The sequence below is a fragment of the Stegodyphus dumicola genome, chromosome X2, assembly GCF_044657685.1.
Source record: "Stegodyphus dumicola isolate Sdum_Otavi_A_Nest chromosome X2, ASM4465768v1".
Classification (NCBI taxonomy): domain Eukaryota; kingdom Metazoa; phylum Arthropoda; class Arachnida; order Araneae; family Eresidae; genus Stegodyphus; species Stegodyphus dumicola.
Genome location: NC_140781.1, coordinates 203,892,294 through 203,964,382, shown reverse-complemented (window position 1 = coordinate 203,964,382; position 72,089 = coordinate 203,892,294). Strand labels below are relative to the sequence as shown.

Genomic DNA, 72,089 nt, shown 5'->3' with positions numbered 1-72,089 from the left:
GTTTTTAATCTTTTTCGATCTGTTATGTCACTAATTCTGTGTGTGAATTAAGAATATATAACACCTGCTTCAAAGCTAACAGTAAAGTTTATTTTGTTTATTTGTCATTTAAAATTACCTGCTTATTGTCTTTTGATGCCATCTTTCTACCAGCGCTGAAATTATTTAGTCTTCTCGAAGATCATTATCCCTTTTATTCTGTGTATCCGTAATAACTGTCTAATTTTTTTTCTTTCATTGTTCATGTTGTACCCATACATTAAAACTCCCCTTCGCTTACTGTACTTCTGTCGTATTAGGAAAATCCTTTGCTTTTCTATCGACTGCAGTCATGATTTTAGTAACAATGTAGCACATTGCTAGAATTTAAAACAAAGAAGGCTACTTTTGAAGTTTTATATATTAAGAAACAATATTAGATATTTCTCTTTGTGTATAATTATTCTTTAATTTCAAAGTAGTTAAAATCTAATGATTCCTTTCCCCCCCTTGGCCTCTTCTAGTGTAATTTGTCATCATTTTTGTGCACTCTTGGATTGCAGAACATGATATCATGAAAGAAAAAGAACGAATATGAAAAGAACGGAGAAATCATGCAGAGCGAAAAGACATCTGTGGCTGGTAATTCTTGTTTTATATTAACTTTATTTCCACTAGAAATGCTTGAATGTTATAATTTGTACGTCCCTTTTAACATGTTGCTTTGTATTGGAGTTTTACTAGTTATTAATTTTACATGAACGCTTCACATTACGTTTTAATGTTTAGGGTAGCATTTATGCATTAATTTCTTAGGTTTTGAATTCCATATTGAAGTGTTTGAATTGGTGCTTTCTTCATATTGTATTGTAATATTTGAAGTGAGGTGGAACTGTTAATCACACTATAAATATCAAAAGTCTGAGATTTCTTAGAGTTCTGTTGCTTCGTAGTGGTTTCAAATTTACTGCTATAGTGTAATTTTTTCCCAAGTGGCCTCCTTTCTCATTACGAGAGGCTAAACATTTTCCTCTCTGTGTGGCCTAGTATTTTCCCTGTCCAATGGGGTCTTTTCTTCTCAACAGGTCAGTGTAATTGCACTGCCTGTGTATAAACGAATTTTGTTTCAGTTTCTTCCTAATCTCGAGTCTCTCTATCAATTCCTGTTTCTCTTATAAAAGCCATTGAAAGTTAAATGTTGAACAAAAAAGAAATGTGAATAAAATTTAATTAGTACTCGTAAAGAAAGTTAGTGGAACCAAATTGTCTTCTGTTAAGGCTGCCCAAAATGTGCTTTTTCTTAGTTGTTTTAAGCATACTTTATTATATTTCCCCCTTAATCTGAACTATTTTGTCATATTGTGAAGTTTTATGAACCAATTTGCGAAGATCTATTTAAAATTGATTCCATAACTAAAAATTCATTTTTAAATCAAATCAGAGATGTTTTGATATTATCGAAGTTAAATTCTGCAGATTAACTTTCGACTTTGTTTTGAAAAGCACTCTGAAAGTTTCTTTTGGACTTCCTTCCGTTCTCTTGGCAAATGCATGACAGAATTATTTTTTGAAAAAGCTGATGTCTTTTGCTTATAATAATGACTGATGCAACTGTAACCGTGTCGCTCTAAAGAGCACATGTTTCCCAGTAGTTCTTTTAAAGTGTCCTGTTTTTTCTTTTATTGGGTCAATCTCCGCTAAAAGATCAGATGTTGCTCTTGTGTTATTTAACAATTCCTTCATCTTATCTTCAGTTAAAAGCTCTTCTTCGTAATGAGAGCTTTTATTATCTAGGGGTTTTATAAGCACACAATTCTTCTTTTGTAATTTTCTGATTTATTGTTTGACTTCTCTGTCTTTCATATGCGAAAATTCTTCGGCATCCTTTGCTTTTGAGATTTTAAGATTGTTTAAACTTCATTTTCAGTCGATGAAAATTGTTTAAAGTAGGAGATAAATTCTTTCCGGTGTTGATGGATAAATGTTGAACCACGTATGAATGATATTCTAGCAGTGGACAAATTAAATGCCTTTTTGAGATATTCTTGATCTTAATTAGGATGAAAATCAGTTATTCCCATTTCTAGATCAGTAGAATTGTTATTTAATATATTTGCAATATTTTACCATTTTTCTTAAATACTAGTATTATGTAATGGGTTTGAAGTGAATGAAGTAGTTGGCCTAATTTTAAATACACGCAAAACATCTAATTTAGAAACTAACTTAATTTCGAGGAGATTTTCCAAATGTTTGTTTCAGTTTTCTTATATTTCACGCTTTAGTTCTCGAGATTTTCAAATTGGCAAAACATGCAGTACATTATGGTAAAAATGTATATTCCTTATATTTGTGTAATCTTTTCGCAAAAGTAATTTGATTTAAAATGAATTTATAATACCCTTTAATTCAAAGACTTTAGTTTAGTTCTCTCCTCTCCCTCAAGTTTAAGATTTAGTTATTATGTCTGTAAAATGGCTAAATCATAGAACCAGGTATGTTCAATAATTTCTTCATAAGTTTCGTTTCTGAATTTTTAAAATTCTTCTATGAAACTTTTGTAACAGAAGCTGGGATAGAACCAAGGCAGCCAGACAGAATGTCCCTTCCCTGAGTGAAAATATCTATCTTTTCGTTGAAAGTGACCTTATAATATTTCAGAATAAACCCTCTTTCTGTAACACTAATAAATGTATATAGAGTTTTTTTAATGTTTTTATAATGCATGTTTGGTTCTTACAATATTTTGAGCTATTATATTACTAATTCTGTATGTGAATTAATACAGTTTAATGTAGAATGCCTGCTTCAATGCTAAAAGTAAAGTATTGGAATTATGTTTTACCTTTCGTCTGTTTTCAGACGTAGGGTCTATTCTACAATTTACGGAATTTCTCTTTATTGGATATCTCACATAGCTGAGAAAATTTCATTCCTATGTTTAGGTTTTATAGTACAATACGTTGAGCATACCTATATTAGTATATGGCTTTGATTCCTTCGAAAGAAAAAGAATATCTTAGTTTTCTTTAATTTTTGGTCAAAATTTTAGTATGTAGGTAATTACAATTGCTCTCCCACGAAATTGCATTGAAATTTTTTGCATCATTTCAAAATGCTGTATCATTCAATGGCATTTGATGTATTGAAGCTGGGCTCGAACCCGGGCAGTTAGACAATATGTTCTTTCCCTGAGTGAAATATTGCTATAATTTCATTAAAGTGACGCGGTGATATATCAGGATATTTTTTTGTACATTGGACTAAGTTTCCTCTCTATGGATGAGAGTACCTAAGTAAAGAACTTAAAATTAGAAACAGTGCTTACGTTAAAATTTTGAATGAAGTATTTCTTTTATGGTTTATGACTTTTGTTTCCAAGATGTTCTTCGAAATCTGTTTTTAGAATGGTGTTTTTGAGCCCTTTCTAAAAATAAATCTATAAAAGTATATATGTATAGCGCTTTTAATGTTAATATATTGCGAGTTTGTTTTTAATCTTTTTCGATCTGCTATGTCACTAATCCTGTGTGTGAATTAAGAATATATAACACCTGCTTCAAAGCTAACAGTAAAGTTTATTTTGTTTATTTGTCATTTAAAATTACCTGCTTATTGTCTTTTGATGCCATCTTTCTACCAGCGCTGAAATTATTTAGTCTTCTCGAAGATCATTATCCCTTTTATTCTGTGTATCCGTAATAACTGTCTAATTTTTTTTCTTTCATTGTTCATGTTGTACCCATACATTAAAACTCCCCTTCGCTTACTGTACTTCTGTCGTATTAGGAAAATCATTTGCTTTTCTATCGACTGCAGTCATGATTTTAGTAACAATGTAGCACATTGCTAGAATTTAAAACAAAGAAGGCTACTTTTGAAGTTTTATATATTAAGAAACAATATTAGATATTTCTCTTTGTGTATAATTATTCTTTAATTTCAAAGTAGTTAAAATCTAATGATTCCTTTCCCCCCCCCTTGGCCTCTTCTAGTGTAATTTGTCATCATTTTTGTGCACTCTTGGATTGCAGAACATGATATCATGAAAGAAAAAGAATGAAGATAAAAAGAACGGAGAAATCATGCAGAGCGAAAAGACATCTGTGGCTGGTAATTCTTGTTTTATATTAACTTTATTTCCACTAGAAATGCTTGAATGTTATAATTTGTACGTCCCTTTTAACATGTTGCTTTGTATTGGAGTTTTACTAGTTATTAATTTTACATGAACGCTTCACATTACGTTTTAATGTTTAGGGTAGCATTTATGCATTAATTTCTTAGGTTTTGAATTCTATATTGAAGTGTTTGAATTGGTGCTTTCTTCATATTGTATTGTAATATTTGAAGTGAGGTGGAACTGTTAATCACACTATAAATATCAGAAGTCTGAGATTTCTTAGAGTTCTGTTGCTTCGTAGTGGTTTCAAATTTACTGCTGTAGTGTAATTTTTTCCCAAGTGGCCTCCTTTCTCATTACGAGAGGCTAAACATTTTCCTCTCTGTGTGGCCTAGTATTTTCCCTGTCCAATGGGGTCTTTTCTTCTCAACAGGTCAGTGTAATTGCACTGCCTGTGTATAAACGAATTTTGTTTCAGTTTCTTCCTAATCTCGAGTCTCTCTATCAATTCCTGTTTCTCTTATAAAAGCCATTGAAAGTTAAATGTTGAACAAAAAAGAAATGTGAATAAAATTTAATTAGTACTCGTAAAGAAAGTTAGTGGAACCAAATTGTCTTCTGTTAAGGCTGCCCAAAATGTGCTTTTTCTTAGTTGTTTTAAGCATACTTTATTATATTTCCCCCTTAATCTGAACTATTTTGTCATATTGTGAAGTTTTATGAACCAATTTGCGAAGATCTATTTAAAATTGATTCCATAACTAAAAATTCATTTTTAAATCAAATCAGAGATGTTTTGATATTATCGAAGTTAAATTCTGCAGATTAACTTTCAACTTTGTTTTGAAAAGCACTCTGAAAGTTTCTTTTGGACTTCTTTCCGTTCTCTTGGTAAATGCATGACAGAATTATTTTTTGAAAAAGCTGATGTCTTTTGCTTATAATAATGACTGATGCAACTGTAACCGTGTCGCTCTAAAGAGCACGTTTCCCAGTAGTTCTTTTAAAGTGTCCTGTTTTTTCTTTTATTGGGTCAATCTCCGCTAAAAGATCAGATGTTGCTCTTGTGTTATTTAACAATTCCTTCATCTTATCTTCAGTTAAAAGCTCTTCTTCGTTAATGAGAGCTTTTATTATCAAGGGGTTTTATAAGCACACAATTCTTCTTTTGTAATTTTCTGATTTATTGTTTGACTTCTCTGTCTTTCATATGTGAAAATTCTTCGGCATCCTTTGCTTTTGAGATTTTAAGATTGTTTAAACTTCATTTTCAGTCGATGGAAATTGTTTAAAGTAGGAGATAAATTCTTTCCGGTGTTGATGGATAAATGTTGAACCACGTATGAATGAAATTCTAGCAGTGGACAAATTAAATGCCTTTTTGAGATATTCTTGATCTTAATTAGGATGAAAATCAGTTATTCCCATTTCTAGATCAGTAGAATTGTTATTTAATATATTTGCAATATTTTACCATTTTTCTTAAATACTAGTATTATGTAATGGGTTTGAAGTGAATGAAGTAGTTGGCCTAATTTTAAATACACGCAAAACATCTAATTTAGAAACTAATTTAATTTCGATGAGATTTTCCAAATGTTTGTTTCAGTTTTCTTATATTTCAAGCTTTAGTTCTCGAGATTTTCAAATTGGCAAAACATGCATTACATTATGGTAAAAATGTATATTCCTTATATTTGTGTAATCTTTTCGCAAATTTAATTTGATTTAAAATGAATTTATAATACCCTTTAATTCAAAGACTTTAGTTTAGTTCTCTCCTCCCCCTCAAGTTTAAGATTTAGTTATTATGTCTGTAAAATGGCTAAATCATAGAACCAGGTATGTTCAATAATTTCTTCATAAGTTTCATTTCTGAATTTTTAAAATTCTTCTATGAAACTTTTGTAACAGAAGCTGGGATAGAACCAAGGCAGCCAGACAGAATGTCCCTTCCCTGAGTGAAAATATCTATCTTTTCGTTGAAAGTGACCTTATAATATTTCAGAATAAACCCTCTTTCTGTAACACTAATAAATGTATATAGAGTTTTTTTAATGTTTTTATAATGCATGTTTGGTTCTTACAATATTTTGAGCTATTATATTACTAATTCTGTATGTGAATTAATACAGTTTAATGTAGAATGCCTGCTTCAATGCTAAAAGTAAAGTATTTGAATTATGTTTTACCTTTCGTCTGTTTTCAGACGTAGGTTCTATTCTACAATTTACGGAATTTCTCTTTATTGGATATCTCACATAGCTGAGAAAATTTCATTCCTATGTTTAGGTTTTATAGTACAATACGTTGAGGATACCTATATTAGTATATGGCTTTGATTCCTTCGAAAGAAAAAGAATATCTTAGTTTTCTTTAATTTTTGGTCAAAATTTTAGTATGTAGGTAATTACAATTGCTCTCCCACGAAATTGCATTGAAATTTTTTGCATCATTTCAAAATGCTGTATCATTCAATGGCATTTGATGTGTTTTAGTTTGATGTATTGAAGCTGGGCTCGAACCCGGGCAGCTAGACAATATGTTCTTTCCCTGAGTGAAATATTGCTATAATTTCATTAAAGTGACGTGGTGATATATCAGGATATTTTTTTGTACATTGGACTAAGTGTTCCTATCTCATGGATGAGAGTACCTAAGTAAAGAACTTAAAATTAGAAACAGTGCTTACGTTAAAATTTTGAATGAAGTATTTCTTTTATGGTTTATGACTTTTGTTTCCAAGATGTTCTTCGAAATCTGTTTTTAGAATGGTGTTTTTGAGCCCTTTCTAAAAATAAATCTATAAAAGTATATATGTATAGCGCTTTTAATGTTAATATATTGCGAGTTTGTTTTTAATCTTTTTCGATCTGTTATGTCACTAATTCTGTGTGTGAATTAAGAATATATAACACCTGCTTCAAAGCTAACAGTAAAGTTTATTTTGTTTATTTGTCATTTAAAATTACCTGCTTATTGTCTTTTGATGCCATCTTTCTACCAGCGCTGAAATTATTTAGTCTTCTCGAAGATCATTATCCCTTTTATTCTGTGTATCCGTAATAACTGTCTAATTTTTTTTCTTTCATTGTTCATGTTGTACCCATACATTAAAACTCCCCTTCGCTTACTGTACTTCTGTCGTATTAGGAAAATCATTTGCTTTTCTATCGACTGCAGTCATGATTTTAGTAACAATGTAGCACATTGCTAGAATTTAAAACAAAGAAGGCTACTTTTGAAGTTTTATATATTAAGAAACAATATTAGATATTTCTCTTTGTGTATAATTATTCTTTAATTTCAAAGTAGTTAAAATCTAATGATTCCTTTCCCCCCCCTTGGCCTCTTCTAGTGTAATTTGTCATCATTTTTGTGCACTCTTGGATTGCAGAACATGATATCATGAAAGAAAAAGAACGAAGATGAAAAGAACGGAGAAATCATGCAGAGCGAAAAGACATCTGTGGCTGGTAATTCTTGTTTTATATTAACTTTATTTCCACTAGAAATGCTTGAATGTTATAATTTGTACGTCCCTTTTAACATGTTGCTTTATATTGGAGTTTTACTAGTTATTAATTTTACATGAACGCTTCACATTACGTTTTAATGTTTAGGGTAGGAGTTATGCATTAATTTCTTAGGTTTTGAATTCCATATTGAAGTGTTTGAATTGGTGCTTTCTTCATATTGTATTGTAATATTTGAAGTGAGGTGGAACTGTTAATCACACTATAAATATCAGAAGTCTGAGATTTCTTAGAGTTCTGTTGCTTCGTAGTGGTTTCAAATTTACTGCTGTAGTGTAATTTTTTCCCAAGTGGCCTCCTTTCTCATTACGAGAGGCTAAACATTTTCCTCTCTGTGTGGCCTAGTATTTTCCCTGTCCAATGGGGTCTTCTCTTCTCAACAGGTCAGTGTAATTGCACTGCCTGTGTATAAACGAATTTTGTTTCAGTTTTTTCCTAATTTCGAGTCTCTCTATCAATTCCTGTTTCTCTTATAAAAGCCATTGAAAGTTAAATGTTGAACAAAAAAGAAATGTGAATAAAATTTAATTAGTACTCGTAAAGAAAGTTAGTGGAACCAAATTGTCTTCTGTTAAGGCTGCCCAAAATGTGCTTTTTCTTAGTTGTTTTAAGCATACTTTATTATATTTCCCCCTTAATCTGAACTATTTTGTCATATTGTGAAGTTTTATGAACCAATTTGCGAAGATCTATTTAAAATCGATTCCATAACTAAAAATTCATTTTTAAATCAAATCAGAGATGTTTTGATATTATCGAAGTTAAATTCTGCAGATTAACTTTCAACTTTGTTTTGAAAAGCACTCTGAAAGTTTCTTTTGGACTTCTTTCCGTTCTCTTGGCAAATGCATGACAGAATTATTTTTTGAAAAAGCTGATGTCTTTTGCTTATAATAATGACTGATGCAACTGTAACCGTGTCGCTCTAAAGAGCACATGTTTCCCAGTAGTTCTTTTAAAGTGTCCTGTTTTTTCTTTTATTGGGTCAATCTCCGCTAAAAGATCAGATGTTGCTCTTGTGTTATTTAACAATTCCTTCATCTTATCTTCAGTTAAAAGCTCTTCTTCATAATGAGAGCTTTTATTATCAAGGGGTTTTATAAGCACACAATTCTTCTTTTGTAATTTTCTGATTTATTGTTTGACTTCTCTGTCTTTCATATGTGAAAATTCTTCGGCATCCTTTGCTTTTGAGATTTTAAGATTGTTTAAACTTCATTTTCAGTCGATGGAAATTGTTTAAAGTAGGAGATAAATTCTTTCTGGTGTTGATGGATAAATGTTGAACCACGTATGAATGAAATTCTAGCAGTGGACAAATTAAATGCCTTTTTGAGATATTCTTGATCTTAATTAGGATGAAAATCAGTTATTCCCATTTCTAGATCAGTAGAATTGTTATTTAATATATTTGCAATATTTTACCATTTTTCTTAAATACTAGTATTATGTAATGGGTTTGAAGTGAATGAAGTAGTTGGCCTAATTTTAAATACACGCAAAACATCTAATTTAGAAACTAATTTAATTTCGATGAGATTTTCCAAATGTTTTTTTCAGTTTTCTTATATTTCAAGCTTTAGTTCTCGAGATTTTCAAATTGGCAAAACATGCATTACATTATGGTAAAAATGTATATTCCTTATATTTGTGTAATCTTTTCGCAAAATTAATTTGATTTAAAATGAATTTATAATACCCTTTAATTCAAAGACTTTAGTTTAGTTCTCTCCTCCCCCTCAAGTTTAAGATTTAGTTATTATGTCTGTAAAATGGCTAAATCATAGAACCAGGTATGTTCAATAATTTCTTCATAAGTTTCATTTCTGAATTTTTAAAATTCTTCTATGAAACTTTTGTAACAGAAGCTGGGATAGAACCAAGGCAGCCAGACAGAATGTCCCTTCCCTGAGTGAAAATATCTATCTTTTCGTTGAAAGTGACCTTATAATATTTCAGAATAAACCCTCTTTCTGTAACACTAATAAATGTATATAGAGTTTTTTTAATGTTTTTATAATGCATGTTTGGTTCTTACAATATTTTGAGCTATTATATTACTAATTCTGTATGTGAATTAATACAGTTTAATGTAGAATGCCTGCTTCAATGCTAAAAGTAAAGTATTTGAATTATGTTTTACCTTTCGTCTGTTTTCAGACGTAGGTTCTATTCTACAATTTACGGAATTTCTCTTTATTGGATATCTCACATAGCTGAGAAAATTTCATTCCTATGTTTAGGTTTTATAGTACAATACGTTGAGCATCCCTATATTAGTATATGGCTTTGATTCCTTCGAAAGAAAAAGAATATCTTAGTTTTCTTTAATTTTTGGTCAAAATTTTAGTATGTAGGTAATTACAATTGCTCTCCCACGAAATTGCATTGAAATTTTTTGCATCATTTCAAAATGCTGTATCATTCAATGGCATTTGATGTATTGAAGCTGGGCTCGAACCCGGGCAGCTAGACAATATGTTCTTTCCCTGAGTGAAATATTGCTATAATTTCATTAAAGTGACGTGGTGATATATCAGGATATTTTTTTGTACATTGGACTAAGTGTTCCTCTCTCATGGATGAGAGTACCTAAGTAAAGAACTTAAAATTAGAAACAGTGCTTACGTTAAAATTTTGAATGAAGTATTTCTTTTATGGTTTATGACTTTTGTTTCCAAGATGTTCTTCGAAATCTGTTTTTAGAATGGTGTTTTTGAGCCCTTTCTAAAAATAAATCTATAAAAGTATATATGTATAGCGCTTTTAATGTTAATATATTGCGAGTTTGTTTTTAATCTTTTTCGATCTGTTATGTCACTAATTCTGTGTGTGAATTAAGAATATATAACACCTGCTTCAAAGCTAACAGTAAAGTTTATTTTGTTTATTTGTCATTTAAAATTACCTGCTTATTGTCTTTTGATGCCATCTTTCTACCAGCGCTGAAATTATTTAGTCTTCTCGAAGATCATTATCCCTTTTATTCTGTGTATCCGTAATAACTGTCTAATTTTTTTTCTTTCATTGTTCATGTTGTACCCATACATTAAAACTCCCCTTCGCTTACTGTACTTCTGTCGTATTAGGAAAATCATTTGCTTTTCTATCGACTGCAGTCATGATTTTAGTAACAATGTAGCACATTGCTAGAATTTAAAACAAAGAAGGCTACTTTTGAAGTTTTATATATTAAGAAACAATATTAGATATTTCTCTTTGTGTATAATTATTCTTTAATTTCAAAGTAGTTAAAATCTAATGATTCCTTTCCCCCCCCTTGGCCTCTTCTAGTGTAATTTGTCATCATTTTTGTGCACTCTTGGATTGCAGAACATGATATCATGAAAGAAAAAGAACGAAGATGAAAAGAACGGAGAAATCATGCAGAGCGAAAAGACATCTGTGGCTGGTAATTCTTGTTTTATATTAACTTTATTTCCACTAGAAATGCTTGAATGTTATAATTTGTACGTCCCTTTTAACATGTTGCTTTATATTGGAGTTTTACTAGTTATTAATTTTACATGAACGCTTCACATTACGTTTTAATGTTTAGGGTAGGAGTTATGCATTAATTTCTTAGGTTTTGAATTCCATATTGAAGTGTTTGAATTGGTGCTTTCTTCATATTGTATTGTAATATTTGAAGTGAGGTGGAACTGTTAATCACACTATAAATATCAGAAGTCTGAGATTTCTTAGAGTTCTGTTGCTTCGTAGTGGTTTCAAATTTACTGCTGTAGTGTAATTTTTTCCCAAGTGGCCTCCTTTCTCATTACGAGAGGCTAAACATTTTCCTCTCTGTGTGGCCTAGTATTTTCCCTGTCCAATGGGGTCTTCTCTTCTCAACAGGTCAGTGTAATTGCACTGCCTGTGTATAAACGAATTTTGTTTCAGTTTTTTCCTAATTTCGAGTCTCTCTATCAATTCCTGTTTCTCTTATAAAAGCCATTGAAAGTTAAATGTTGAACAAAAAAGAAATGTGAATAAAATTTAATTAGTACTCGTAAAGAAAGTTAGTGGAACCAAATTGTCTTCTGTTAAGGCTGCCCAAAATGTGCTTTTTCTTAGTTGTTTTAAGCATACTTTATTATATTTCCCCCTTAATCTGAACTATTTTGTCATATTGTGAAGTTTTATGAACCAATTTGCGAAGATCTATTTAAAATCGATTCCATAACTAAAAATTCATTTTTAAATCAAATCAGAGATGTTTTGATATTATCGAAGTTAAATTCTGCAGATTAACTTTCAACTTTGTTTTGAAAAGCACTCTGAAAGTTTCTTTTGGACTTCTTTCCGTTCTCTTGGCAAATGCATGACAGAATTATTTTTTGAAAAAGCTGATGTCTTTTGCTTATAATAATGACTGATGCAACTGTAACCGTGTCGCTCTAAAGAGCACATGTTTCCCAGTAGTTCTTTTAAAGTGTCCTGTTTTTTCTTTTATTGGGTCAATCTCCGCTAAAAGATCAGATGTTGCTCTTGTGTTATTTAACAATTCCTTCATCTTATCTTCAGTTAAAAGCTCTTCTTCATAATGAGAGCTTTTATTATCAAGGGGTTTTATAAGCACACAATTCTTCTTTTGTAATTTTCTGATTTATTGTTTGACTTCTCTGTCTTTCATATGTGAAAATTCTTCGGCATCCTTTGCTTTTGAGATTTTAAGATTGTTTAAACTTCATTTTCAGTCGATGGAAATTGTTTAAAGTAGGAGATAAATTCTTTCTGGTGTTGATGGATAAATGTTGAACCACGTATGAATGAAATTCTAGCAGTGGACAAATTAAATGCCTTTTTGAGATATTCTTGATCTTAATTAGGATGAAAATCAGTTATTCCCATTTCTAGATCAGTAGAATTGTTATTTAATATATTTGCAATATTTTACCATTTTTCTTAAATACTAGTATTATGTAATGGGTTTGAAGTGAATGAAGTAGTTGGCCTAATTTTAAATACACGCAAAACATCTAATTTAGAAACTAATTTAATTTCGATGAGATTTTCCAAATGTTTTTTTCAGTTTTCTTATATTTCAAGCTTTAGTTCTCGAGATTTTCAAATTGGCAAAACATGCATTACATTATGGTAAAAATGTATATTCCTTATATTTGTGTAATCTTTTCGCAAAATTAATTTGATTTAAAATGAATTTATAATACCCTTTAATTCAAAGACTTTAGTTTAGTTCTCTCCTCCCCCTCAAGTTTAAGATTTAGTTATTATGTCTGTAAAATGGCTAAATCATAGAACCAGGTATGTTCAATAATTTCTTCATAAGTTTCATTTCTGAATTTTTAAAATTCTTCTATGAAACTTTTGTAACAGAAGCTGGGATAGAACCAAGGCAGCCAGACAGAATGTCCCTTCCCTGAGTGAAAATATCTATCTTTTCGTTGAAAGTGACCTTATAATATTTCAGAATAAACCCTCTTTCTGTAACACTAATAAATGTATATAGAGTTTTTTTAATGTTTTTATAATGCATGTTTGGTTCTTACAATATTTTGAGCTATTATATTACTAATTCTGTATGTGAATTAATACAGTTTAATGTAGAATGCCTGCTTCAATGCTAAAAGTAAAGTATTTGAATTATGTTTTACCTTTCGTCTGTTTTCAGACGTAGGTTCTATTCTACAATTTACGGAATTTCTCTTTATTGGATATCTCACATAGCTGAGAAAATTTCATTCCTATGTTTAGGTTTTATAGTACAATACGTTGAGCATCCCTATATTAGTATATGGCTTTGATTCCTTCGAAAGAAAAAGAATATCTTAGTTTTCTTTAATTTTTGGTCAAAATTTTAGTATGTAGGTAATTACAATTGCTCTCCCACGAAATTGCATTGAAATTTTTTGCATCATTTCAAAATGCTGTATCATTCAATGGCATTTGATGTATTGAAGCTGGGCTCGAACCCGGGCAGCTAGACAATATGTTCTTTCCCTGAGTGAAATATTGCTATAATTTCATTAAAGTGACGTGGTGATATATCAGGATATTTTTTGTACATTGGACTAAGTGTTCCTCTCTCATGGATGAGAGTACCTAAGTAAAGAACTTAAAATTAGAAACAGTGCTTACGTTAAAATTTTGAATGAAGTATTTCTTTTATGGTTTATGACTTTTGTTTCCAAGATGTTCTTCGAAATCTGTTTTTAGAATGGTGTTTTTGAGCCCTTTCTAAAAATAAATCTATAAAAGTATATATGTATAGCGCTTTTAATGTTAATATATTGCGAGTTTGTTTTTAATCTTTTTCGATCTGTTATGTCACTAATTCTGTGTGTGAATTAAGAATATATAACACCTGCTTCAAAGCTAACAGTAAAGTTTATTTTGTTTATTTGTCATTTAAAATTACCTGCTTATTGTCTTTTGATGCCATCTTTCTACCAGCGCTGAAATTATTTAGTCTTCTCGAAGATCATTATCCCTTTTATTCTGTGTATCCGTAATAACTGTCTAATTTTTTTTCTTTCATTGTTCATGTTGTACCCATACATTAAAACTCCCCTTCGCTTACTGTACTTCTGTCGTATTAGGAAAATCATTTGCTTTTCTATCGACTGCAGTCATGATTTTAGTAACAATGTAGCACATTGCTAGAATTTAAAACAAAGAAGGCTACTTTTGAAGTTTTATATATTAAGAAACAATATTAGATATTTCTCTTTGTGTATAATTATTCTTTAATTTCAAAGTAGTTAAAATCTAATGATTCCTTTCCCCCCCTTGGCCTCTTCTAGTGTAATTTGTCATCATTTTTGTGCACTCTTGGATTGCAGAACATGATATCATGAAAGAAAAAGAACGAAGATGAAAAGAACGGAGAAATCATGCAGAGCGAAAAGACATCTGTGGCTGGTAATTCTTGTTTTATATTAACTTTATTTCCACTAGAAATGCTTGAATGTTATAATTTGTACGTCCCTTTTAACATGTTGCTTTGTATTGGAGTTTTACTAGTTATTAATTTTACATGAACGCTTCACATTACGTTTTAATGTTTAGGGTAGCATTTATGCATTAATTTCTTAGGTTTTGAATTCTATATTGAAGTGTTTGAATTGGTGCTTTCTTCATATTGTATTGTAATATTTGAAGTGAGGTGGAACTGTTAATCACACTATAAATATCAGAAGTCTGAGATTTCTTAGAGTTCTGTTGCTTCGTAGTGGTTTCAAATTTACTGCTGTAGTGTAATTTTTTCCCAAGTGGCCTCCTTTCTCATTACGAGAGGCTAAACATTTTCCTCTCTGTGTGGCCTAGTATTTTCCCTGTCCAATGGGGTCTTCTCTTCTCAACAGGTCAGTGTAATTGCACTGCCTGTGTATAAACGAATTTTGTTTCAGTTTTTTCCTAATTTCGAGTCTCTCTATCAATTCCTGTTTCTCTTATAAAAGCCATTGAAAGTTAAATGTTGAACAAAAAAGAAATGTGAATAAAATTTAATTAGTACTCGTAAAGAAAGTTAGTGGAACCAAATTGTCTTCTGTTAAGGCTGCCCAAAATGTGCTTTTTCTTAGTTGTTTTAAGCATACTTTATTATATTTCCCCCTTAATCTGAACTATTTTGTCATATTGTGAAGTTTTATGAACCAATTTGCGAAGATCTATTTAAAATCGATTCCATAACTAAAAATTCATTTTTAAATCAAATCAGAGATGTTTTGATATTATCGAAGTTAAATTCTGCAGATTAACTTTCAACTTTGTTTTGAAAAGCACTCTGAAAGTTTCTTTTGGACTTCTTTCCGTTCTCTTGGCAAATGCATGACAGAATTATTTTTTGAAAAAGCTGATCTCTTTTGCTTATAATAATGACTGATGCAACTGTAACCGTGTCGCTCTAAAGAGCACATGTTTCCCAGTAGTTCTTTTAAAGTGTCCTGTTTTTTCTTTTATTGGGTCAATCTCCGCTAAAAGATCAGATGTTGCTCTTGTGTTATTTAACAATTCCTTCATCTTATCTTCAGTTAAAAGCTCTTCTTCATAATGAGAGCTTTTATTATCAAGGGGTTTTATAAGCACACAATTCTTCTTTTGTAATTTTCTGATTTATTGTTTGACTTCTCTGTCTTTCATATGTGAAAATTCTTCGGCATCCTTTGCTTTTGAGATTTTAAGATTGTTTAAACTTCATTTTCAGTCGATGGAAATTGTTTAAAGTAGGAGATAAATTCTTTCTGGTGTTGATGGATAAATGTTGAACCACGTATGAATGAAATTCTAGCAGTGGACAAATTAAATGCCTTTTTGAGATATTCTTGATCTTAATTAGGATGAAAATCAGTTATTCCCATTTCTAGATCAGTAGAATTGTTATTTAATATATTTGCAATATTTTACCATTTTTCTTAAATACTAGTATTATGTAATGGTTTTGAAGTGAATGAAGTAGTTGGCCTAATTTTAAATACACGCAAAACATCTAATTTAGAAACTAACTTAATTTCGATGAGATTTTCCAAATGTTTGTTTCAGATTTCTTATATTTCACGCTTTAGTTCTCGAGATTTTCAAATTGGCAAAACATGCATTACATTATGGTAAAAATGTATATTCCTTACATTTGTGTAATCTTTTCGCAAAATTAATTTGATTTAAAATGAATTTATAATACCCTTTAATTCAAAGACTTTAGTTTAGTTCTCTCCTCCCCCTCAAGTTTAAGATTTAGTTATTATGTCTGTAAAATGGCTAAATCATAGAACCAGGTATGTTCAATAATTTCTTCATAAGTTTCATTTCTGAATTTTTAAAATTCTTCTATGAATCTTTTGTAACAGAAGCTGGGATAGAACCAAGGCAGCCAGACAGAATGTCCCTTCCCTGAGTGAAAATATCTATCTTTTCGTTGAAAGTGACCTTATAATATTTCAGAATAAACCCTCTTTCTGTAACACTAATAAATGTATATAGAGTTTTTTTAATGTTTTTATAATGCATGTTTGGTTCTTACAATATTTTGAGCTATTATATTACTAATTCTGTATGTGAATTAATACAGTTTAATGTAGAATGCCTGCTTCAATGCTAAAAGTAAAGTATTTGAATTATGTTTTACCTTTCGTCTGTTTTCAGACGTAGGTTCTATTCTACAATTTACGGAATTTCTCTTTATTGGATATCTCACATAGCTGAGAAAATTTCATTCCTATGTTTAGGTTTTATAGTACAATACGTTGAGCATCCCTATATTAGTATATGGCTTTGATTCCTTCGAAAGAAAAAGAATATCTTAGTTTTCTTTAATTTTTGGTCAAAATTTTAGTATGTAGGTAATTACAATTGCTCTCCCACGAAATTGCATTGAAATTTTTTGCATCATTTCAAAATGCTGTATCATTCAATGGCATTTGATGTATTGAAGCTGGGCTCGAACCCGGGGAGCTAGACAATATGTTCTTTCCCTGAGTGAAATATTGCTATAATTTCATTAAAGTGACGTGGTGATATATCAGGATATTTTTTTGTACATTGGACTAAGTGTTCCTATCTCATGGATGAGAGTACCTAAGTAAAGAACTTAAAATTAGAAACAGTGCTTACGTTAAAATTTTGAATGAAGTATTTCTTTTATGGTTTATGACTTTTGTTTCCAAGATGTTCTTCGAAATCTGTTTTTAGAATGGTGTTTTTGAGCCCTTTCTAAAAATAAATCTATAAAAGTATATATGTATAGCGCTTTTAATGTTAATATATTGCGAGTTTGTTTTTAATCTTTTTCGATCTGTTATGTCACTAATTCTGTGTGTGAATTAAGAATATATAACACCTGCTTCAAAGCTAACAGTAAAGTTTATTTTGTTTATTTGTCATTTAAAATTACCTGCTTATTGTCTTTTGATGCCATCTTTCTACCAGCGCTGAAATTATTTAGTCTTCTCGAAGATCATTATCCCTTTTATTCTGTGTATCCGTAATAACTGTCTAATTTTTTTTCTTTCATTGTTCATGTTGTACCCATACATTAAAACTCCCCTTCGCTTACTGTACTTCTGTCGTATTAGGAAAATCATTTGCTTTTCTATCGACTGCAGTCATGATTTTAGTAACAATGTAGCACATTGCTAGAATTTAAAACAAAGAAGGCTACTTTTGAAGTTTTATATATTAAGAAACAATATTAGATATTTCTCTTTGTGTATAATTATTCTTTAATTTCAAAGTAGTTAAAATCTAATGATACCTTCCCCCCCCCTTGGCCTCTTCTAGTGTAATTTGTCATCATTTTTGTGCACTCTTGGATTGCAGAACATGATATCATGAAAGAAAAAGAACGAAGATGAAAAGAACGGAGAAATCATGCAGAGCGAAAAGACATCTGTGGCTGGTAATTCTTGTTTTATATTAACTTTATTTCCACTAGAAATGCTTGAATGTTATAATTTGTACGTCCCTTTTAACATGTTGCTTTATATTGGAGTTTTACTAGTTATTAATTTTACATGAACGCTTCACATTACGTTTTAATGTTTAGGGTAGGAGTTATGCATTAATTTCTTAGGTTTTGAATTCCATATTGAAGTGTTTGAATTGGTGCTTTCTTCATATTGTATTGTAATATTTGAAGTGAGGTGGAACTGTTAATCACACTATAAATATCAGAAGTCTGAGATTTCTTAGAGTTCTGTTGCTTCGTAGTGGTTTCAAATTTACTGCTGTAGTGTAATTTTTTCCCAAGTGGCCTCCTTTCTCATTACGAGAGGCTAAACATTTTCCTCTCTGTGTGGCCTAGTATTTTCCCTGTCCAATGGGGTCTTCTCTTCTCAACAGGTCAGTGTAATTGCACTGCCTGTGTATAAACGAATTTTGTTTCAGTTTTTTCCTAATTTCGAGTCTCTCTATCAATTCCTGTTTCTCTTATAAAAGCCATTGAAAGTTAAATGTTGAACAAAAAAGAAATGTGAATAAAATGTAATTAGTACTCGTAAAGAAAGTTAGTGGAACCAAATTGTCATCTGTTAAGGCTGCCCAAAATGTGCTTTTTCTTAGTTGTTTTAAGCATACTTTATTATATTTCCCCCTTAATCTGAACTATTTTGTCATATTGTGAAGTTTTATGAACCAATTTGCGAAGATCTATTTAAAATCGATTCCATAACTAAAAATTCATTTTTAAATCAAATCAGAGATGTTTTGATATTATCGAAGTTAAATTCTGCAGATTAACTTTCAACTTTGTTTTGAAAAGCACTCTGAAAGTTTCTTTTGGACTTCTTTCCGTTCTCTTGGCAAATGCATGACAGAATTATTTTTTGAAAAAGCTGATGTCTTTTGCTTATAATAATGACTGATGCAACTGTAACCGTGTCGCTCTAAAGAGCACATGTTTCCCAGTAGTTCTTTTAAAGTGTCCTGTTTTTTCTTTTATTGGGTCAATCTCCGCTAAAAGATCAGATGTTGCTCTTGTGTTATTTAACAATTCCTTCATCTTATCTTCAGTTAAAAGCTCTTCTTCATAATGAGAGCTTTTATTATCAAGGGGTTTTATAAGCACACAATTCTTCTTTTGTAATTTTCTGATTTATTGTTTGACTTCTCTGTCTTTCATATGTGAAAATTCTTCGGCATCCTTTGCTTTTGAGATTTTAAGATTGTTTAAACTTCATTTTCAGTCGATGGAAATTGTTTAAAGTAGGAGATAAATTCTTTCTGGTGTTGATGGATAAATGTTGAACCACGTATGAATGAAATTCTAGCAGTGGACAAATTAAATGCCTTTTTGAGATATTCTTGATCTTAATTAGGATGAAAATCAGTTATTCCCATTTCTAGATCAGTAGAATTGTTATTTAATATATTTGCAATATTTTACCATTTTTCTTAAATACTAGTATTATGTAATGGGTTTGAAGTGAATGAAGTAGTTGGCCTAATTTTAAATACACGCAAAACATCTAATTTAGAAACTAACTTAATTTCGATGAGATTTTCCAAATGTTTGTTTCAGTTTTCTTATATTTCACGCTTTAGTTCTCGAGATTTTCAAATTGGCAAAACATGCATTACATTATGGTAAAAATGTATATTCCTTATATTTGTGTAATCTTTTCGCAAAATTAATTTGATTTAAAATGAATTTATAATACCCTTTAATTCAAAGACTTTAGTTTAGTTCTCTCCTCCCCCTCAAGTTTAAGATTTAGTTATTATGTCTGTAAAATGGCTAAATCATAGAACCAGGTATGTTCAATAATTTCTTCATAAGTTTCGTTTCTGAATTTTTAAAATTCTTCTATGAAACTTTGGTAACAGAAGCTGGGATAGAACCAAGGCAGCCAGACAGAATGTCCCTTCCCTGAGTGAAAATATCTATCTTTTCGTTGAAAGTGACCTTATAATATTTCAGAATAAACCCTCTTTCTGTAACACTAATAAATGTATATAGAGTTTTTTTAATGTTTTTATAATGCATGTTTGGTTCTTACAATATTTTGAGCTATTATATTACTAATTCTGTATGTGAATTAATACAGTTTAATGTAGAATGCCTGCTTCAATGCTAAAAGTAAAGTATTTGAATTATGTTTTACCTTTCGTCTGTTTTCAGACGTAGGTTCTATTCTACAATTTAGAGAATTTCTCTTTATTGGATATCTCACATAGCTGAGAAAATTTCATTCCTTAGTTTAGGTTTTATAGTACAATACTTTGAGCATCCCTATATTAGTATATGGCTTTGATTCCTTCGAAAGAAAAAGAATATCTTAGTTTTCTTTAATTTTTGGTCAAAATTTTAGTATGTAGGTAATTACAATTGCTCTCCCACGAAAATGCATTGAAATTTTTTGCATCATTTCAAAATGCTGTATCATTCAATGGCATTTGATGTGTTTTAGTTTGATGTATTGAAGCTGGGCTCGAACTCAGGCAGCTAGACATTATGTTCTTTCCCTGAGTGAAATATTCCTATAATTTCATTAAAGTGACGTGATGATATATCAGGATATTTTCTTGTACATTGGACTAAGTGTTCCTCTCTCATGGATGAGAGTACCTAAGTAAAGAACTTAAAATTAGAAACGGTTCTTACGTTAAAATTCTGAATGAAGTATTTCTTTTATGGTTTATGACTTTTGTTTCCAAGATGTTCTTCGAAATCTGTTTTCGAATGGTGTTTTTGAGACCTTTCTAAAAATAAATCTATAAAAGTATATATGTATAGCGCTTTTAATGTTAATATATTTCGAGTTTGTTTCTTACTCTTTTTTGGATCTGTTATGTCACTAATTCTGTGTGTGAATTAAGAATATATAACACCTGCTTTAAAGCTAACAGTAAAGTTTATTTTGTTTATTTGTCATTTAAAATTACCTGCTTATTGTCTTTTGATGCCATCTTTATACCAGCGCTGAAATTATTTACTCTTCTCGAAGAACATTATCCCTTTTATTCTGTGTATCCGTTATAACTGTCTAATTTTTTTTTCTTTCATTGTTCATGTTTTACCCATACATTAAAACTCCCCTTCGCTTACTGTACTTCTTTCGTATTAGGAAAATCATTTGCTTTTCTATCGACTGCAGTCATGATTTTAGTAACAATGTAGCACATTGCTAGAATTTAAAACAAAGAAGGCTACTTTTGAAGTTTTATATATTAAGAAACAATATTAGATATTTCTCTTTGTGTATAATTATTCTTTAACTTCAAAGTAGTTAAAATCTAATGATTCCTTTTCCTCCCCTTGGCCTCTTCTAGTGTAATTTGTCATCATTTTTGTGCACTCTTGGATTGCAGAACATGATATCATGAAAGAAAAAGAACGAAGATGAAAAGAACGGAGAAATCATGCAGAGCGAAAAGACATCTGTGGCTGGTAATTCTTGTTTTATATTAACTTTATTTCCACTAGAAATGCTTGAATGTTATAATTTGTACGTCCCTTTTAACATGTTGCTTTATATTGGAGTTTTACTAGTTATTAATTTTACATGAACGCTTCACATTACGTTTCAATGTTTAGGGTAGCATTTATGCATTAATTTCTTAGGTTTTGAATTCCATATTGAAGTGTTTGAATTGGTGCTTTCTTTATATTGTATTGTAATATTTGAAGTGAGGTGGAACTGTTAATCACACTATAAATATCAGAAGTCTGAGATTTCTTAGAGTTCTGTTGCTTCGTAGTGGTTTCAAATTTACTGCTGTAGTGTAATTTTTTCCCAAGTGGCCTCCTTTCTCATTACGAGAGGCTAAAGATTTTCCTCTCTGTGTGGCCTAGTATTTTCCCTGTCCAATGGGGCCTTCTCTTCTCAACAGGTCAGTGTAATTGCACTGCCTGTGTATAAACGAATTTTGTTTCAGTTTTTTCCTAATTTCGAGTCTCTCTATCAATTCCTGTTTCTCTTATAAAAGCCATTGAAAGTTAAATGTTGAACAAAAAAGAAATGTGAATAAAATGTAATTAGTACTCGTAAAGAAAGTTAGTGGAACAAAATTGTCTTCTGTTAAGGCTGCCCAAAATGTGCTTTTTTCTTAGTTGTTTTAAGCATACTTTATTATATTTCCCCCTTAATCTGAACTATTTTGTCATATTGTGAAGTTTTATGAACCAATTTGCGAAGATCTATTTAAAATTGATTCCATAACTAAAAATTCATTTTTAAATCAAATCAGAGATGTTTTGATATTATCGAAGTTAAATTCTGCAGATTAACTTTCAACTTTGTTTTGAAAAGCACTCTGAAAGTTTCTTTTGGACTTCTTTCCATTCTCTTGGCAAATGCATGACAGAATTATTTTTTGAAAAAGCTGATGTCTTTTGCTTATAATAATGACTGATGCAACTGTAACCGTGTCGCTCTAAAGAGCACGTTTCCCAGTAGTTCTTTTAAAGTGTCCTGTTTTTTCTTTTATTGGGTCAATCTCCGCTAAAAGATCAGATGTTGCTCTTGTGTTATTTAACAATTCCTTCATCTTATCTTCAGTTAAGAGCTCTTCTTCGTAATGAGCGCTTTTATTATCAAGGGGTTTTATAAGCACACAATTCTTCTTTTGTAATTTTCTGATTCATTGTTTGACTTCTCTGTCTTTCATATGTGAAAATTCTTCGGCATCCTTTGCTTTTGAGATTTTAAGATTGTTTAAAATTCATTTTCAGTCGATGGAAATTGTTTAAAGTAGGAGATAAATTCTTTCCGGTGTTGATGGATAAATGTTGAACCACGTATGAATGAAATTCTAGCAGTGGACAAATTAAATGCCTTTTTGAGATATTCTTGATCTTAATTAGGATGAAAATCAGTTATTCCCATTTCTAGATCAGTAGAATTGTTATTAAATATATTTGCAATATTTTACCATTTTTCTTAAATACTAGTATTATGTAATGGGTTTGAAGTGAATGAAGTAGTTGGCCTAATTTTAAATACACGCAAAACATCTAATTTAGAAACTAACTTAATTTCGAGGAGATTTTCCAAATGTTTGTTTCAGTTTTCTTATATTTCACGCTTTAGTTCTCGAGATTTTCAAATTGGCAAAACATGCATTACATTATGGTAAAAATGTATATTCCTTATATTTGTGTAATCTTTTCGCAAAATTAATTTGATTTAAAATGAATTTATAATACCCTTTAATTCAAAGACTTTAGTTTAGTTCTCTCCTCCCCCTCAAGTTTAAGATTTAGTTATTATGTCTGTAAAATGGCTAAATCATAGAACCAGGTATGTTCAATAATTTCTTCATAAGTTTCGTTTCTGAATTTTTAAAATTCTTCTATGAAACTTTTGTAACAGAAGCTGGGATAGAACCAAGGCAGCCAGACAGAATGTCCCTTCCCTGAGTGAAAATTTCTATCTTTTCATTGAAAGTGACCTTATAATATTTCAGAATAAACCCTCTTTCTGTAACACTAATAAATGTATATAGAGTTTTTTTAATGTTTTTATAATGCATGTTTGGTTCTTACAATATTTTGAGCTATTATATTAATAATTCTGTATGTGAATTAATACAGTTTAATGTAGAATGCCTGCTTCAATGCTAAAAGTAAAGTATTTGAATTATGTTTTACCTTTCGTCTGTTTTCAGACGTAGGTTCTATTCTACAATTTAGAGAATTTCTCTTTATTGGATATCTCACATAGCTGAGAAAATTTCATTCCTTAGTTTAGGTTTTATAGTACAATACTTTGAGCATCCCTATATTAGTATATGGCTTTGATTCCTTCGAAAGAAAAAGAATATCTTAGTTTTCTTTAATTTTTGGTCAAAATTTTAGTATGTAGGTAATTACAATTGCTCTCCCACAAAAATGCATTGAAATTTTTTGCATCATTTCAAAATGCTGTATCATTCAATGGCATTTGATGTGTTTTAGTTTGATGTATTGAAGCTGGGCTCGAACTCAGGCAGCTAGACATTATGTTCTTTCCCTGAGTGAAATATTGCTATAATTTCATTAAAGTGACGTGATGATATATCAGGATATTTTCTTGTACATTGGACTAAGTGTTCCTCTCTCATGGATGAGAGTACCTAAGTAAAGAACTTAAAATTAGAAACGGTTCTTACGTTAAAATTCTGAATGAAGTATTTCTTTTATGGTTTATGACTTTTGTTTCCAAGATGTTCTTCGAAATCTGTTTTCGAATGGTGTTTTTGAGACCTTTCTAAAAATAAATCTATAAAAGTATATATGTATAGCGCTTTTAATGTTAATATATTTCGAGTTTGTTTCTTACTCTTTTTTGGATCTGTTATGTCACTAATTCTGTGTGTGAATTAAGAATATATAACACCTGCTTTAAAGCTAACAGTAAAGTTTATTTTGTTTATTTGTCATTTAAAATTACCTGCTTATTGTCTTTTGATGCCATCTTTATACCAGCGCTGAAATTATTTACTCTTCTCGAAGAACATTATCCCTTTTATTCTGTGTATCCGTTATAACTGTCTAATTTTTTTTTCTTTCATTGTTCATGTTTTACCCATACATTAAAACTCCCCTTCGCTTACTGTACTTCTTTCGTATTAGGAAAATCATTTGCTTTTCTATCGACTGCAGTCATGATTTTAGTAACAATGTAGCACATTGCTAGAATTTAAAACAAAGAAGGCTACTTTTGAAGTTTTATATATTAAGAAACAATATTAGATATTTCTCTTTGTGTATAATTATTCTTTAACTTCAAAGTAGTTAAAATCTAATGATTCCTTTTCCTCCCCTTGGCCTCTTCTAGTGTAATTTGTCATCATTTTTGTGCACTCTTGGATTGCAGAACATGATATCATGAAAGAAAAGAACGAAGATGAAAAGAACGGAGAAATCATGCAGAGCGAAAAGACATCTGTGGCTGGTAATTCTTGTTTTATATTAACTTTATTTCCACTAGAAATGCTTGAATGTTATAATTTGTACGTCCCTTTTAACATGTTGCTTTATATTGGAGTTTTACTAGTTATTAATTTTACATGAACGCTTCACATTACGTTTCAATGTTTAGGGTAGCATTTATGCATTAATTTCTTAGGTTTTGAATTCCATATTGAAGTGTTTGAATTGGTGCTTTCTTTATATTGTATTGTAATATTTGAAGTGAGGTGGAACTGTTAATCACACTATAAATATCAGAAGTCTGAGATTTCTTAGAGTTCTGTTGCTTCGTAGTGGTTTCAAATTTACTGCTGTAGTGTAATTTTTTCCCAAGTGGCCTCCTTTCTCATTACGAGAGGCTAAAGATTTTCCTCTCTGTGTGGCCTAGTATTTTCCCTGTCCAATGGGGCCTTCTCTTCTCAACAGGTCAGTGTAATTGCACTGCCTGTGTATAAACGAATTTTGTTTCAGTTTTTTCCTAATTTCGAGTCTCTCTATCAATTCCTGTTTCTCTTATAAAAGCCATTGAAAGTTAAATGTTGAACAAAAAAGAAATGTGAATAAAATGTAATTAGTACTCGTAAAGAAAGTTAGTGGAACAAAATTGTCTTCTGTTAAGGCTGCCCAAAATGTGCTTTTTTCTTAGTTGTTTTAAGCATACTTTATTATATTTCCCCCTTAATCTGAACTATTTTGTCATATTGTGAAGTTTTATGAACCAATTTGCGAAGATCTATTTAAAATTGATTCCATAACTAAAAATTCATTTTTAAATCAAATCAGAGATGTTTTGATATTATCGAAGTTAAATTCTGCAGATTAACTTTCAACTTTGTTTTGAAAAGCACTCTGAAAGTTTCTTTTGGACTTCTTTCCATTCTCTTGGCAAATGCATGACAGAATTATTTTTTGAAAAAGCTGATGTCTTTTGCTTATAATAATGACTGATGCAACTGTAACCGTGTCGCTCTAAAGAGCACGTTTCCCAGTAGTTCTTTTAAAGTGTCCTGTTTTTTCTTTTATTGGGTCAATCTCCGCTAAAAGATCAGATGTTGCTCTTGTGTTATTTAACAATTCCTTCATCTTATCTTCAGTTAAGAGCTCTTCTTCGTAATGAGCGCTTTTATTATCAAGGGGTTTTATAAGCACACAATTCTTCTTTTGTAATTTTCTGATTCATTGTTTGACTTCTCTGTCTTTCATATGTGAAAATTCTTCGGCATCCTTTGCTTTTGAGATTTTAAGATTGTTTAAAATTCATTTTCAGTCGATGGAAATTGTTTAAAGTAGGAGATAAATTCTTTCCGGTGTTGATGGATAAATGTTGAACCACGTATGAATGAAATTCTAGCAGTGGACAAATTAAATGCCTTTTTGAGATATTCTTGATCTTAATTAGGATGAAAATCAGTTATTCCCATTTCTAGATCAGTAGAATTGTTATTAAATATATTTGCAATATTTTACCATTTTTCTTAAATACTAGTATTATGTAATGGGTTTGAAGTGAATGAAGTAGTTGGCCTAATTTTAAATACACGCAAAACATCTAATTTAGAAACTAACTTAATTTCGAGGAGATTTTCCAAATGTTTGTTTCAGTTTTCTTATATTTCACGCTTTAGTTCTCGAGATTTTCAAATTGGCAAAACATGCATTACATTATGGTAAAAATGTATATTCCTTATATTTGTGTAATCTTTTCGCAAAATTAATTTGATTTAAAATGAATTTATAATACCCTTTAATTCAAAGACTTTAGTTTAGTTCTCTCCTCCCCCTCAAGTTTAAGATTTAGTTATTATGTCTGTAAAATGGCTAAATCATAGAACCAGGTATGTTCAATAATTTCTTCATAAGTTTCGTTTCTGAATTTTTAAAATTCTTCTATGAAACTTTTGTAACAGAAGCTGGGATAGAACCAAGGCAGCCAGACAGAATGTCCCTTCCCTGAGTGAAAATTTCTATCTTTTCATTGAAAGTGACCTTATAATATTTCAGAATAAACCCTCTTTCTGTAACACTAATAAATGTATATAGAGTTTTTTTAATGTTTTTATAATGCATGTTTGGTTCTTACAATATTTTGAGCTATTATATTAATAATTCTGTATGTGAATTAATACAGTTTAATGTAGAATGCCTGCTTCAATGCTAAAAGTAAAGTATTTGAATTATGTTTTACCTTTCGTCTGTTTTCAGACGTAGGTTCTATTCTACAATTTACGGAATTTCTCTTTATTGGATATCTCACATAGCTGAGAAAATTTCATTCCTATGTTTAGGTTTTATAGTACAATACGTTGAGCATCCCTATATTAGTATATGGCTTTGATTCCTTCGAAAGAAAAAGAATATCTTAGTTTTCTTTAATTTTTGGTCAAAATTTTAGTATGTAGGTAATTACAATTGCTCTCCCACGAAATTGCATTGAAATTTTTTGCATCATTTCAAAATGCTGTATCATTCAATGGCATTTGATGTGTTTTAGTTTGATGTATTGAAGCTGGGCTCGAACCCGGGCAGCTAGACAATATGTTCTTTCCCTGAGTGAAATATTGCTATAATTTCATTAAAGTGATGTGGTGATATATCAGGATATTTTTTTGTACATTGGACTAAGTGTTCCTCTCTCATGGATGAGAGTACCTAAGTAAAGAACTGAAAATTAGAAACAGTGCTTACGTTAAAATTTTGAATGAAGTATTTCTTTTATGGTTTATGACTTTTGTTTCCAAGAAGTTCTTCGAAATCTGTTTTTAGAATGGTGTTTTTGAGCCCTTTCTAAAAATAAATCTATAAAAGTATATGTGTACAGCGCTTTTCATGTTAATATATTGCGAGTTTGTTTTTACTCTTTTTCGATCTCTTATGTCACTAATTCTGTGTGTGAATTAAGAATATATAACACCTGCTTCAAAGCTAACAGTAAAGTTTATTTTGTTTATTTCTCATTTAAAATTACCTGCTTATTGTCTTTTGATGCCATCTTTCTACCAGCGCTGAAATTATTTAGTCTTCTCGAAGATCATTATCCCTTTTATTCTGTGTATCCGTAATAACTGTCTAATTTTTTTTTCTTTCATTGTTCATGTTGTACCCATACATTAAAACTCTCCTTCACTTACTGTACTTCTGTCGTATTAGGAAAATCATTTGCTTTTCTATCGACTGCAGTCATGATTTTAGTAACAATGTAGCACATTGCTAGAATTTAAAACAAAGGAGGCTACTTTTGAAGTTTTATATATTAAGAAACAATATTAGATATTTCTCTTTGTGTATAATTATTCTTTAATTTCAAAGTAGTTAAAATCTAATGATTCCTTTTCCTCCCCTTGGCCTCTTCTAGTGTAATTTGTCATCATTTTTGTGCACTCTTGGATTGCAGAACATGATATCATGAAAGAAAAAGAACGACGATGGAAAGAACGGAGAAATAATGCAGAGCAAAAAGACATCTGTGGCTGGTAATTCTTGTTTTATATTAACTTTATTTCCACTAGAAATGATTGAATGTTATAATTTGTACGTCCCTTTTCACAATTTGCTTTATATTGGAGTTTTACTAGTTATTAATTTTACACGAACGCTTCACATTATGCTTTAATGTTTAGGGTAGCATTTATGCATTAATTTCTTAGATTTTGAATTTCATATTGAAGTGTCTGAATTGGTGCTTTCTTCATATTGTATTGTAATATTTGAAGTGAGGCGGAACTGTTAATCACACTATAAATATCAGAAGTCTGAGATTTCTTAGAGTTCTGTTGCTTCGTAGTGGTTTCAAATTTACTGCTGTAGCGTAATTTTTTCCAAAGTCGCCTCCTTTCGCATTACTAGAGGCTAAACATTTTCCTCTCTGAGTGGCCTAATATTTTCCCTGTCCAATGGGGTCTTCTCTTCTCAACAGGTCAGTGTAATTGTGTTGCCTGTGTATAAACGAATTTTGTTTCAGTTTTTTCCTAATTTAGAGTCTCTCTATCAAGTGCTGTTTCTCTTAAAAGCCATTGAAAGTTAAATGTTGAACAAAAAAGAAATGTGAATAAAATTTAATTAGTACTCGTAAAGAAAGTTAGTGGAACCAAATTGTCTTCTGTTAAGGCTGCTCAAAATGTGCTTTTTCTTAGTTGTTTTAAGCATACTTTATTATATTTCCCCCTTAATCTGAACTATTTTGTCATATTGTGAAGTTTTATGAACCAATTTGCGAAGATCTATTTAAAATTGATCCCATAACTAAAAATTCATTTTGAAATCAAATCAGAGATGTTTTGATATTATCGAAGTTAAATTCTGCAGATTAAATTTCAACTTTGTTTTGAAAAGCACTCTGAAAGTTTCTTTTGGACTTCTTTCCGTTCTCTTGGCAAATGCATGACAGAATTATTTTTTGAAAAAGCTGATGTCTTTTGCTTATAATAATGACTGATGCAACTGTAACCGTGTTGCTCTAAAGAGCACATGTTTCCCAGTAGTTCTTTTAAAGTGTCCTGTTTTTTCTTTTATTGGGTCAATCTCCGCCAAAAGATCAGATGTTGCTCTTGTGTTATTTAACAATTCCTTCATCTTATCTTCAGTTAAGAGCTCTTCTTCGTAATGAACGCTTTTATTATCAAGGGGTTTTATAAGCACACAATTCTTCTTTTGTAATTTTCTGCTTCATTGTTTGACTTCTCTGTCTTTCATATGTGAAAATTCTTCGGCATCCTTTGCTTTTGAGATTTTAAGATTTTTTAAACTTCATTTTCAGTCGATGGAAATTGTTTAAAGTAGGAGATAAATTCTTTCCGGTGTTGATGGATAAATGTTGAACCACGTATGAATGAAATTCTAGCAGTGGACAAATTAAATGGCTTTTTGAGATATTCTCGATCTTAATTAGGATGAAAATCAGTTATTCCCATTTCTAGATCAGTAGAATTGTTATTTAACATATTTGCAATCTTTTACCATTTTTCTTAAATACTAGTATTATGTAATGGGTTTGAAGTGAATAAAGTAGTTGGCCTAATTTTAAATACACTCAAAATATCTAATTTAGAAACTAACTTAAGTTCGATGATATTTTCCAAATATTTATTTCAGTTTTCTTATATTTCACGCTTTAGTTCTCGAGATTTTCAGAGTGGAAAAATGTACATTACGTTATAGTAAAAATGTATATTCCTTATATTTGTGTAATCTTTTCGCAAAATTAATTTGATTTAAAATGAATTTATAATACCCTTTAATTCAAAGACTTTAGTTTAGTTCTCTCCTTCCCCTCAAGTTTAAGATTTAGTTATTATGTCTGTAAAATGGCTAAATCATAGAACCAGGTATGTTCAATAATTTCTTCATAAGTTTCGTTTCTGAATTTTTAAAATTCTTCTATGAAACTTTTGTAACAGAAGCTGGGATAGAACCAAGGCAGCCAGACAGAATGTCCCTTCCCTGAGTGAAAATTTCTATCATTTCATTGAAAGTGACCTTATAATATTTCAGAATATACCCTCTATCTGTAACACTAATAAATGTATATAGAGTTTTTTTAATGTTTTTATAATGCATGTTTGGTTCTTACAATATTTTGAGCTATTATATTACTAATTCTGTATGTGAATTAATACAGTTTAATGTAGAATGCCTGCTTCAATGCTAAAAGTAAAAGTATTTGAATTATGTTTTACCTTTCGTCTGTTTTCAGACGTAGGTTCTATTCTACAATTTAGAGAATTTCTCTTTATTGGATATCTCACATAGCTGAGAAAATTTCATTCCTATGTTTAGGTTTTATAGTACAATACTTTGAGCATCCCTATATTAGTATATGGCTTTGATTCCTTCGAAAGAAAAAGAATATCTTAGTTTTCTTTAATTTTTGGTCAAAATTTTAGTATGTAGGTAATTACAATTGCTCTTCCACGAAAATGCATTGAAATTTTTTGCATCATTTCAAAATGCTGTATCATTCAATGGCATTTGATGTGATTTAGTTTGATGTATTGAAGCTGGACTCGAACTCGGGCAGCTAGACAATACGTTCTTTCCCTGAGTGAAATATTGCTATAATTTCATTAAAGTGACGTGGTGATATATCAGGAAATTTTCTTGTACATTGGACTAAGTGTTCCTCTCTCATGGATGAGAGTACCTAAGTAAAGGACTTAAAATTAGAAACGGTTCTTACGTTAAAATTCTGAATGAAGTATTTCTTTTATGGTTTATGACTTTTGTTTCCAAGATGTTCTTCGAAATCTGTTTTTAGAATGGTGTTTTTGAGCCCTTTCTAAAAATAAATCTATAAAAGTATATGTGTACAGCGCTTTTCATGTTAATATATTGCGAGTTTGTTTTTACTCTTTTTCGATCTCTTATGTCACTAATTCTGTGTGTGAATTAAGAATATATAACACCTGCTTCAAAGCTAACAGTAAAGTTTATTTTGTTTATTTCTCATTTAAAATTACCTGCTTATTGTCTTTTGATGCCATCTTTCTACCAGCGCTGAAATTATTTAGTCTTCTCGAAGATCATTATCCCTTTTATTCTGTGTATCCGTAATAACTGTCTAATTTTTTTTTCTTTCATTGTTCATGTTGTACCCATACATTAAAACTCTCCTTCACTTACTGTACTTCTGTCGTATTAGGAAAATCATTTGCTTTTCTATCGACTGCAGTCATGATTTTAGTAACAATGTAGCACATTGCTAGAATTTAAAACAAAGGAGGCTACTTTTGAAGTTTTATATATTAAGAAACAATATTAGATATTTCTCTTTGTGTATAATTATTCTTTAATTTCAAAGTAGTTAAAATCTAATGATTCCTTTTCCTCCCCTTGGCCTCTTCTAGTGTAATTTGTCATCATTTTTGTGCACTCTTGGATTGCAGAACATGATATCATGAAAGAAAAAGAACGACGATGGAAAGAACGGAGAAATAATGCAGAGCAAAAAGACATCTGTGGCTGGTAATTCTTGTTTTATATTAACTTTATTTCCACTAGAAATGATTGAATGTTATAATTTGTACGTCCCTTTTCACAATTTGCTTTATATTGGAGTTTTACTAGTTATTAATTTTACACGAACGCTTCACATTATGCTTTAATGTTTAGGGTAGCATTTATGCATTAATTTCTTAGATTTTGAATTTCATATTGAAGTGTCTGAATTGGTGCTTTCTTCATATTGTATTGTAATATTTGAAGTGAGGCGGAACTGTTAATCACACTATAAATATCAGAAGTCTGAGATTTCTTAGAGTTCTGTTGCTTCGTAGTGGTTTCAAATTTACTGCTGTAGCGTAATTTTTTCCAAAGTCGCCTCCTTTCGCATTACTAGAGGCTAAACATTTTCCTCTCTGAGTGGCCTAATATTTTCCCTGTCCAATGGGGTCTTCTCTTCTCAACAGGTCAGTGTAATTGTGTTGCCTGTGTATAAACGAATTTTGTTTCAGTTTTTTCCTAATTTAGAGTCTCTCTATCAAGTGCTGTTTCTCTTAAAAGCCATTGAAAGTTAAATGTTGAACAAAAAAGAAATGTGAATAAAATTTAATTAGTACTCGTAAAGAAAGTTAGTGGAACCAAATTGTCTTCTGTTAAGGCTGCTCAAAATGTGCTTTTTCTTAGTTGTTTTAAGCATACTTTATTATATTTCCCCCTTAATCTGAACTATTTTGTCATATTGTGAAGTTTTATGAACCAATTTGCGAAGATCTATTTAAAATTGATCCCATAACTAAAAATTCATTTTGAAATCAAATCAGAGATGTTTTGATATTATCGAAGTTAAATTCTGCAGATTAAATTTCAACTTTGTTTTGAAAAGCACTCTGAAAGTTTCTTTTGGACTTCTTTCCGTTCTCTTGGCAAATGCATGACAGAATTATTTTTTGAAAAAGCTGATGTCTTTTGCTTATAATAATGACTGATGCAACTGTAACCGTGTTGCTCTAAAGAGCACATGTTTCCCAGTAGTTCTTTTAAAGTGTCCTGTTTTTTCTTTTATTGGGTCAATCTCCGCCAAAAGATCAGATGTTGCTCTTGTGTTATTTAACAATTCCTTCATCTTATCTTCAGTTAAGAGCTCTTCTTCGTAATGAACGCTTTTATTATCAAGGGGTTTTATAAGCACACAATTCTTCTTTTGTAATTTTCTGCTTCATTGTTTGACTTCTCTGTCTTTCATATGTGAAAATTCTTCGGCATCCTTTGCTTTTGAGATTTTAAGATTTTTTAAACTTCATTTTCAGTCGATGGAAATTGTTTAAAGTAGGAGATAAATTCTTTCCGGTGTTGATGGATAAATGTTGAACCACGTATGAATGAAATTCTAGCAGTGGACAAATTAAATGGCTTTTTGAGATATTCTCGATCTTAATTAGGATGAAAATCAGTTATTCCCATTTCTAGATCAGTAGAATTGTTATTTAACATATTTGCAATCTTTTACCATTTTTCTTAAATACTAGTATTATGTAATGGGTTTGAAGTGAATGAAGTAGTTGGCCTAATTTTAAATACACGCAAAACATCTAATTTAGAAACTAACTTAATTTCGAGGAGATTTTCCAAATGTTTGTTTCAGTTTTCTTATATTTCACGCTTTAGTTCTCGAGATTTTCAAATTGGCAAAACATGCATTACATTATGGTAAAAATGTATATTCCTTATATTTGTGTAATCTTTTCGCAAAATTAATTTGATTTAAAATGAATTTATAATACCCTTTAATTCAAAGACTTTAGTTTAGTTCTCTCCTCCCCCTCAAGTTTAAGATTTAGTTATTATGTCTGTAAAATGGCTAAATCATAGAACCAGGTATGTTCAATAATTTCTTCATAAGTTTCGTTTCTGAATTTTTAAAATTCTTCTATGAAACTTTTGTAACAGAAGCTGGGATAGAACCAAGGCAGCCAGACAGAATGTCCCTTCCCTGAGTGAAAATTTCTATCTTTTCATTGAAAGTGACCTTATAATATTTCAGAATAAACCCTCTTTCTGTAACACTAATAAATGTATATAGAGTTTTTTTAATGTTTTTATAATGCATGTTTGGTTCTTACAATATTTTGAGCTATTATATTAATAATTCTGTATGTGAATTAATACAGTTTAATGTAGAATGCCTGCTTCAATGCTAAAAGTAAAGTATTTGAATTATGTTTTACCTTTCGTCTGTTTTCAGACGTAGGTTCTATTCTACAATTTACGGAATTTCTCTTTATTGGATATCTCACATAGCTGAGAAAATTTCATTCCTATGTTTAGGTTTTATAGTACAATACGTTGAGCATCCCTATATTAGTATATGGCTTTGATTCCTTCGAAAGAAAAAGAATATCTTAGTTTTCTTTAATTTTTGGTCAAAATTTTAGTATGTAGGTAATTACAATTGCTCTCCCACGAAATTGCATTGAAATTTTTTGCATCATTTCAAAATGCTGTATCATTCAATGGCATTTGATGTGTTTTAGTTTGATGTATTGAAGCTGGGCTCGAACCCGGGCAGCTAGACAATATGTTCTTTCCCTGAGTGAAATATTGCTATAATTTCATTAAAGTGATGTGGTGATATATCAGGATATTTTTTTGTACATTGGACTAAGTGTTCCTCTCTCATGGATGAGAGTACCTAAGTAAAGAACTGAAAATTAGAAACAGTGCTTACGTTAAAATTTTGAATGAAGTATTTCTTTTATGGTTTATGACTTTTGTTTCCAAGAAGTTCTTCGAAATCTGTTTTTAGAATGGTGTTTTTGAGCCCTTTCTAAAAATAAATCTATAAAAGTATATGTGTACAGCGCTTTTCATGTTAATATATTGCGAGTTTGTTTTTACTCTTTTTCGATCTCTTATGTCACTAATTCTGTGTGTGAATTAAGAATATATAACACCTGCTTCAAAGCTAACAGTAAAGTTTATTTTGTTTATTTCTCATTTAAAATTACCTGCTTATTGTCTTTTGATGCCATCTTTCTACCAGCGCTGAAATTATTTAGTCTTCTCGAAGATCATTATCCCTTTTATTCTGTGTATCCGTAATAACTGTCTAATTTTTTTTTCTTTCATTGTTCATGTTGTACCCATACATTAAAACTCTCCTTCACTTACTGTACTTCTGTCGTATTAGGAAAATCATTTGCTTTTCTATCGACTGCAGTCATGATTTTAGTAACAATGTAGCACATTGCTAGAATTTAAAACAAAGGAGGCTACTTTTGAAGTTTTATATATTAAGAAACAATATTAGATATTTCTCTTTGTGTATAATTATTCTTTAATTTCAAAGTAGTTAAAATCTAATGATTCCTTTTCCTCCCCTTGGCCTCTTCTAGTGTAATTTGTCATCATTTTTGTGCACTCTTGGATTGCAGAACATGATATCATGAAAGAAAAAGAACGACGATGGAAAGAACGGAGAAATAATGCAGAGCAAAAAGACATCTGTGGCTGGTAATTCTTGTTTTATATTAACTTTATTTCCACTAGAAATGATTGAATGTTATAATTTGTACGTCCCTTTTCACAATTTGCTTTATATTGGAGTTTTACTAGTTATTAATTTTACACGAACGCTTCACATTATGCTTTAATGTTTAGGGTAGCATTTATGCATTAATTTCTTAGATTTTGAATTTCATATTGAAGTGTCTGAATTGGTGCTTTCTTCATATTGTATTGTAATATTTGAAGTGAGGCGGAACTGTTAATCACACTATAAATATCAGAAGTCTGAGATTTCTTAGAGTTCTGTTGCTTCGTAGTGGTTTCAAATTTACTGCTGTAGCGTAATTTTTTCCAAAGTCGCCTCCTTTCGCATTACTAGAGGCTAAACATTTTCCTCTCTGAGTGGCCTAATATTTTCCCTGTCCAATGGGGTCTTCTCTTCTCAACAGGTCAGTGTAATTGTGTTGCCTGTGTATAAACGAATTTTGTTTCAGTTTTTTCCTAATTTAGAGTCTCTCTATCAAGTGCTGTTTCTCTTAAAAGCCATTGAAAGTTAAATGTTGAACAAAAAAGAAATGTGAATAAAATTTAATTAGTACTCGTAAAGAAAGTTAGTGGAACCAAATTGTCTTCTGTTAAGGCTGCTCAAAATGTGCTTTTTCTTAGTTGTTTTAAGCATACTTTATTATATTTCCCCCTTAATCTGAACTATTTTGTCATATTGTGAAGTTTTATGAACCAATTTGCGAAGATCTATTTAAAATTGATCCCATAACTAAAAATTCATTTTGAAATCAAATCAGAGATGTTTTGATATTATCGAAGTTAAATTCTGCAGATTAAATTTCAACTTTGTTTTGAAAAGCACTCTGAAAGTTTCTTTTGGACTTCTTTCCGTTCTCTTGGCAAATGCATGACAGAATTATTTTTTGAAAAAGCTGATGTCTTTTGCTTATAATAATGACTGATGCAACTGTAACCGTGTTGCTCTAAAGAGCACATGTTTCCCAGTAGTTCTTTTAAAGTGTCCTGTTTTTTCTTTTATTGGGTCAATCTCCGCCAAAAGATCAGATGTTGCTCTTGTGTTATTTAACAATTCCTTCATCTTATCTTCAGTTAAGAGCTCTTCTTCGTAATGAACGCTTTTATTATCAAGGGGTTTTATAAGCACACAATTCTTCTTTTGTAATTTTCTGCTTCATTGTTTGACTTCTCTGTCTTTCATATGTGAAAATTCTTCGGCATCCTTTGCTTTTGAGATTTTAAGATTTTTTAAACTTCATTTTCAGTCGATGGAAATTGTTTAAAGTAGGAGATAAATTCTTTCCGGTGTTGATGGATAAATGTTGAACCACGTATGAATGAAATTCTAGCAGTGGACAAATTAAATGGCTTTTTGAGATATTCTCGATCTTAATTAGGATGAAAATCAGTTATTCCCATTTCTAGATCAGTAGAATTGTTATTTAACATATTTGCAATCTTTTACCATTTTTCTTAAATACTAGTATTATGTAATGGGTTTGAAGTGAATAAAGTAGTTGGCCTAATTTTAAATACACTCAAAATATCTAATTTAGAAACTAACTTAAGTTCGATGATATTTTCCAAATATTTATTTCAGTTTTCTTATATTTCACGCTTTAGTTCTCGAGATTTTCAGAGTGGAAAAATGTACATTACGTTATAGTAAAAATGTATATTCCTTATATTTGTGTAATCTTTTCGCAAAATTAATTTGATTTAAAATGAATTTATAATACCCTTTAATTCAAAGACTTTAGTTTAGTTCTCTCCTTCCCCTCAAGTTTAAGATTTAGTTATTATGTCTGTAAAATGGCTAAATCATAGAACCAGGTATGTTCAATAATTTCTTCATAAGTTTCGTTTCTGAATTTTTAAAATTCTTCTATGAAACTTTTGTAACAGAAGCTGGGATAGAACCAAGGCAGCCAGACAGAATGTCCCTTCCCTGAGTGAAAATTTCTATCATTTCATTGAAAGTGACCTTATAATATTTCAGAATATACCCTCTATCTGTAACACTAATAAATGTATATAGAGTTTTTTTAATGTTTTTATAATGCATGTTTGGTTCTTACAATATTTTGAGCTATTATATTACTAATTCTGTATGTGAATTAATACAGTTTAATGTAGAATGCCTGCTTCAATGCTAAAAGTAAAAGTATTTGAATTATGTTTTACCTTTCGTCTGTTTTCAGACGTAGGTTCTATTCTACAATTTAGAGAATTTCTCTTTATTGGATATCTCACATAGCTGAGAAAATTTCATTCCTATGTTTAGGTTTTATAGTACAATACTTTGAGCATCCCTATATTAGTATATGGCTTTGATTCCTTCGAAAGAAAAAGAATATCTTAGTTTTCTTTAATTTTTGGTCAAAATTTTAGTATGTAGGTAATTACAATTGCTCTTCCACGAAAATGCATTGAAATTTTTTGCATCATTTCAAAATGCTGTATCATTCAATGGCATTTGATGTGATTTAGTTTGATGTATTGAAGCTGGACTCGAACTCGGGCAGCTAGACAATACGTTCTTTCCCTGAGTGAAATATTGCTATAATTTCATTAAAGTGACGTGGTGATATATCAGGAAATTTTCTTGTACATTGGACTAAGTGTTCCTCTCTCATGGATGAGAGTACCTAAGTAAAGGACTTAAAATTAGAAACGGTTCTTACGTTAAAATTCTGAATGAAGTATTTCTTTTATGGTTTATGACTTTTGTTTCCAAGATGTTCTTCGAAATCTGTTTTTAGAATGGTGTTTTTGAGCCCTTTCTAAAAATAAATCTATAAAAGTATATGTGTACAGCGCTTTTCATGTTAATATATTGCGAGTTTGTTTTTACTCTTTTTCGATCTCTTATGTCACTAATTCTGTGTGTGAATTAAGAATATATAACACCTGCTTCAAAGCTAACAGTAAAGTTTATTTTGTTTATTTCTCATTTAAAATTACCTGCTTATTGTCTTTTGATGCCATCTTTCTACCAGCGCTGAAATTATTTAGTCTTCTCGAAGATCATTATCCCTTTTATTCTGTGTATCCGTAATAACTGTCTAATTTTTTTTTCTTTCATTGTTCATGTTGTACCCATACATTAAAACTCTCCTTCACTTACTGTACTTCTGTCGTATTAGGAAAATCATTTGCTTTTCTATCGACTGCAGTCATGATTTTAGTAACAATGTAGCACATTGCTAGAATTTAAAACAAAGGAGGCTACTTTTGAAGTTTTATATATTAAGAAACAATATTAGATATTTCTCTTTGTGTATAATTATTCTTTAATTTCAAAGTAGTTAAAATCTAATGATTCCTTTTCCTCCCCTTGGCCTCTTCTAGTGTAATTTGTCATCATTTTTGTGCACTCTTGGATTGCAGAACATGATATCATGAAAGAAAAAGAACGACGATGGAAAGAACGGAGAAATAATGCAGAGCAAAAAGACATCTGTGGCTGGTAATTCTTGTTTTATATTAACTTTATTTCCACTAGAAATGATTGAATGTTATAATTTGTACGTCCCTTTTCACAATTTGCTTTATATTGGAGTTTTACTAGTTATTAATTTTACACGAACGCTTCACATTATGCTTTAATGTTTAGGGTAGCATTTATGCATTAATTTCTTAGATTTTGAATTTCATATTGAAGTGTCTGAATTGGTGCTTTCTTCATATTGTATTGTAATATTTGAAGTGAGGCGGAACTGTTAATCACACTATAAATATCAGAAGTCTGAGATTTCTTAGAGTTCTGTTGCTTCGTAGTGGTTTCAAATTTACTGCTGTAGCGTAATTTTTTCCAAAGTCGCCTCCTTTCGCATTACTAGAGGCTAAACATTTTCCTCTCTGAGTGGCCTAATATTTTCCCTGTCCAATGGGGTCTTCTCTTCTCAACAGGTCAGTGTAATTGTGTTGCCTGTGTATAAACGAATTTTGTTTCAGTTTTTTCCTAATTTAGAGTCTCTCTATCAAGTGCTGTTTCTCTTAAAAGCCATTGAAAGTTAAATGTTGAACAAAAAAGAAATGTGAATAAAATTTAATTAGTACTCGTAAAGAAAGTTAGTGGAACCAAATTGTCTTCTGTTAAGGCTGCTCAAAATGTGCTTTTTCTTAGTTGTTTTAAGCATACTTTATTATATTTCCCCCTTAATCTGAACTATTTTGTCATATTGTGAAGTTTTATGAACCAATTTGCGAAGATCTATTTAAAATTGATCCCATAACTAAAAATTCATTTTGAAATCAAATCAGAGATGTTTTGATATTATCGAAGTTAAATTCTGCAGATTAAATTTCAACTTTGTTTTGAAAAGCACTCTGAAAGTTTCTTTTGGACTTCTTTCCGTTCTCTTGGCAAATGCATGACAGAATTATTTTTTGAAAAAGCTGATGTCTTTTGCTTATAATAATGACTGATGCAACTGTAACCGTGTTGCTCTAAAGAGCACATGTTTCCCAGTAGTTCTTTTAAAGTGTCCTGTTTTTTCTTTTATTGGGTCAATCTCCGCCAAAAGATCAGATGTTGCTCTTGTGTTATTTAACAATTCCTTCATCTTATCTTCAGTTAAGAGCTCTTCTTCGTAATGAACGCTTTTATTATCAAGGGGTTTTATAAGCACACAATTCTTCTTTTGTAATTTTCTGCTTCATTGTTTGACTTCTCTGTCTTTCATATGTGAAAATTCTTCGGCATCCTTTGCTTTTGAGATTTTAAGATTTTTTAAACTTCATTTTCAGTCGATGGAAATTGTTTAAAGTAGGAGATAAATTCTTTCCGGTGTTGATGGATAAATGTTGAACCACGTATGAATGAAATTCTAGCAGTGGACAAATTAAATGGCTTTTTGAGATATTCTCGATCTTAATTAGGATGAAAATCAGTTATTCCCATTTCTAGATCAGTAGAATTGTTATTTAACATATTTGCAATCTTTTACCATTTTTCTTAAATACTAGTATTATGTAATGGGTTTGAAGTGAATAAAGTAGTTGGCCTAATTTTAAATACACTCAAAATATCTAATTTAGAAACTAACTTAAGTTCGATGATATTTTCCAAATATTTATTTCAGTTTTCTTATATTTCACGCTTTAGTTCTCGAGATTTTCAGAGTGGAAAAATGTACATTACGTTATAGTAAAAATGTATATTCCTTATATTTGTGTAATCTTTTCGCAAAATTAATTTGATTTAAAATGAATTTATAATACCCTTTAATTCAAAGACTTTAGTTTAGTTCTCTCCTTCCCCTCAAGTTTAAGATTTAGTTATTATGTCTGTAAAATGGCTAAATCATAGAACCAGGTATGTTCAATAATTTCTTCATAAGTTTCGTTTCTGAATTTTTAAAATTCTTCTATGAAACTTTTGTAACAGAAGCTGGGATAGAACCAAGGCAGCCAGACAGAATGTCCCTTCCCTGAGTGAAAATTTCTATCATTTCATTGAAAGTGACCTTATAATATTTCAGAATATACCCTCTATCTGTAACACTAATAAATGTATATAGAGTTTTTTTAATGTTTTTATAATGCATGTTTGGTTCTTACAATATTTTGAGCTATTATATTACTAATTCTGTATGTGAATTAATACAGTTTAATGTAGAATGCCTGCTTCAATGCTAAAAGTAAAAGTATTTGAATTATGTTTTACCTTTCGTCTGTTTTCAGACGTAGGTTCTATTCTACAATTTAGAGAATTTCTCTTTATTGGATATCTCACATAGCTGAGAAAATTTCATTCCTATGTTTAGGTTTTATAGTACAATACTTTGAGCATCCCTATATTAGTATATGGCTTTGATTCCTTCGAAAGAAAAAGAATATCTTAGTTTTCTTTAATTTTTGGTCAAAATTTTAGTATGTAGGTAATTACAATTGCTCTTCCACGAAAATGCATTGAAATTTTTTGCATCATTTCAAAATGCTGTATCATTCAATGGCATTTGATGTGATTTAGTTTGATGTATTGAAGCTGGACTCGAACTCGGGCAGCTAGACAATACGTTCTTTCCCTGAGTGAAATATTGCTATAATTTCATTAAAGTGATGTGGTGATATATCAGGAAATTTTCTTGTACATTGGACTAAGTGTTCCTCTCTCATGGATGAGAGTACCTAAGTAAAGGACTTAAAATTAGAAACGGTTCTTACGTTAAAATTCTGAATGAAGTATTTCTTTTATGGTTTATGACTTTTGTTTCCAAGATGTTCTTCGAAATCTGTTTTCGAATGGTGTTTTTGAGACCTTTCTAAAAATAAATCTATAAAAGTATATATGTATAGCGCTTTTAATGTTAATATATTTCGAGTTTGTTTCTTACTCTTTTTTGGATCTGTTATGTCACTAATTCTGTGTGTGAATTAAGAATATATAACACCTGCTTTAAAGCTAACAGTAAAGTTTATTTTGTTTATTTGTCATTTAAAATTACCTGCTTATTGTCTTTTGATGCCATCTTTATACCAGTGCTGAAATTATTTACTCTTCTCGAAGAACATTATCCCTTTTATTCTGTGTATCCATTATAACTGTCTAATTTTTTTTCATTCATTGTTCATGTTTTACCCATACATTAAAACTCCGCTTCGCTTACTGTACTTCTTTCGTATTAGGAAAATCATTTGCTTTTCTACCGACTGCAGTCATGATTTTAGTAACAATGTAGCACATTGCTAGAATTTAAAACAAAGAAGGCTACTTTTGAAGTTTTATATATTAAGAAACAATATTAGATATTTCTCTTTGTGTATAATTATTCTTTAATTTCAAAGTAAGTAAAATCTAATGATTCCTTTTCCTCCCCTTGGCCTCTTCTAGTGTAATTTGTCATCATTTTTGTGCACTCTTGGATTGCAGAACATGATATCATGAAAGAAAAAGAACGGAGAAATAATGCAGAGCAATAAGACATCTGTGGCTGGTAATTCTTGTTTTATATTAACTTTATTTCCACTAGAAATGATTGAATGTTATAATTTGTACGTCCCTTTTCACAATTTGCTTTATATTGGAGTTTTACTAGTTATTAATTTTACACGAACGCTTCACATTATGCTTTAATGTTTAGGGTAGCATTTATGCATTAATTTCTTAGATTTTGAATTTCATATTGAAGTGTCTGAATTGGTGCTTTCTTCATATTGTATTGTAATATTTGAAGTGAGGCGGAACTGTTAATCACACTATAAATATCAGAAGTCTGAGATTTCTTAGAGTTCTGTTGCTTCGTAGTGGTTTCAAATTTACTGCTGTAGCGTAATTTTTTCCAAAGTCGCCTCCTTTCGCATTACTAGAGGCTAAACATTTTCCTCTCTGTGTGGCCTAATATTTTCCCTGTCCAATGGGGTCTTCTCTTCTCAACAGGTCAGTGTAATTGTGTTGCCTGTGTATAAACGAATTTTGTTTCAGTTTTTTCCTAATTTAGAGTCTCTCTATCAAGTGCTGTTTCTCTTAAAAGCCATTGAAAGTTAAATGTTGAACAAAAAAGAAATGTGAATAAAATTTAATTAGTACTCGTAAAGAAAGTTAGTGGAACCAAATTGTCTTCTGTTAAGGCTGCTCAAAATGTGCTTTTTCTTAGTTGTTTTAAGCATACTTTATTATATTTCCCCCTTAATCTGAACTATTTTGTCATATTGTGAAGTTTTATGAACCAATTTGCGAAGATCTATTTAAAATTGATCCCATAACTAAAAATTCATTTTGAAATCAAATCAGAGATGTTTTGATATTATCGAAGTTAAATTCTGCAGATTAAATTTCAACTTTGTTTTGAAAAGCACTCTGAAAGTTTCTTTTGGACTTCTTTCCGTTCTCTTGGCAAATGCATGACAGAATTATTTTTTGAAAAAGCTGATGTCTTTTGCTTATAATAATGACTGATGCAACTGTAACCGTGTCGCTCTAAAGAGCACATGTTTCCCAGTAGTTCTTTTAAAGTGTCCTGTTTTTTCTTTTATTGGGTCAATCTCCGCCAAAAGATCAGATGTTGCTCTTGTGTTATTTAACAATTCCTTCATCTTATCTTCAGTTAAGAGCTCTTCTTCGTAATGAGCGCTTTTATTATCAAGGGGTTTTATAAGCACACAATTCTTCTTTTGTAATTTTCTGATTCATTGTTTGACTTCTCTGTCTTTCATATGTGAAAATTCTTCGGCATCCTTTGCTTTTGAGATTTTAAGATTTTTTAAACTTCATTTTCAGTCGATGGAAATTGTTTAAAGTAGGAGATAAATTCTTTCCGGTGTTGATGGATAAATGTTGAACCACGTATGAATGAAATTCTAGCAGTGGACAAATTAAATGGCTTTTTGAGATATTCTCGATCTTAATTAGGATGAAAATCAGTTATTCCCATTTCTAGATCAGTAGAATTGTTATTTAACATATTTGCAATCTTTTACCATTTTTCTTAAATACTAGTATTATGTAATGGGTTTGAAGTGAATAAAGTAGTTGGCCTAATTTTAAATACACTCAAAATATCTAATTTAGAAACTAACTTAAGTTCGATGATATTTTCCAAATATTTATTTCAGTTTTCTTATATTTCACGCTTTAGTTCTCGAGATTTTCAGAGTGGAAAAATGTACATTACGTTATAGTAAAAATGTATATTCCTTATATTTGTGTAATCTTTTCGCAAAATTAATTTGATTTAAAATGAATTTATAATACCCTTTAATTCAAAGACTTTAGTTTAGTTCTCTCCTTCCCCTCAAGTTTAAGATTTAGTTATTATGTCTGTAAAATGGCTAAATCATAGAACCAGGTATGTTCAATAATTTCTTCATAAGTTTCGTTTCTGAATTTTTAAAATTCTTCTATGAAACTTTTGTAACAGAAGCTGGGATAGAACCAAGGCAGCCAGACAGAATGTCCCTTCCCTGAGTGAAAATTTCTATCATTTCATTGAAAGTGACCTTATAATATTTCAGAATATACCCTCTATCTGTAACACTAATAAATGTATATAGAGTTTTTTTAATGTTTTTATAATGCATGTTTGGTTCTTACAATATTTTGAGCTATTATATTACTAATTCTGTATGTGAATTAATACAGTTTAATGTAGAATGCCTGCTTCAATGCTAAAAGTAAAAGTATTTGAATTATGTTTTACCTTTCGTCTGTTTTCAGACGTAGGTTCTATTCTACAATTTAGAGAATTTCTCTTTATTGGATATCTCACATAGCTGAGAAAATTTCATTCCTATGTTTAGGTTTTATAGTACAATACTTTGAGCATCCCTATATTAGTATATGGCTTTGATTCCTTCGAAAGAAAAAGAATATCTTAGTTTTCTTTAATTTTTGGTCAAAATTTTAGTATGTAGGTAATTACAATTGCTCTCCCACGAAAATGCATTGAAATTTTTTGCATCATTTCAAAATGCTGTATCATTCAATGGCATTTGATGTGATTTAGTTTGATGTATTGAAGCTGGACTCGAACTCGGGCAGCTAGACAATACGTTCTTTCCCTGAGTGAAATATTGCTATAATTTCATTAAAGTGACGTGGTGATATATCAGGAAATTTTCTTGTACATTGGACTAAGTGTTCCTCTCTCATGGATGAGAGTACCTAAGTAAAGGACTTAAAATTAGAAACGGTTCTTACGTTAAAATTCTGAATGAAGTATTTCTTTTATGGTTTATGACTTTTGTTTCCAAGATGTTCTTCGAAATCTGTTTTCGAATGGTGTTTTTGAGACCTTTCTAAAAATAAATCTATAAAAGTATATATGTATAGCGCTTTTAATGTTAATATATTTCGAGTTTGTTTCTTACTCTTTTTTGGATCTGTTATGTCACTAATTCTGTGTGTGAATTAAGAATATATAACACCTGCTTTAAAGCTAACAGTAAAGTTTATTTTGTTTATTTGTCATTTAAAATTACCTGCTTATTGTCTTTTGATGCCATCTTTATACCAGTGCTGAAATTATTTACTCTTCTCGAAGAACATTATCCCTTTTATTCTGTGTATCCATTATAACTGTCTAATTTTTTTTCATTCATTGTTCATGTTTTACCCATACATTAAAACTCCGCTTCGCTTACTGTACTTCTTTCGTATTAGGAAAATCATTTGCTTTTCTACCGACTGCAGTCATGATTTTAGTAACAATGTAGCACATTGCTAGAATTTAAAACAAAGAAGGCTACTTTTGAAGTTTTATATATTAAGAAACAATATTAGATATTTCTCTTTGTGTATAATTATTCTTTAATTTCAAAGTAAGTAAAATCTAATGATTCCTTTTCCTCCCCTTGGCCTCTTCTAGTGTAATTTGTCATCATTTTTGTGCACTCTTGGATTGCAGAACATGATATCATGAAAGAAAAAGAACGGAGAAATAATGCAGAGCAATAAGACATCTGTGGCTGGTAATTCTTGTTTTATATTAACTTTATTTCCACTAGAAATGATTGAATGTTATAATTTGTACGTCCCTTTTCACAATTTGCTTTATATTGGAGTTTTACTAGTTATTAATTTTACACGAACGCTTCACATTATGCTTTAATGTTTAGGGTAGCATTTATGCATTAATTTCTTAGATTTTGAATTTCATATTGAAGTGTCTGAATTGGTGCTTTCTTCATATTGTATTGTAATATTTGAAGTGAGGCGGAACTGTTAATCACACTATAAATATCAGAAGTCTGAGATTTCTTAGAGTTCTGTTGCTTCGTAGTGGTTTCAAATTTACTGCTGTAGCGTAATTTTTTCCAAAGTCGCCTCCTTTCGCATTACTAGAGGCTAAACATTTTCCTCTCTGTGTGGCCTAATATTTTCCCTGTCCAATGGGGTCTTCTCTTCTCAACAGGTCAGTGTAATTGTGTTGCCTGTGTATAAACGAATTTTGTTTCAGTTTTTTCCTAATTTAGAGTCTCTCTATCAAGTGCTGTTTCTCTTAAAAGCCATTGAAAGTTAAATGTTGAACAAAAAAGAAATGTGAATAAAATTTAATTAGTACTCGTAAAGAAAGTTAGTGGAACCAAATTGTCTTCTGTTAAGGCTGCTCAAAATGTGCTTTTTCTTAGTTGTTTTAAGCATACTTTATTATATTTCCCCCTTAATCTGAACTATTTTGTCATATTGTGAAGTTTTATGAACCAATTTGCGAAGATCTATTTAAAATTGATCCCATAACTAAAAATTCATTTTGAAATCAAATCAGAGATGTTTTGATATTATCGAAGTTAAATTCTGCAGATTAAATTTCAACTTTGTTTTGAAAAGCACTCTGAAAGTTTCTTTTGGACTTCTTTCCGTTCTCTTGGCAAATGCATGACAGAATTATTTTTTGAAAAAGCTGATGTCTTTTGCTTATAATAATGACTGATGCAACTGTAACCGTGTCGCTCTAAAGAGCACATGTTTCCCAGTAGTTCTTTTAAAGTGTCCTGTTTTTTCTTTTATTGGGTCAATCTCCGCCAAAAGATCAGATGTTGCTCTTGTGTTATTTAACAATTCCTTCATCTTATCTTCAGTTAAGAGCTCTTCTTCGTAATGAGCGCTTTTATTATCAAGGGGTTTTATAAGCACACAATTCTTCTTTTGTAATTTTCTGATTCATTGTTTGACTTCTCTGTCTTTCATATGTGAAAATTCTTCGGCATCCTTTGCTTTTGAGATTTTAAGATTTTTTAAACTTCATTTTCAGTCGATGGAAATTGTTTAAAGTAGGAGATAAATTCTTTCCGGTGTTGATGGATAAATGTTGAACCACGTATGAATGAAATTCTAGCAGTGGACAAATTAAATGGCTTTTTGAGATATTCTCGATCTTAATTAGGATGAAAATCAGTTATTCCCATTTCTAGATCAGTAGAATTGTTATTTAACATATTTGCAATCTTTTACCATTTTTCTTAAATACTAGTATTATGTAATGGGTTTGAAGTGAATAAAGTAGTTGGCCTAATTTTAAATACACTCAAAATATCTAATTTAGAAACTAACTTAAGTTCGATGATATTTTCCAAATATTTATTTCAGTTTTCTTATATTTCACGCTTTAGTTCTCGAGATTTTCAGAGTGGAAAAATGTACATTACGTTATAGTAAAAATGTATATTCCTTATATTTGTGTAATCTTTTCGCAAAATTAATTTGATTTAAAATGAATTTATAATACCCTTTAATTCAAAGACTTTAGTTTAGTTCTCTCCTTCCCCTCAAGTTTAAGATTTAGTTATTATGTCTGTAAAATGGCTAAATCATAGAACCAGGTATGTTCAATAATTTCTTCATAAGTTTCGTTTCTGAATTTTTAAAATTCTTCTATGAAACTTTTGTAACAGAAGCTGGGATAGAACCAAGGCAGCCAGACAGAATGTCCCTTCCCTGAGTGAAAATTTCTATCATTTCATTGAAAGTGACCTTATAATATTTCAGAATATACCCTCTATCTGTAACACTAATAAATGTATATAGAGTTTTTTTAATGTTTTTATAATGCATGTTTGGTTCTTACAATATTTTGAGCTATTATATTACTAATTCTGTATGTGAATTAATACAGTTTAATGTAGAATGCCTGCTTCAATGCTAAAAGTAAAAGTATTTGAATTATGTTTTACCTTTCGTCTGTTTTCAGACGTAGGTTCTATTCTACAATTTAGAGAATTTCTCTTTATTGGATATCTCACATAGCTGAGAAAATTTCATTCCTATGTTTAGGTTTTATAGTACAATACTTTGAGCATCCCTATATTAGTATATGGCTTTGATTCCTTCGAAAGAAAAAGAATATCTTAGTTTTCTTTAATTTTTGGTCAAAATTTTAGTATGTAGGTAATTACAATTGCTCTCCCACGAAAATGCATTGAAATTTTTTGCATCATTTCAAAATGCTGTATCATTCAATGGCATTTGATGTGATTTAGTTTGATGTATTGAAGCTGGACTCGAACTCGGGCAGCTAGACAATACGTTCTTTCCCTGAGTGAAATATTGCTATAATTTCATTAAAGTGACGTGGTGATATATCAGGAAATTTTCTTGTACATTGGACTAAGTGTTCCTCTCTCATGGATGAGAGTACCTAAGTAAAGGACTTAAAATTAGAAACGGTTCTTACGTTAAAATTCTGAATGAAGTATTTCTTTTATGGTTTATGACTTTTGTTTCCAAGATGTTCTTCGAAATCTGTTTTCGAATGGTGTTTTTGAGACCTTTCTAAAAATAAATCTATAAAAGTATATATGTATAGCGCTTTTAATGTTAATATATTTCGAGTTTGTTTCTTACTCTTTTTTGGATCTGTTATGTCACTAATTCTGTGTGTGAATTAAGAATATATAACACCTGCTTTAAAGCTAACAGTAAAGTTTATTTTGTTTATTTGTCATTTAAAATTACCTGCTTATTGTCTTTTGATGCCATCTTTATACCAGTGCTGAAATTATTTACTCTTCTCGAAGAACATTATCCCTTTTATTCTGTGTATCCATTATAACTGTCTAATTTTTTTTCATTCATTGTTCATGTTTTACCCATACATTAAAACTCCGCTTCGCTTACTGTACTTCTTTCGTATTAGGAAAATCATTTGCTTTTCTACCGACTGCAGTCATGATTTTAGTAACAATGTAGCACATTGCTAGAATTTAAAACAAAGAAGGCTACTTTTGAAGTTTTATATATTAAGAAACAATATTAGATATTTCTCTTTGTGTATAATTATTCTTTAATTTCAAAGTAGTTAAAATCTAATGATTCCTTTTCCTCCCCTTGGCCTCTTCTAGTGTAATTTGTCATCATTTTTGTGCACTCTTGGATTGCAGAACATGATATCATGAAAGAAAAAGAACGGAGAAATAATGCAGAGCAATAAGACATCTGTGGCTGGTAATTCTTGTTTTATATTAACTTTATTTCCACTAGAAATGATTGAATGTTATAATTTGTACGTCCCTTTTCACAATTTGGTTTATATTGGAGTTTTACTAGTTATTAATTTTACACGAACGCTTCACATTATGCTTTAATGTTTAGGGTAGCATTTATGCATTAATTTCTTAGATTTTGAATTTCATATTTAAGTCTCTGAATTGGTGCTTTCTTCATATTGTATTGTAATATTCGAAGTGAGGCGGAACTGTTAATCACACTATAAATATCAGAAGTCTGAGATTTCTTAGAGTTCTGTTGCTTCATAGTGGTTTCAAATTTACTGCTGTAGCGTAATTTTTTCCCAAGTGGCCTCCTTTCGCATTACGAGAGGCTAAACATTTTCCTCTCTGTGTGGCCTAATATTTTCCCTGTCCAATGGGGTCTTCTCTTCTCAACAGGTCAGTGTAATTGTGTTGCCTGTGTATAAACGAATTTTGTTTCAGTTTTTTCCTAATTTAGAGTCTCTCTATCAAGTGCTGTTTCTCTTAAAAGCCATTGAAAGTTAAATGTTGAACAAAAAAGAAATGTGAATAAAATTTAATTAGTACTCGTAAAGAAAGTTAGTGGAACCAAATTGTCTTCTGTTAAGGCTGCTCAAAATGTGCTTTTTCTTAGTTGTTTTAAGCATACTTTATTATATTTCCCCCTTAATCTGAACTATTTTGTCATATTGTGAAGTTTTATGAACCAATTTGCGAAGATCTATTTAAAATTGATCCCATAACTAAAAATTCATTTTGAAATCAAATCAGAGATGTTTTGATATTATCGAAGTTAAATTCTGCAGATTAAATTTCAACTTTGTTTTGAAAAGCACTCTGAAAGTTTCTTTTGGACTTCTTTCCGTTCTCTTGGCAAATGCATGACAGAATTATTTTTTGAAAAAGCTGATGTCTTTTGCTTATAATAATGACTGATGCAACTGTAACCGTGTCGCTCTAAAGAGCACATGTTTCCCAGTAGTTCTTTTAAAGTGTCCTGTTTTTTCTTTTATTGGGTCAATCTCCGCCAAAAGATCAGATGTTGCTCTTGTGTTATTTAACAATTCCTTCATCTTATCTTCAGTTAAGAGCTCTTCTTCGTAATGAGCGCTTTTATTATCAAGGGGTTTTATAAGCACACAATTCTTCTTTTGTAATTTTCTGATTCATTGTTTGACTTCTCTGTCTTTCATATGTGAAAATTCTTCGGCATCCTTTGCTTTTGAGATTTTAAGATTTTTTAAACTTCATTTTCAGTCGATGGAAATTGTTTAAAGTAGGAGATAAATTCTTTCCGGTGTTGATGGATAAATGTTGAACCACGTATGAATGAAATTCTAGCAGTGGACAAATTAAATGGCTTTTTGAGATATTCTCGATCTTAATTAGGATGAAAATCAGTTATTCCCATTTCTAGATCAGTAGAATTGTTATTTAACATATTTGCAATCTTTTACCATTTTTCTTAAATACTAGTATTATGTAATGGGTTTGAAGTGAATAAAGTAGTTGGCCTAATTTTAAATACACTCAAAATATCTAATTTAGAAACTAACTTAAGTTCGATGATATTTTCCAAATATTTATTTCAGTTTTCTTATATTTCACGCTTTAGTTCTCGAGATTTTCAGAGTGGAAAAATGTACATTACGTTATAGTAAAAATGTATATTCCTTATATTTGTGTAATCTTTTCGCAAAATTAATTTGATTTAAAATGAATTTATAATACCCTTTAATTCAAAGACTTTAGTTTAGTTCTCTCCTTCCCCTCAAGTTTAAGATTTAGTTATTATGTCTGTAAAATGGCTAAATCATAGAACCAGGTATGTTCAATAATTTCTTCATAAGTTTCGTTTCTGAATTTTTAAAATTCTTCTATGAAACTTTTGTAACAGAAGCTGGGATAGAACCAAGGCAGCCAGACAGAATGTCCCTTCCCTGAGTGAAAATTTCTATCATTTCATTGAAAGTGACCTTATAATATTTCAGAATATACCCTCTATCTGTAACACTAATAAATGTATATAGAGTTTTTTTAATGTTTTTATAATGCATGTTTGGTTCTTACAATATTTTGAGCTATTATATTACTAATTCTGTATGTGAATTAATACAGTTTAATGTAGAATGCCTGCTTCAATGCTAAAAGTAAAAGTATTTGAATTATGTTTTACCTTTCGTCTGTTTTCAGACGTAGGTTCTATTCTACAATTTAGAGAATTTCTCTTTATTGGATATCTCACATAGCTGAGAAAATTTCATTCCTATGTTTAGGTTTTATAGTACAATACTTTGAGCATCCCTATATTAGTATATGGCTTTGATTCCTTCGAAAGAAAAAGAATATCTTAGTTTTCTTTAATTTTTGGTCAAAATTTTAGTATGTAGGTAATTACAATTGCTCTCCCACGAAAATGCATTGAAATTTTTTGCATCATTTCAAAATGCTGTATCATTCAATGGCATTTGATGTGATTTAGTTTGATGTATTGAAGCTGGACTCGAACTCGGGCAGCTAGACAATACGTTCTTTCCCTGAGTGAAATATTGCTATAATTTCATTAAAGTGACGTGGTGATATATCAGGAAATTTTCTTGTACATTGGACTAAGTGTTCCTCTCTCATGGATGAGAGTACCTAAGTAAAGGACTTAAAATTAGAAACGGTTCTTACGTTAAAATTCTGAATGAAGTATTTCTTTTATGGTTTATGACTTTTGTTTCCAAGATGTTCTTCGAAATCTGTTTTCGAATGGTGTTTTTGAGACCTTTCTAAAAATAAATCTATAAAAGTATATATGTATAGCGCTTTTAATGTTAATATATTTCGAGTTTGTTTCTTACTCTTTTTTGGATCTGTTATGTCACTAATTCTGTGTGTGAATTAAGAATATATAACACCTGCTTTAAAGCTAACAGTAAAGTTTATTTTGTTTATTTGTCATTTAAAATTACCTGCTTATTGTCTTTTGATGCCATCTTTATACCAGTGCTGAAATTATTTACTCTTCTCGAAGAACATTATCCCTTTTATTCTGTGTATCCATTATAACTGTCTAATTTTTTTTCATTCATTGTTCATGTTTTACCCATACATTAAAACTCCGCTTCGCTTACTGTACTTCTTTCGTATTAGGAAAATCATTTGCTTTTCTACCGACTGCAGTCATGATTTTAGTAACAATGTAGCACATTGCTAGAATTTAAAACAAAGAAGGCTACTTTTGAAGTTTTATATATTAAGAAACAATATTAGATATTTCTCTTTGTGTATAATTATTCTTTAATTTCAAAGTAGTTAAAATCTAATGATTCCTTTTCCTCCCCTTGGCCTCTTCTAGTGTAATTTGTCATCATTTTTGTGCACTCTTGGATTGCAGAACATGATATCATGAAAGAAAAAGAACGGAGAAATAATGCAGAGCAATAAGACATCTGTGGCTGGTAATTCTTGTTTTATATTAACTTTATTTCCACTAGAAATGATTGAATGTTATAATTTGTACGTCCCTTTTCACAATTTGGTTTATATTGGAGTTTTACTAGTTATTAATTTTACACGAACGCTTCACATTATGCTTTAATGTTTAGGGTAGCATTTATGCATTAATTTCTTAGATTTTGAATTTCATATTTAAGTCTCTGAATTGGTGCTTTCTTCATATTGTATTGTAATATTCGAAGTGAGGCGGAACTGTTAATCACACTATAAATATCAGAAGTCTAAGATTTCTTAGAGTTCTGTTGCTTCATAGTGGTTTCAAATTTACTGCTGTAGCGTAATTTTTTCCCAAGTGGCCTCCTTTCGCATTACGAGAGGCTAAACATTTTCCTCTCTGTGTGGCCTAATATTTTCCCTGTCCAATGGGGTCTTCTCTTCTCAACAGGTCAGTGTAATTGCACTGTCTGTGTATAAACGAATTTTGTTTCAGTTTTTTCCTAATTTAGAGTCTCTCTATCAAGTGCTGTTTCTCTTAAAAGCCATTGAAAGTTAAATGTTGAACAAAAAAGAAATGTGAATAAAATTTAATTAGTACTCGTAAAGAAAGTTAGTGGAACCAAATTGTCTTCTGTTAAGGCTGCCCAAAATGTGCTTTTTCTTAGTTGTTTTAAGCATACTTTATTATATTTCCCCCTTAATCTGAACTATTTTGTAATATTGTGAAGTTTTATGAACCAATTTGCGAAGATCTATTTAAAATTGATTCCATAACTAAAAATTCATTTTTAAATCAAATCAGAGATGTTTTGATATTATCGATGTTAAATTCTGCAGATTAACTTTCAACTTTTTTCTGAAAAGCACTCTGAAAGTTTCTTTTGGACTTCTTTCCGTTCTCTTGGCAAATGCATGACAGAATTATTTTTTGAAAAAGCTGATGTATTTTGCTTATAATAATGACTGATGCAACTGTAACCGTGTCGCTCTAAAGAGCACATGTTTCCCAGTAGTTCTTTTAAAGTGTCCTGTTTTTTTCTTTTATTGGGTCAATCTCCGCTAAAAGATCAGATGTTGCTCTTGTGTTATTTAACAACTCCTTCATCTTATCTTCAGTTAAAAGCTCTTCTTCGTAATGAGAGCTTTTATTATCAAGGGGCTTTATAAGCACACAATTTTTCTTTTGTAATTATCTGATTTATTGTTTGACTTCTCTGTCTTTCATATGTGAAAATTCTTCGGCATCCTTTGCTTTTGAGATTTTAAGATTGTTTAAACTTCATTTTCAGTCGATGGAAATTGTTTAAAGTAGGAGATAAATTCTTTCCAGTGTTAATGGATAAATGTTGAACCACGTATGAATGAAATTCTAGCAGTGGACAAATTAAATGGCTTTTTGGGATATTCTTGATCTTAATTAGGATGAAAATCAGTTATTCCCATTTCTAGATCAGTAGAATTGTTATTTAACATATTTGCAATCTTTTACCATTTTTCTTAAATACTAGTATTATGTAATGGGTTTGAAGTGAATGAAGTAGTTGGCCTAATTTTAAATACACGCAAAACATCTAATTTAGAAACTAACTTAAGTTCGATGAGATTTTCCAAATGTTTGTTTCAGTTTTCTTATATTTCACGCTTTAGTTCTCGAGATTTTCAAATTGGCAAAACATGCATTACATTATGGTAAAAATGTATATTCCTTATATTTGTGTAATCTTTTCGCAAAATTAATTTGATTTAAAATGAATTTATAATACCCTTTAATTCAAAGACTTTAGTTTAGTTCTCTCCTTCCCCTCAAGTTTAAGATTTAGTTATTATGTCTGTAAAATGGCTAAATCATAGAACCAGGTATGTTCAATAATTTCTTCATAAGTTTCGTTTCTGAATTTTTAAAATTCTTCTATGTAACTTTTGTAACAGAAGCTGGGAAGGCAGCCAGACAGAATGTCCCTTCCCTGAGTGAAAATTTCTATCTTTTCATTGAAAGTGACCTTATAATATTTCAGAATAAACCCTCTTTCTGTAACACTAATAAATGTATATAGAGTTTTTTTAATGTTTTTATAATGCATGTTTGGTTCTTACAATATTTTGAGCTATTATACGAGGGCCATCCAGGAAGTAGATTACGTTTCCGTCTGTGTCCGCTAGGGGCGGGGCTAGCGCGGCCATCTTGGGGTCAGAGCGTTGCGCAGCTCAGTCTGCATCTAGCCGTGCTAGTGAGAGGTTCGTGCTGTGCTCCGTTCAGATACTGTGACGGTTTGAAATGTCTGCGTTAATTGAAAATCCCGCGAGCTGCGAGGTGCGCTCAGTAATAAGGTTTGTGACTGCAAAAAACTGGAAACCGATAGAAATCTATCGGCAGCTTCGTGAAGTGTATGGGGACAACATTATCACTGAAGGTGGAGTGCGTCAGTGGGTCATAAGATTTCAAAATGACCGAACCAATGTTCACGACGAAGATCGAAGTGGGAGACCCAGCATAGTGACCGCCGAACTTCTCGAAAAAGTCGATGCTAAAGTCCGTGAAAATCGAAATTTCACAATAACGGAACTTTCTTTGAGTTTTCCACAAATTTCGCGAAGTTTGTTGCACGAAATCATCAGCGAAAAGCTTGGTTACCACAAGTTTTGTGCAAGATGGATTCCAAAAATCTTGACAGAGGACCACAAAAATCAGCGAATGGCTGCAGCGTTGAACTTTTTGGACGCTTACCATAAGGATGGTGACTCTTTACTCGATCGCATCGTTACTGGTGACGAAACATGGGTGACCTATTCCCTATTCCCAGCAATGAAGAAGTGGCTGGCTATGCAGCGTTTTGATGACGACGCACAGCTGCAAGAAGAGGTAACGAAGTGGTTGAAGGCGCAGGCGGCCGAATTTTTCGACGAAGGAATTTCCAAGCTCGTACATCGCTACGATAAATGCCTTAATTTGTATGGTGACTATGTAGAAAAGTAGTATTTGAGTGTGGCTTTCATCTGTATATAATAAAATTTGTTTCCTATACTTTGTTTATTTTTTTATTCCAAAACGTAATCTACTTTCTGGATAGCCCTCGTATTACTAATTCTGTATGTGAATTAATACAGTTTAATGTAGAATGCCTGCTTCAATGCTAAAAGTAAAGTATTTGAATTATGTTTTACCTTTCGTCTGTTTTCAGACGTAGGTTCTATTCTACAATTTACGGAATTTCTCTTTATTGGATATCTCACATAGCTGAGAAAATTTCATTCCTATGTTTAGGAAAGACAATATGTTCTTTCCCTGAGTGAAATATTGCTATAATTTCATTAAAGTGACGTGGTGATATATCAGGATATTTTTTTGTACATTGGACTAAGTGTTCCTCTCTCATGGATGAGAGTACCTAAGTAAAGAACTTAAAATTAGAAACAGTGCTTACGTTAAAATTTTGAATGAAGTATTTCTTTTATGGTTTATGACTTTTGTTTCCGAGATGTTCTTCGAAATCTCTTTTTAGAATGGTGTTTTTGAGCCCTTTCTAAAAATAACTCTATAAAAGTATATATGTATAGCGCTTTTAATGTTAATATATTGCGAGTTTGTTTCTTAGTCTTTTTCGATCTGTTATGTCACTAATTCTGTGTGTGAATTAAGAATATATAACACCTGCTTAGATTGAACTGCATTTCATTGATTGTGACTTATCTCACTTGTCTGACAGTAACATTAGAACAATCCCATGAAATACCTCGTGGCAAGGAGCGTAAGTGACACCAGCGCCTTGAGCACCTTTATAGGTGACACTGAGATTTAGCTCAGGTCGTGACATTATACTTCAAGTGTCGTACTAATGAAAGCACATTACTTGACCTGATATCATCCATAAGGCTTTAACCCTCCAGGCGGCAAGGCCGTATATATGCGTTCGAAAATAACGGCTCTCATAGCGGCAAGGCAGCATATATGTGTTCAAATATTTTGGTCCTCATGGCGGCAAGGCAGCATATATACGTAAACTTAAATTTTGGCACGAAACGGCAAAGCAGCATATATACGGCCTGTCTCAGAGTGCCCTCCCCTCTCTGCTCTTAATGTAAACTGACAGGTGATAATTTTTCTCTGCGGGAGGTAATTGAGGAGAGGAAACTATCTATTCGCTAGGGGCAAATGGGTTTTATCGTTAGGTTTTGAATAATAGCTCGTTCAAAACTTCCAGCTGTTCCAGCTGTTCTGTGCTTTAACCAGCTATAGTAAACTTAAATGTTTATGTTCGTTAAGAGAATTTTCATTTTCCAGCCTAATAATTCCCCAAATTTTAGATGCAGTTTGGCAAAATGTAATTGGAATTAAAATTAAAATTGCAAGAAACTGCAACAATATTTGAAATATGTGATTTCAATTATATTGCAATTGTAATTAGCTTAGCAATTACAATTAGAAAGTAAATACTTTTTAAATGCAACAATAATGTATGTAATTGCATTTTAATTCTTAAGTCTTACAATTACAATGCAATGATAATCCCAAACATTATAATTATATAATCTAATTACAATTACAAATTTTATTGCATCTAATCACAACTACGGTAATTTTAGCTACTTACAACGTAATTTTAACTGCAATTGCAGTAGGTAATTATAACTGCGTAATTAGGAAAGTAATTGTCTCTGATAATTAGAATTACTTAACATAGTGAAATTATGATCATAATTGTAATTCTAAGTATAGTATGCAATTGTAATAAAATTATGCAATTACTAAGAAGTTTAGTTAAATAGTAGCTGTTTTTTTAATTACAATTTACGTAATTTCATTTAAATTACAATTACTCTATATTTGTGAAATCCAATTTCATATTCAATGCAACTGCAATCATATAATCTAATTACAATTACACTGTCGTAACTCTAGTAAGTAATTATAATAATGTAATTAGGATAGCAATTGTTTCTGATAAAAGCAGTTACGTTGCCCAGGAAAATCATGATCTTAATTGCAAATGTAATTGCAGAATGCAATTGAAAACACATAGTAATTGGAATAATATTATGCAACTATCTTGTAATTACAATGTAACAATTTTTAATTACATATACAATTTACTCAAATGCATTTTAATTATAATTGCATTTTAATTGTGAAATCTAATTGAATAAACAGTATAACTGTAATTATACAATCTAATAAAAATTGCAATGCAATGGTAATGACCTCTTAATTAAAATTGCGCAGCAGATGATTGTAACTATTTAATCAGAAAAACAACTGCCCCTTATAATTTCAGTTACATAGGCTAAGGAAATCGTGATAATATTTGAAAATTTCCAGTCAATAATATTATATTCGAAATGTTTCTGCATTTTGGATAATGAGTTTCTAAATAATACAACGGGATAATCGCCTATAAGAAAAATATTAATATTTTCTGTCATGTCTTCTGAATCATCTTACATATATTGTAGTTTGTGGTACCAGCATAAATAGGAGTTTATTTAAAGGAAATATTTTATATAGACCGAAATGCACATAACGTTAGTAAGCAAATATATATGTTTATGATCTTCGATTTACATGTGAACTTAAATTACAAGATTAAGGGAAAGCAAGCAAAGAGTTTATGCCAGTGCAAAGGGATGTTTTCGCAAAGGATTTGTTACGGGACGCTTGTCTTGTTTACATTACACAATAAATAAATCATAAAAATTACATTTATCATTTCCTTTTCAGAAAGGAGATCATCAAGGACTAAACTAAGTCTCATAATTTTATCCAACCTATTGCTTTAGCTGGTAAAAAAGGATTCTGATCAGCAATCAGTATACTTAATTGCTGTGTGTATTAGACATTTTACTAAATCCATTTATTATGAATTACCACCCAGACAGTAAAGCGGTTCGTGACTCTGGTTGCCGTACCGAAGAGCCTGGGTTCGAATCCCGGATCGGGCATGAATGCAATGGATTACGGTAAAGACTGCAAAGATGCTTCTGTGGAGGACTTTCTAAGGGAAACTGGCTCATGTTCACATCACCCGTTAATAAAAGCAGGAAAAGATCTTTATTTAATTGAATGCAACGAAACGTTTAAGAAGAATGATGTACTCATAGAGAACTTTCTAAAATAAAATGATTTGTGTTCATGTTACACATAAGGAAATCCACGGAGCTATCTAAACATTTAGATTGTTTGCCAAAATGTACATCCGACTTGAACTAGTAGTATTCAAAAGACGACTTATTGCTCTGCTGAGCGAAAAATCTAATAGCTTTCGAAGTTATATTGTAATTCGAACAATCATTGTATTACAATTATTATTATTATTTTTACTTTTATTTTTTCCCAATGGCAGATTGGGAACAATTACAGTGCAACACAGTCCATTAGTCTATACAAGGCCAGAAGTTGCAGTCATTTTATTATGGAGGCGTCTAATATGTGGGCCACTATCGCCTCCTTATTATGGAGGCGTCTAATATGTGGGCCACTATCGCCTCCTATGAAAGGACGAACAGTTAAAGCCATGTCTTCTCCGGGATTCGAACCCAGGCCCTTCGGTATCGCAGTCAGGCTTCCCTAACCACTATACCATCTGGGCGGCATAATTACAATTATAACTGCATTAGTTGTAGTTTTAACTACAAAGTAACTACAATGAATTACCAGCTTTTCTCAGTCAATAACAGATAGCTTAAACTTTAAAGATAAATGGAAGGTCTTATAATTTGTCGAATGGCAATATTCTAAGAAAGTGTAGTCTCCAGGATGGTCGAAGTTTAATTACAGTCTTACATTTTGCATACTCGCAGCACTTGCCCAAAGGCTGTTCCAAGATTATTTCTGTTCACCTCATCCATTAATTTTGGAGACAGAATCATGTCTAGAGACATTTTTTCTGAGGACAGTATTTTATATAATAGAAAAAAAAATAATGCGTCTCCCTCAAGGTGCAGGAAGCAACGAGTACTGATAAATTTAATTGAAATTACAATTGTAATTCTAGTTAATACAAATACAATGTTACTTTAACGGTTAGAATTACACTATAGTTCTAATGGCAAAAATATCAAATGAGTGTTATAGATTAGTATACTTTTAATTATCACAATATTAAACTTTTAATACCGTTTTATTTTATTTAGCTTATCACAGTATTGAGCATTTTAATACCGTCGGTACTGTAAAAATGTTTTACTACTGTCATGAAATGTATATTCGATAATAGTTTCTCATTGATGTTTTTCTTATATATTTTTCTGCATAATTCATAAATGTTTGCAATGGAAATAATTCTGAGGCTTTTATAATACTTCTAAATTTTCAGGAAATAAAGTTCCATTAAGGTTTATTTGAAGGAGACTCTCAGTGCAAGCACTCGAAAAGAAGTTATGCTACATTTACATATTATGAAATGGTTGAATGTACAGTATTTACTTGTAACAGCGGTGCTCAATATATCGCGTTTTCTGAAAGAATGCATATGTTGCCTAAAATGGAATTTAAACCACTATTAATCAGAATAATTGGCTAAAGTATTAAATTGTAATTTTTACAGCATCAATCGAATTAGTGGATTTTATTGAAGATAAAAATGTGTTGATATTGACAAGCTATATTAGTTTTTGTACTATAATGAATGCTAGCTATATGAATATAATGAATGTACTATAATGAATGCTACCTAGTAGCTACTCTAGCTAATAGCTAGAGTAAAACTCAAGATATGGTAACATTAAATAAATAAATAAATAAAATTTAAAAAAAAAAAGAAGCAGCAGAAAACGAAAGCGAAAAGGAACTGAATACATTCGGAAAGAGAAGGCTTACTATGGTGAAACATTAGAAACGTGTAGACAAAACTATATGTGAGAAAATACTAAGGACAAATTGAAATACATCATAGCTACGTTTGGTGCTTTCTATATTATTTGTATCAATATTAATATAAGTACCGAAAAATACTTAAAAAATAGGTATTTTCGAAAATTTAAAGGAACAAAATTGCAGTCTGAAAATTTATAGCAGCGGAACTTTTGAAGTAATTTGATGCCTTCTGAAGGTCGCCATTAACATAACAATTTATAACTGTCAGTTTTTACAACTAGGAATCAGATAAACTCTATTGTTTGGTAAACTGGACTGTCTAGTTTCCGGGAATGGCGATGTATGCAAGCTTTTTCCTCTTTCTGCGCTAAGAATAAACAGCTCATAGGGGAATTCTGAAAAATATATAACCCTTTCATATATGTACTCATACCCTGATATACACAATAGCGTTTCTTTATTTAGATAGCTTTGAGCATGCAAATTCAGTAAAAATCAGAAAACAAGTACCATACTTATAACAAAGCAGGTTATCTCAGTAAATGAAGGGAATTAAATACCGGCGATGGCAAGATTTTCCCATGGTTTGAAGACTAAGTAATTTATTCCTTTCAGAAAATTTTCTCGAAAAGCAAATCATCACTTACGGATAGAAGATTGTTCTAAGAACTACGGGATAAATTTATAATGGGAATAAAAGAATGAAAGAAATCGGAAACTCTTTTCTAGTAATCATTTTACTCCACGAAAGTTGGTTTCAGTATCACCTTTTTAAGGAAATGACACATGGAATGGATTTCAGAAACTGAATCTCGAAATAATCAATAACTATCCAATACTCTGCATTTGTAAATATTTATTTAATTTGCATTTCAACCAAATGTTGAAAACAAAGCGGAAAAAGATCTCCTTACAAAAGGAAAAAAAAAAAAAAAAAGATTCCCATTCTTTTACAGTGATATTCCATTAAATTATATCAGAAAATCATATCACTGTTGGATGCAATAAATACTAATTTCAGACATGTTGCCTGTTTATGTTGTTAACTCTCTTTTGCAACTGAACACTGTTAGTTCTGCCTAAGTTTGAATTCCAGCGAATGCGTTTGTTGCTTGGTATTTTGGTGAATTTTAGGTTGAATATACCAAACCAGTTTCCCTGAAAAAGTCATCTACAAACACATCCTTTTCCTCAAGCAGGTGTCCATCGCATGCTGCCTGCCGAATGTGCAAGAATTTTTCTTCTTTTACACAGCTTTCATAATCACATTTTACCCACCAGCGGCCGAGCGGTAAAGACACTGAACACTGGTAATTCGGTCCGAGGTTTGAATGCCACGTACGGGCTGGCTGCATGGTCGTTTTCGTGGTTTTCCCCACGTGTAACGTGTATACTAGCCAGTGTCCCTTAGAAAGTCCTCCACGAAGGCATCCATTGTCTGCTTGATGTTGACAAGATTTATTCAAAACTTACTGTTCTTATTTTTTATTTTAAAACAAACAATTTAAATGGAAATTCTCAGCTTGCTTTTATTTATTTAAATAATAACATTTGATAATGTGAATTGAGATCTATAAGTAATTTGCGTATTTGAACCCAAAAAAAATGTTAAACACCAATTTTGAGGCTTTTGTTTTGGTTTGCTTTGTAGCGTTGCGCGCCTCCAACTTGCACTCAACCAAGAGGTGACTGTGAAAGCTTGTATAAAAGATAGAGCCTTGTGAAGGGTTTAAGTCCCTTTTTATTCAACGTAATAAATTACAAGTGCGTGCTCTTGACGCTCACAAACTGCACCAACTTGGCGGTCAAATAAAAATAATAACCTGAAAAGAAACTAAAGACAAGACTCTAACTACGAGGTTCTCTAAAAGTAACTAACCTCACCGCGTTTTACAATACCGCTGCTAATTCAGCAAAATTGAAGATCACTTGAACGATTAACAATTCTTCCAGGCCAGCACACAGCCCGAAACGCGGGGTTCTTCAATTTCTGGCTAACTACCTCCGCGCTCGTGAAGTAAGAACAGCACACCTTGAACTCGTTTCCTTTCTATTTAACTCAGAATACTTCCGCTGATAATTTGAATCCTTGCACGTTCTACTAAAATTTACATACTCTGGCTTTGGCAGTTCCAGGGAAAAGTAAGGCTTGACAGGAAAGGTAGTTTAAACTTAAAATAAATGTTAGTTAAAATAAATATAAACCCTACATTTGCCGCTGCCAGAATTTGGAAAACTTCGAAGCAGGTAGAACAAACGACCTGTTGTAAGTTTCTATAATTCTGAACTAACTCTCGAGAACCTCCTTTTCGTTTACACAAAAAAAATCTTATGTAACAAATTGTATACTAAAATTCTGTGTATACTTATAACTCTCTCTTCGTACAGCAACTTTTCCTGGACTTCATCAATCAATCTTGGTCTTTTCCTTCCAGCATCTGGAAGAAATAAGTATCAGTATCTTTCTAAATACATTATAATTTACACTTTCTTGACATAATAAATTTTTGTTTTTAAACGATTCGTTTTCCTTAGTTATTGCTTAATTCACATTCATTCAATTTTTCAAGCATTAATTTAACTTTACCCTGGCTCTCCACCATGTGTGGTGTCAAACGGGAATATTCGGGTTTTAGTCTTACAACACTTCCCCTAAACACCATTATTTGTTAGAATTCAACGACCAAATAGACACACCTTACTCGACATTCTACAACTCAATGAGCTACTTTAACATTCTTAAAAATTCAAGTGTAGGTGGAGAACCCTACAAAACACATTCATTCTAACTTCCCCCTCATTCATCTTTAAACATGCAGGCTTTCGCTCTAAAGCATTACTTTATCTACGGTTTAATACTTAAATTTTGAATTCATTCCTTTTGAGCATTTTACTTTTAGCATCTACAATTTTATGCTTCTAGACTAAATTCTACTTTTACATAACATTCAAGTATTTACGTACATTTACAAAATTTTAATACATATGATTTTTACAATTTACCATAAAATGAATAAGAGAAATAAATTTTTACTTTACTCATTCTTTGCCAAGCTGGCGGCACTGAAACTAAAATTCTTATTAATACAAGAATACAAAGTTATTTTTATCTTCGGCCAAATTTTGGCTTTAACATAACAGAATTAGTCTTTCGACCAACAGAAAATGCTTGTTCTTAGCTTTTATACTTAAAGAATATAATTCTTTCGCCTTAACTAAATAAAGTAAAACAAAACTAAGTCTCAACCGAGACATATTGACTTTCGTCAAAACATATAACTTCGTACTTATGCATAACATTTCGGAACAAAAGAGAAAAAAATTTTATAGAAGATTTTAACTTATCTTTGAGTTTTCGATGCTTGAAACTCCGTCATTCTTTTGTGGCAATATTGTTCCCAAGTTATAGGTTTCATGGACGTCAATCTTCTCCTTACTGACCTCCGAGTGTCGTCCACATTAGTTTTTCTTTTGCGTCCTCTGCATGCTGGCCTCTTGGCGGAGTAATCGTCTGGTTGTTGTCGTTTCCGTTTTTCCATGGGACGGCTGGTCTTGACATCCTCCGGTCTGGAGTCCTTCTTGAATTTCTTCTGTTCCTGGTATTTTTGTTCCTCCTGTTGCCGTTTCAGTTTCCGGAACGGCGGCCTTCTGGCACCTGACTCTCTGGCCCTGGGCGCGTTCTCCTTGATGTATAATTTCTCCTGCGATCCGTTGTAGGTGGTGTTTTGCTCTTTACCACGGTTTCTTTACGCGGTGCATCTGTATTCTTAAATGTTTTCTTAAATTATTCTTATTCTTAAATTTCTTAAATGCTGGAGTTTGAAAGTTTTTCTTTTTTCTTTTTGGTACCGTCGTCCGGGTTGTAGAAGGGCTAGGTCTCTCTTCAGTTCTCTGCTTCTTGGGTGGTGAAACAGTTGTTTTTATCTCTGGACCTTCTACTTCGTTTAGACTTGAGTCCTGCAAGAAACTTTTAAGGATTTCAAAATCATTTGGATTATAGTATTTTTTCACCTGGTCGGGACTTGCTTTACAGATCTCCCCTCTCTCGTTCTTAAGATATAATACGACACCTTTGATTTCCTGAATTACATAGGGGCCTTCAAATTTCGGAGCTAGCTTTGCCGTAAAATTGTCTGGGGCACTTGATAAAGAAAATTTCCACTTCAATACTTTATCCCCAACTTTAAAATCTGCTTCACAGCGTTTTCTACCGTAATACACTTTTTGCTTATTTCTTGCCGTATCCGAGCTTTTAAGCGCCTGATCAATCAGTTTTTGCACATCTTTCTGTTTAAACTCTTGCTCTCTTTGTTGCACAAAGAATAATTTATCTAAAGGCGTAATTAACTTTCTGCCTAAAAATAATTCTGCTGGGGTTTTTCCAGTAGTATCGTGATTTGCCGTTCTTAAAGCATAAGCTAATTCATTTATGTGGCCATCCCAGCGCTTGTGATGTGTGCTCACGTAACTGCGAATTATTTTTACTATGTTTTTATTCACTCTTTCTGCTATGTTTGCCTGTGGTCTATACGGAACCATTTTGATATGGCGTATGCCAAGTCCAATGCATATGTTTTCAAATATTTGACTAATGAATTGTTTTCCGTTATCGCTAATGACTTTTATCGGTGCACCGTATTTTAAAATGTATCTGTGTAAGAATGCATCTGCGACTGTTTTGGCTGACGCGCGTTTAAGTGGAACAATTTCTGTCCATTTTGAAAAATGATCTACTATTACTAAAAGAAAATGATTTTTATTTAACTCGCTCTGGGGTAAGGGACCAAGAAGATCTATGCCTAAAATTTCATACGGAAATGTAGCGCGAATGCTATTTAAGTACCCGGCCTGGCTGTAATTAATATCATTTATTAACTGACATTGATTGCAGGACCTGACATACGCCGTTACTATTTTGTATAATTGCAGGAAATGTACCGCCTCGCGTACCCTTTTTAAAGTCTTTCTGACCCCTAAATGACCCGCTGTTTTCGCGTCGTGTAATTCCTTCAAAGTGCATGCTTGCGTTTCTATACCCTTTTGCGAAATTTTATAACTGAGATATTTAAGTTCTTTAGTTGCGAACTTGCATTTTGAGGCGTTAATTGTAAGACCGGCCTCTTTTAATAATTTAAAAACTTGTTCTAGATCATTAATGTGTTGTTCCAACGTACTACTCGTTATAATTATATCATCTAGATAAATTAAAGTTGATTTTCCTAGGACAGGCTTTAGAACAATGTCCATAGCTCTCTGGAATGTTGATGGGGCCCCACACAACCCAAAGGGCATGCGTAAAAATGCATAAGTGCATGATTTTGTTATAAACGCGGTTTTATGTACGTCTTCGGGTCTCATAGCTATTTGATAGTAGCCAGACGTTAAGTCCAAAGTAGACATGTATCTTTTCGATTTGATCTGTCTAATGATTTCCTCTATAACCGGCAAAGGGTAAACTGGAAATTTAGTAATACTATTAAGTTTTCTGTAATCGATAGCAAACCTCCAAGCCCTTTTATCCGAAGGAGGAAACTCGTTCTTTTTCCTACATAGTACGACTGGACTCGCGTACTCACTATTTATGGGCGTTATTATTTTATTCTTTAACATCTCCTGAATATGTTCTTCGATGATTACGTCTTTTTGTTTGTCGTACCGATAAGGTTTAGTCCTACAAGGTTTTTCGGCAGTTACTTGTATCTTATGCGTAACTATCTGACAATTTCCCGGTTTTTCTGAAAACAAGTTAGCAAAATTACTCACCACTTGCTGGATGACTTGCCTTTCATGGTCATTCAGATGGCTAGGGTCCACTTGCGGTGTCTCCACAGGTTCCACCACCCTCTGGTCCATCTCCAGTACCACGGAACTGTCTTGAAAATTCAATTTGGCCCTCGCGGCCCTTAAAAACTCCATACCTAAAATAAGAGGGTTTTGCAGATTTTTCACTACAAAAATTAATACTTTGAGGCTTTCCTCTTTTACCTGTATGTTTAATGATAATTTCCCGATGCAGTCACATGTTTTTCCTTGCGCCGCTATAATTTCCGTATTTTTGGTTTTAAATAATCGTACCCTATAAAAATTCTTTTTGAAGAAATTTTCGCTCATAAAATTTCCTTCTGCTCCTGTATCGATGAGGGCTTCTACTGGTACATCGCCAACCAGGACTTTTATAATTGGTAGATGTGAGTTTTTTACGATGACCGTATTTAAATGTCTTTTTGAGGGTTTTTTTAAAACTTCCGGGGTCTGGACCCTACCTTTCACAGGCTCCTCTACTCGTTTAAAGCTTTCCTTTCAATCTGTGCCTTCTGGGTACGTGGATGTTTATCTTCGAATTTTCTTTTTGGGCCTTGACCTTCGAGCTTCGATGAGTTAGCTTGATAGCTCTTTCCCCCATAAGAGCGATTTCCATTTCTGGCTTCCTCATTTGAAGATTTCCTTCGGGTACTTTGAGAATACTTTGCCCCTCTAGCTTTTTCCGCTATTCTGCGATTTTGAAACTTCACCGCCAATTCGAAGAGCTCCTGCAATGTGCTTGGGTTTCTAATTTCGAAGTAGTCTTGAACAGCGGGTAACAATCTTGGTAGGATTATTTCAATAATTTCCGCATCGGGTTTCTTCCCATACAGCATATCCGTCAGCTTAATTTTTCGTAGAATAAAGTCCGTCAAATCTTCTATATCCCGTTGATAGAAGCTATATAGTTCGGCTTCCAGCCTTGCTCGATCTTTCACTATGGGGAAGGCCTTTACTAACGATTTTTTGAAATTTTCAAATGTATATGTCTGGCTTCCAAATTCCCTTAATAAAAATTTGCCTATATTTTTCCACCATAGCGCGGCCTGTCCTCTTAGTGCGGATGTGGCGATGGCAACCTTTTGTCTTTCAGGAACAGGGTAGAGCTGAAAGTGGTTTTCTAGACCTTCTAGAAATACCGCCACCGAATTTTTTCCGTCGAAATGGACGTTTGGCTTGATTGACGCTGTCAAAGTCTGGACCAGGTATCCAAATCCTTCCAATTGGCTTGTCATTTCTTGGTGTTGTCCAGCGGCTTCCATCGAATTTTCGGCCATTTCAGTTCGATAAGTGTTCGGGCGCCAATGTAGCGTTGCGCGCCTCCAACTTGCACGCAACCAAGAGGTGACTGTGAAAACTGGATAAAAGACAGAGTCTTGTTAAGGGTCTTGTTTAGTCCTTTTTTATTCAACGTAATAAATTACAAGTGCGTGCTCTTGACGCTCACAAACTGCGCCAACTCGGTGGTCAAATAAAAATAATAACCTGAAAAGAAACTAAAGACAAGACTCTAACTGCGAGGTTCTCTAAAAGTAACTAACCTCACCGCGTTTTACAATACCGCTGCTAATTCAGCAAACTTGAAGATCACTTGAACGATTAACAATTCTTCCAGGCCAGCACACAGGCCGAAACGCGGGTTTCTTCAATTTCTGGCTAACTACCTCCGCGCTCGTGAAGTAAGAACAGCACACCTTGAACTCGTTTCCTTTCTATTTAACTCAGAATACTTCCGCTGATAATTTGAATCCTTGCGCGTTTTACTAAAATTTACATACTCTGGCATCGGCAGTTCCAGGGAAAAAGTAAGGCTTGACAGGAAAGGTAGTTTAAACTTAAAATAAATGATAGTTAAAATAAATATAAAACCTACAGCTTTATATTTCCTTCAAAGCACGCGATAGCTATCTGCCTAAAGGGAGGAATGCCTCTGTGGAGGACATTCTAAGAAAACTTACTTGCGCCCACATTATGCACAGAGAAAACCACAAAAATTCCACTTTGAAAGGTAAAAGTGTCTAATTTTTTTAGAGCGAGATTTTCCTAACAATGAATTTTAGCAATTTAATACAAGTGCTATATTTAATTAAGAATTAAAACAATGTTCTTTTATGATTTACATAAGGTAACTCTTTCTGTCAAAAATAATCATATGAAAATGCACCGAATTTCAGTACCATGTAATTTAGTTCGGAAACTGAGAGGTATCTGTGACATCTTGTCTATATGAAGAAAATTTTTTATAAGGTTATTATGACTGAAATTTGTTTCAAAATATTCAATATTTCATAACTTCTATCAACCAATAAATGCGATAAAGGTAAACTCCCCTTTTATAAATATGAAACAAGATAAACGAAATAAATTTGTGGTAAATGTGGAATTACAAACATTATGTCGAAATGACTGACACTGAGCATGTGTTTGTTATTTTAGTAGTAATTTAATTATCAATTACATGTAGCTTTCAATAGGAATTAGGTATTTTAAGCCTCTTATAAACTTTTTCTTAGCGTTAAAGCTCGACAACATGAATCAAAAGCAGAAAATTAGTTAAACTACACTGTCTCACTAGTCATAAGATTATATTACTGAAATATGCATATAAAAACAAATTAACATTCTATAAACGTACATTAAAATACCGAAACGCAATAAAAATCAATAACATTTATACTTAAAAAGCAACAAAGCCGGGTTCATGTGAATCACTAGAAGAGGCGCCAAATTGGCTATACGAAATCGAAAATTACTTTAATTATTAGGGAAATAGGCTTCGTCAAACTTAAATCAATAAAACAAACCAAAAAAATTGCAAGAAAACCTGGAAATTAATGCAATATGCATTTCAATGTTATTTCTTATTTATCAAAAACGAATTTTTTAACGTTTTCATTTGAAAATTATAAATAATTGGCTACATTATTTCTCTGAATTTATAAAACTACGATTAAAAAATACTTTAAGAATTATGGTATAATTATGCTATAAGAGTTATGACATTTTGATTTAATACAATTACTTTTGCTTGATACAAGTGTAGCTATTTTTATATTTGTATAGATGCGCATTGAAGTTTCTGCCTCAGGTGAAAAAATATCTTGGCACGGCTCTGATAAGGAATTAAGATTAGAAATATGCACAAAATTAGTAACAAGGCAATATAAAACTTCCTTTTCTGTTTTGGATTTCCAGAAAAAAATATCTTTTTTCGTCTAACCAAAGCATGGACATAAAACGTGTTCCTTTCTCAGTAAGGGCAAAAGCAGCCCATCTACTTAATCGCCTCTAGGCTGTAATCAAAGGACAGTAGGAAACCATCACTTAAGTGAAATGACTTGTTGATCGCCCTACAAGAAGGGGGGAAGAAAATCTAACAAAGGCCGTTTTCAGGACAATTTTGGTTCACTCTAAATGAAAAAAAAAATTGTAAACATGGTTAATTTTTACTGAAGTTTTCGAGACGTAAATAGATTTGAATGCGAGCCGCCCGGTGAGCTAATACAATAGGTGCAGATTGAGGAGCTGCACAATGCTTCTGGTTATAGAGGAGCGGTTATCTAATACGATAGGTGCAAGTTGAGGAGCTGCACAATGTTTCTGGTTATAGAGGAGCCTCTATCTAATACAATAGGTGAAGGTTGAGGAGCTGCACAATGCTTTAGTTACAGAGGAGAGCCTATCTTATACAATAGGTGCAAGTTGATTAGCTGCACAATGTTTCTGGTTATAGAGGAGCGTCTGCCTATTACATTATGTGCAAGTTGAGGAGCGGCACAATATTTCTGGTTATAGAGGCGTGCTTATCTAATACAATAGGTGCACGTAGAGGAGCTGCACCATGCTTCTGGTTATAGAGGAGCGTCTATATAATAAAATACGTGCAAGTTGAGGAGCTGCCGAATTTTCTGGTTATAGAAGAGACCCTATCTATTACAATATGTGCAAGTTGAGGAGCTGCACAATGTTTCTGGTTATAGAGGGGTGTCTGCCTAATACATTGTGTGCAAGTTGAGGAGCGGCACAACATATCTGGTTATAGAGCAGTGCTTATCTAATACAATAGGTGGAAGTTGAGGAGCTGCACCATGCTTCTGGTTATATCGACTGTCTAATACAATATGGCCAAGTTGAGGAGCTGCACCATGCTTCTGGTTATATCGACTGTCTAATACAATATGGCCAAGTTGAGGAGCTGCAAAATGTTTTGTGGTTACAGAGGAGAGTCTTTCTAATACAATAGGTGCAAGTTGAGGAGCGGCACAATGTGTCTGGTTACAGAGGAGCGTGTATATAATACAATGGGCGCACGTTGAGGAGCTGCAGAATATTTCTGGTTATAGAGGACCGCCTATCTTATACATTAAGTACCAGTTGAGGAGCGTCTATATAATACAATAGGTGCAAGTTGAGGAGCTGCACAATGCTTCTGGTTATAGAGGAGCATCTATCTAATACAATAGGTGCAAGTTGAGGAGCTGCACAATGCTTCTGTTTATAGACGAGCGTCTACATAATACAATAAGTGCAATTTGAGGAGCTGCACAACGCTTCTGGTTACAGAGGAGGGCCTATCTTATACAATAGATGCAAGTTGAGGAGCTGCACAATGTTTCTGGTTAGAGAGGAGCGTCTATATAATACAATAGGCGCAAGTTGAGTAGCACAATGCTTCTTGTTATAGAGGAGCGCCTATATAATAGAATAGGCGCAAGTTGAGGAGCTGCACAATGTTTCTGGTTACAGAGGAGCGTCTATATAATGCAATAGGCGCAAGTTGAGGAGTTCCTCAATGCTTCTGGTTACAGAGGAGGGTCTATCTTATACAATAGATGCAAGTTGAGAAGCTGCAGAATGTTTCTGGGTAGAGAAGAGAGTCTATATAATGCAATAGGCGAAAGTTGAAGAGCTGCACAATGGTTCTGGTTATAGAGGAACGTCTAACTAATACAATAGGTGCAATTTAAGGAGCTGCACAATGCTTCTTTCAGTAGTGGATCGTCTATATAATACAATAGGTGCAAGTTGAGAAGCTACACAATGCTTCTGTTTATAGACGAGCGTCTACATAATACAGTAGGTGCAATTTGAGGAGCTTCACAATGCTTCTGGGTACAGAGGAGGGCCTATCTTATACAATAGATGCAAGTTGAGGAGATGCACAATGTTTCTGGTTACAGAGGAGCGTCTATATAATACAATAGGCGCAAGTGTAGGAGTAGCACAATGCTTCTGCTTATAGAGGATCGTCTCTCCAATACAATAGGTACCAGATGAGGAGCTGCACAATGATTCTTGTTATAGAGGAGCGCTATATAATACAATAGGCGCAAGGTGAGGAGCTGCACAATGCTTCTTGTTGTAGAGGAGCGTCTATAAAATACAATAGGCGCAAGTTGATTAGCTGCACAATGTTTCTGGTTACAGAGGAGCGTCTACATAATGCAATAGGCGCAAGTTGAGGAGTTGCACAATGCTTCTGGTTACAGAGGAGGGCCTATCTTATACAATAGATGCAAGTTGAGGAGCTGCACAATGCTTCTGTTTATAGAGGAGCGTTTATATAGTACAATAGGTGCAAGTTGAGGAGGTGCAAAATTCTTCTGGTCATAGAGGAGCGTCTATCTAATACAATACGTACAAGTTGAGGAGCTGCACAATGGTTCTTGTTATAGAGGATCG

At 31.7% G+C, this 72,089-nt stretch overlaps 2 long non-coding RNA genes across 2 annotated transcripts; both read left to right on the top strand.

Moving 5' to 3' along the window:
• Positions 1-38,802: 38,802 nt before the first annotated feature.
• Positions 38,803-45,867, top strand: LOC146993022 (uncharacterized). The gene is made up of 3 exons (XR_015039140.1): positions 38,803-38,915; positions 42,285-42,387; positions 45,757-45,867. It is a non-coding gene; the product is annotated as an uncharacterized LOC146993022 (long non-coding RNA).
• Positions 45,868-49,233: 3,366 nt separating this feature from the next.
• On the top strand, positions 49,234-63,120 carry LOC146993021 (uncharacterized). The gene is made up of 3 exons (XR_015038951.1): positions 49,234-49,331; positions 52,701-52,803; positions 60,106-63,120. It is a non-coding gene; the product is annotated as an uncharacterized LOC146993021 (long non-coding RNA).
• The last annotated feature ends 8,969 nt before the right edge of the window (positions 63,121-72,089 follow it).